We start from the raw sequence: 71,978 nt of genomic DNA, 5'->3' as shown, positions 1-71,978 counted from the left end.
ATACTTTAATCTCCTCTTTTCATTATATTCTTAAATATCCTTAATATTACATACATAAAATGCGTAGATATTTTTTTCCCCTGTTTATGAACTTTCAGAATTTACTTTTTACTGCAGGGAAACTTATTCCCGTATTTTCACTAGTGTCTTGCCAGACAACATTTTTCTGAAGTAAGCCACACCACAAAATTAAAGCATTGTCTTTCAAATTTTAAAAAGTCGAACATGAGACAATATATAAAATAAACTGAATTTTTTCTCTCTTAATAAATGACTAATTTTCACATTGTTGCATGAAAGTTTTGATACTAGAATACATGTATTTATAGAAAGAAACTTAACCTTCACCTATTTAAATTGAATCATCTTTTATCGTAGCGTATTAAAAAACAAATAAAAATGATTCCGTCGTCATTATTTATCATTTTATTTTTAGTACGATACATGTGTAATCCGTTGTCCAAGATATGTTTGTTAATTACTGAAAAATAAAACAACTAAAATGGAGAAGCAGCACTTTGTGAAATCTAGGTATGGTGTGATATCTTGCTGATTTTTTCTATTACATCAGTTTCTTCACATTAAAGATCCTTTATCTGAAAACAAATATTGAAACAACGGTTAATCGTTTTATAATACAACATAGTTTAACTTCATAATTTGCTTTATTGAATACAAGCCTTTAAATGTAATAAAAGAATAAAGTTACTTCATTTTTGTATGGATTTATAAAATGTTAAACCGGATTCTGTATTTATATATATATTAATATGTATTATATTAATTTATAAAAAGCTTAAACTTTTAACGTAAATAAGATAAGAAAATAACTCCCATAGCATATGTATTTCATTCATATAATTATACAAGGATTGTATAAAACATATCTTCCTTACACGGTCCCTGTACACTGGCATTTTCTTAAAGTATTATTCTAATATTTCATAATAAAATGAAACAATAAGTGAAAATTCTTGCAACCTGCTGCATTAGCGTAGTATAAAGGTGTCATAAATATAAAACAGTAAGGGAATAACCACGCCTATTTTAAATCAAACGCTTGAATTGTTCTAGCTAATAAACCAGTAAGATCCATTACAGCTGACGTAAGGGTGGACTCACGCCACAACTGAGAATTCATTTATAATTTATCGGCTAGTCGAAGTTCATGACCTCGTGTAAATTGTTTACAAGTGTCTGCAATTTGTATTAATTCAACATGGCTAATGAAGATACGACTTTCAGCAAACTGATTTGTTATTTTCTTCACATGGCCTATAATAAAGAAAATACGCATTTAAAATAATTTTATTCTGAATAATTTAATAATATCGTTTTAATTGCTTCATTATTATGTTTTTATTTTTTTTGTATCTAAAGATATTATATCAATATTCTTACAATGTGCAAACATAAAGAAAATGTTATTAAATCATTTATATTTTCTAAAGAAACAACAGAGATTTCTTCTCAGTTTTTATTTCTTCATTCAAAAGAAAGTAACATTTTTTGTCTTTTGGGTCTTAATATAATCGATAATCGACAGAAAAATGATGTACAATGAACATATATTGCATAAAAAGTCAACTTATTAAATCATGATTATGATAAATATCATATTGATTGAACAGAAAAACTGAAATTAATACCTTTGATTTGCATCTGATGATAGCATAATCTTTCGCTCTATTTAAGTGCAGTCCAATTGATTATAAAACAATAATACGCTACCACATCCAAATAAATGATGTATACATTGTACTTCTGCACATCGTGTTTTCCATTACGATGAGATAGCTATAATGCCCGCTTAATTCGTTCCTGATATTAAATCACGCGTCAGGATGTTCCGGTAGCAAATTAGAAGAAGTAACACCTTAGTGTTAATTGCAGACATAGACGATTACCGCGCTGAACTTGCAGTATTGTGTCATAAAGGTAGTAAAATGTAAAAAAAAAACAATTTCACTTTACAAAAACTTATTCAATCTGATTATACCGAATGCAAACATAACTATAGTTGCTGATACCACATGTATATTACTATGAAAACTGTAACAATAGGAGGAATTAATTACTTGTTCATCACGAGCTGTTATGTGTTTCACGTGTACCGAAAACTAAAAGTTTTAAGGCAATAAAAATTGGTAGCATTTCTGATGCATAATTAGCCTTTAACTTATTGCAGAGTATATGTATTCATGCGTATATGTCTAGATTAAATTTTAAGGAACTCTGAAGTTCTATTGTTTTAATGATATCATTTACTCAGTATTCAAATCAAGTCGCTGTCAGATAAATAACAACTGAAACAAACATCAAATGAAATAAGTGTTACTGATAGTTAGACATATTTTCTATCAAAGAGTTTCTTACATATACCAAATTATTAGTAAGATCAGTGTTTATTAAGAATTACTGATATTTCAACAAGAAATTAGATTTATATTTCTTTAAGTAGCCAATGTTAAGCATTTTGATAATAGTGGAAACTTTCTCTCTATTCAGGTTGTTTAGAGTGCATCTTGTCTATTCAGGGAAATGATGAATTTAATCTACAATAAAGTCATTCATTCGCAGGCGATAAAAACTCCAATATTGTAATTAGCCGGAAACATATGAGCACGCGTTTTCATTGCAAACAACATGCAGTTCCGCACAATGATACGGGGGCATCCATCTTCAAATTAAATGTTACGTCTTTAGACATAAGGATGCTTTACAATTGACCCTCCGCGAGAAATAGCTTAATAAATACATGTATCTACCGCCGTTCTTACATTCATAAAATAATAAGATATCCGTGAAACATAACAACCCGTTTAAATGTCCGATGATCCAACATACACGTATAATTGTTTGTAAGAATAACGCCTAATGACAGGTAATCAAGGAAACTCAAATCCAAACAATATACAGTACAAACTTGAGTAAAAAACAACTAAGTACGCATTACGAATTTCGAAATATAAGATAGGTACAAACCAATTAAGTACTATCTTATTCATTTAACACTTAAGGAACTTATATTTTATTGCAATTAGACTGTACAATATCCGTAGACATTACAACCAGGCGAAAACAATTTCCGTCGCTAACCCTTTTTACATGATTAACCTTACAAGCACAATTAACTTATAAACCAAGATACACGTTGCTTAATAAATTGTTCAAAACTTCGCTTTTTCAAATAACGGTTCATTATGACCCGGATGCGCATAATTGACAGGTTTGTAATACGATGACATCTTATTTTCATCAGGTTGCAGTATTAGCCCAAACCGAAGTTAAAACTAAAAGGTGAGTCAGTACATAACTATAAGCATACTGCTATAAGCTATATCTTTTTAACTTTGTGATAATAATAGAAATTGTTCTATCCCCAAAAGCCCAGTTTATTACATTAAATGATTGCCGTATGTATAATGACGTAAAAACATCGTCGGCCACGTAGCAGAATTACACAGGTGTTCCCATATTACTATTGCGAGACTTATGGTCTTTAAAATATGAATCATTGAAAGCAAGAAATAACGTTAACATTTATAGGTTGGTATGAATAAAGACGGCATCAGGCTTCTAGAGATAAAAAATATTGTTTTTCACGCAGCGGAAAATCACGGATACCCCCCAGAAGTATTATATTCAGGCTTATGGTCTCTACAATATGAATCTTTATACTAAGCATGAAATCACAAACATGTATAAAGGTGCGTATGTATTAAGATGACACCAGACTTTCCAAGAATAAACGTATCTATTAAGGCAGAGTTTATTCCGCTATCCAATCTATATTAAGCGAGGTGCTATGTCTAAGTCTCTCACTCAGACTGGGCACTAAATAAGTGATTTCCAACTTCCTGAAAATGGGAATTCATGGTGTGAAGCATAAACGCGTGTCATTTGATGTTTACACAACAACTTACAAAGAAATAAAATGTTTCTATTATGCCTAACTTTGATTCTCTTCTTTATCTTGAATATTTATCAATTTAAAAAGAATAATATATTGGCGAAATATCTGGTAAGGAACATGGTGGGAGTAAAACTCAAGTTTACAATTTTGTCGTACGCGCATGGGAACATATTTTAGTAACAAGTTGCCCTTTACCTTGATCACGTGACATCCTGTATTGTGACATGTATTTGTATCAATATTGGGACAGCATCATAATTTGAAAAATCTATGAGGACTCTTCGATACCAAAAATATACCGTCATCGCAATTACGTTTTATTAGGCTTTTTTCCATGAATTTAGATGCAACATTTCATTTCGATCTATCAAGATAAAATAATCCAATTTTACATATACTTTATGGTTCAATTTAAAAGTGTTCAAGATTAAAAGATACTCTAAATATACCATATTCATATAAGTAAAATTGAAACTGACTTAAAATGATATCAAGAAACGAAATAGAACAACATCAATTATATCACCGCGGTAAGAGCTGTTTTGAACAGTGTTTCTAAGACGAATAATATAAAACAAAATGCACACAAAAACATAGGAACACAATCTTTATTTGGGAAAATTGAAAATGCATGTAAAAATAATTAATTAAAATATCATACGTACCTATTAATTACATTATGTAGCATCGAATTTTATGTTGAATGCTCAAGTGATTTTTACTTTATGTAGTAGATATAAGCCGAAAACTGTCCAATATGTAAAATATTGAATTTCATGAGGCGCGTAGCGCCGAAGGGAATTCAATATTTTACATATTGGTCAGTTTGAGGCTTATATCTTACTTAAATTACTTCTTTTAAAATAAAGGTTTTAATTACTAATGAAAAGTATTTGAAACAATAATTCGGTTGATAAATAGTAACTGCATGACATTAAATAAATCACTTATCTTCCTTCATAAAACCCCATAAGTAACCTCTTGATAATGTAAGATGTTTTCTGCATGGATTTTTCGTGATTAGAAAACTGACCAGTGTATCCTAATACATGTATGAAAATTAATACACCTTGGTCTACACAGTTTACATGTGATACCGCCTAAAGATTTAAACAGTAGATATAATTTTAAATATGGAGTATAAAAAAAGGACAATACAGCCAAGTCAAATAGTAACGGGTCAAATTTTAGATGATGCACTTGCATTAGAGGATTGTTATCCAAATTATGAATTAAAATCAACATTATTTTCGGATATATCTGATGACAGTGCCGATGAAATGCTTGTTCAAGCTTCGCAAATGGCGGAGGATCGCTATGCTGAGGAATTATTATTGTGTGATGGAGATGATGAGGAATTATTACAAGCCTCCCAGAATTTCGAGAATGCGCCCAAATCGCAAAATTCAGACAGATTCCCCGAGCCATTGGAGTATTGCCAACTTACAGAAATGGTTAAAAAGAGTGTACCCGAAAACACCAGAAACAAATCAAAATGGGCATTTAATGTATTCGAACAATGGAAAAAGAATAGAAACACTTATGGAAATACAGAAAACGATACCATAATTGGTGATATTTTGACAATGTCAAACCAGCAGTTAGACATGGTTCTGTCATTTTTTATAGCCGAGGTGAGGAATAAACAAGGAAAAGAATATTGCCCTAAGACAATATACGAGCTTGTCATAGCTCTCCAGCACTACCTAAGATCTAATGACAGGCAGATAAACCTTCTAGAAAGTAGCGATTTTGTAAAAATGAGGTCGGTCTTAGATTCAAGAATGAAAGATCTCTCAATGCAAGGATTGGGGCTTAATAAAAAGCAAGCTTTAATTATAAATGCAGAACAGGAGGATACACTGTGGGAACAAGGACTCCTTGGAAACTTGGATACACCTCAAAAACTTTTGGATACCATGGTCTTTTACATGGGTTTGAACTTTGCATTAAGAGCTGGCAAGGAGCATTGGAATCTGAGGATCGGATCTTCGACTCAGATTAAACTTCATTCCACCCCAACTGGACGTCGTTATTTGGAATACACAGAGGATGTTTCGAAAACTAATGCTGGCGGGCTGTACCAAAAGAATGTGTCACCAAAAGTTACACGGGCATACGAGAACGATAACCAACCAGAGAGGTGTCTTTTGAATCTTTACTTGGACTATATGAGCAAACGGTAAGTAATTTAATTCATTACAGTGCTCAAAAACGCGATTCTTTTGGTAAACAACGTGAATAAAACCTAATTACGCAATTGAAGATAAAACGTAAAACGCCTGTTATTATAAAAAGAAAAAAAGAACAATATTGAATTCGCATTATTTTTAAAAAGTCAATTTCTGAAAAAAGGAGAGAGATTTAACATGAATACAAATAAACAATTCATACTTTAAAGCTTTAAGTTAAAAAATGAACGCGAGCGTAAGAAAACGACCATTAAGCACTGTTAAGGTCATTTTACAAATGACGTCAAAAGACAATAACGTTGCCATTGACGTTAAAAAAAGTGAATTACCCTTGAAATGTTACAGATAAATATGAATAGGTATCAATAAGACAATTTTAAAAGATTTTTTTTATTTATTTCAATTGCTGTAGAATTGAATTTCTTAAAAGAAGTCAATTAAAAAAGTGACATTAAGGTGTATTTGCTAAAATATGCCTTACTGATAAACCTATTAAATTAAAAAAAAACATTTATGATATATTGTTTTAAAACCTCATAACAATTGAGGGATCATTTGGTGTGCTGCTTAAATTTCTTTTACAAAAATGAGCCGTGTCACGACAAAACCAACATAATGGATTTGCGACCAGCATGGATCTAGACCACGCTGTCTGATCAGGGTCCACGCTGTTTGCTATCAGTTTCTCTACTTGTAATAAGGTTTGTAAGCGAACAGCATGGCTCTAGATCAGACTGCGCGGATGCGCAAGCTGGTCTGGATCCATGCTGGTCGCAAACCCATTATGTTGGTTTTGTCGTGACACGGCTCAAATCATATAAATACTATCTTAAGGAGTTTCTTATGAATCCTTGCTATGAAAAATCAAAGAAACGAAATAAGAATTAAAGTAAGTTACGTGTAGTTATTTTTCTTTTTCTTTCCATTTTAGACCAGAAAATGGCAAGTGTGATGCGTTTTACTTGCGTCCTAGCAAGTCTGGTAACGGTGCTGTTAGAGGAAAATGGTTTGATGATGCCCCTGTTGGAATACATACTTTACAGCGTACTATTGGTCGACTATGTAATGATGCTGGTTTTGATGGTTTCTACACAAACCATTCACTTCGTGCAACTGCAGCCACGCGCTTGTTCTCTGCTGGAGTTGATGAACAGTTGATATGCGAGAAGACAGGTCATAGGTCTGACGCTATAAGAGGTTACAAGCGTACTTCGGAACAACAACAAGAGCTTGTTAGCAAAATTGTTCAAAGTGCTAAATGTCAAAAAGTTGATAATAGTTTAAAAAATGACAAAAGTTGTGAATTTTCTTTCGAAGGCAACGGCATGAAATTCAATTTCAAATTCTGACTATTGGTACTTATGTGATTTTTTTCTTGCGTTAAAGCGAGTTGTCTTATAAATGGAAAATTGCTTGTGAAATTCGTTCATGTGTTTTTTGTTACAATTCAATAATAAACAACAACAAAACAGCTTTCTTTTGTTTGCAGGTCAATTCATTCCAATGTCTAATATCGATATGTAACACGATTAATACTAGACTAACACATTAATATTGGACGCCTACCTGTACTGTATTAAAAATACAGTACGGTCAGAACAAAGGAATGACGTCATAGTAGTAATTGAAGCCTACTGACGTTTGACAACCGATTGTGCAGGATCGGACATTATACCAAAGTTATTTAATCTAAATTAGTTGATTTGTTAAATTAAAGCAAAATTTGTATTAGATAAATGTAACTGTAAGTATTACATGTTGTTATACATTTTCACAATAACTATAATGTTAAATGTATAGAATTAACGTAACGTTATATTTTGCCGTCTAAAGCTACTGTATTTAGCGAAACGCGTCAATTAGTCTGGAAGATAAAACACTTTGTTGTTGAAAGTTTATGATTAGTTAAGGTATTAATAATAATTTACAAATATTTTTTAACTTTGAAATAAAAAAAACGGCATTAATAAAAAGAAATATTTATATCTTTATGAACAAAAAAGCTATTGCTTTTAATGTGACTACATTTATGTTAATATATGCTTGAAAGCAGTGATAGTATAAAGAGTAGACTGTACGGTATAAACATGTGTCAAATAATTGTCAAAATGGCTTAATAATAGCAAAACGAGATATGGCCTCGATTAAAGCAGTTTTAGTAATCCATCAGAGGGTGATTTGCAAAAACAAATCACAAGCCTTTTGGAACTTGTATAAATATTATAAAATATGCATGTATGTTATAAGATATAGCTATATACACATAAGATAAATCAGTCCTAAATCTTAAAGCTTACGAAACTTTCAAATCAAGAGATAAAATATGTTTCTTTCTCCACATTTTATGGATCTTATCGTTTTTAACAGTACTGACCGCTTAATATTTAGAATGCCAATTATCATGTAGGACGTTCTTTTGTGATGTTGTTTGGTGTACATATAATAATTAACATGCAATATATATACTTTTTTCAGAAATAAGATATAATATGTCCATCATCTTACATAGCTAAATTAATTAATATACAAAAGATTGTAATATCTAAATTTCATAATCAAATATCATCACAATGGCCGTGTTTTGAACAGTTTATAAACTATAAATAACAATCGTTATCATAAATTGATCTAATCTTCAGTCAACTGAAAAAAGATATATCTAAGTAATCTTCATTCACAAATCTTTTTTATAACAGGTGAGATTTTTTTTTTACATAACAAATGCAATTTTAAGAATTACAGAATACGATAAATGCGCGATATAACAAATTTCAATGCTTGTACATGCACATGTTTAATCAGAATGATTTACATAATTCAGTTCAAATAATTTGTTCTTAGTTCAAAACGTTTTAAGACATACAAAATAACTTCTGAATAACGACTTATCATTGTTTAAAAGCTCATTAGATTTTAATACATAAATATTTCTCAAAATAAAAAATCTTTTATACAACGTTTGCGTAAATCAGTATACAGAGGACATTCTAACAAAAAGTGAAATTCGTCCTCTAATATTCTACATATTAAACATTTACGGTCTGAGTATGGGATTTTTAAAGGTTTATGTCACCTTCCTGTTTCGACTTCTAATCTGTGAGCCGAAACTCTTAGTCTTGATAATGCAATTCTTAATTGCGGGTTTTAGATTATATCCAAATATGCCTGAAATTTACATGTTGCATATAAATTATATGTTCTTGCTCTAGATGACCCTTGTAATTGACTAATCCAATTTTGAATGAAACCATCAGTAAGTCTGCTTTTGAAATATTCCAAAAATTAAGTTTTATTTCCTACTCACTGAAACAACCATGCATAACTAAAACCTAAATGATCTAACAATTCTTTAATTGATTTAGCCCAGGAATTCTTTTGAGGATGCATATCTAAATCATTCAACATTAAGCCATATACCTTTTTAATATACTTATATTCATCACCACTTTCATTCATTTTAAACAAATAACGTTCAACACTTACTAACTGCTTATAAAATAAAATTGTGCGGGCCAGTTCATCATATATCAAATTATTTTGTGTTTGGGGCATTACTCCTAATAAATGTTTGCAAAATTGTAAGTGAACTCGTTCTATTTTTTCTGAATTATAGAAACCCCACACCTCATTATAATAACTTAAAATGGGTAAAATAAATTTAAACAATGACTTAACGTAAGACAAGGGAACTTCACAAAATACGATTTTAACTTGAATATACCTTTTAAAGCTTGACCACTTAACGCATCACATGTTGATAGAAAAGAACCGCCAGTACTAAATACAATACCTGAATACGAAAACGAATAACATTATGTAACTACCTCAATAGCAGAATTCTGATACATTTATTCTAAATTTTGTCTATTTCTCCCACCTTTTCTAAAAATCATAATATTTAGTTGATAGGGGATATAAAGCCTTTGTATATACAACGGCGTTTTACAATGATACCATTAATGAAAACTATCGCCAAAGCTTTTTTTGTTCATGCTGTTCGTTATTAAAATGGAGTCCTGCAAAAAACACAAAGTGCATAGCATTATGGATAAAACATATTTTTGCCACAGAGAGAAACATGAACATTTTTTTTTAATTTAAAATATAATAGGCCGAGGTTGACTAAAAGTTTGCATTTAGCGAGTTCAGCTGTGGAACAACTCAAGAAATTGAACTAATGACACTTTGACCTGTTATTAACTTCGTAATCCGAGAGTTTATGAGATGTCAGGTAATTAAGATCGAATTGATCTGAAACTGGAAGGTGTAGCAGCCAGATATTGTATGACATGTACTGAAAAAATGCTGAGAAAAGTTTTTGAATAAAAGAAACCCAGAAAATAAGCAAATACTAGAGGTTACTGAAATATTCTGTCAAACGAGTGTAACTATCGATAAGCAGTTAAAGATAGCGTTTTTATGTTTACATTTCCATAGATAATGTTAAAAACTGTATCATGTTAAATAATATACAATGTACATGCAAGTTACATAAATATTTTAAATAAGTTTTCAATCAACAACAACATTTAAAAAAAATACTTTCAACGGAATATAATTGTGTTGCTTATGTTTCTGAGCAGAACTTACCGATCAATGTGAAAACAAATATAAGAAACATAAATCTGACCAAAAGATAGACATGTTGTAATGAAAGCAACCTATGCACAATAAGACATATACATTTCAATGTTGGAATGACATATGGTATCGTGTGATACATATAAACATGATTATATTCATGATTCTATCATAGGACGGAGGTCGAAATTCATTACTGCAACATATAATAACGTGCCACCATATTTACAGTTATATTTTTTATGGTGCAATCGTAGAAGAAATTGGTGAATATATTAGACACAAAAAGCTTCAAATTTATAACGGTAGCTAGCATAAAGGAAAGTAAACAAATATTAGTTATTAAACATAATTCATCAAAAGTAAATGTCTTCCACGTGTCCCTATATCAGTCCTCAATTAAAACACTGGCCTTAATAAGTTTTCACTTATATAGAGAAAAAAAGAATCCCTAAAGAAAGCCCAACACGGCATAATTGAAAATGTTGCATGCATTTTCCATCTTATATGTTTCCATCATATATTTTTATCTTTGGAAAAACATTCATCAATTTCTTATAACCGTAAATAATTGGACGAAGCTCATAGGGTTGATTCTTATTTTATTTTCTCTATTTTATCGCCACATCAACGTTGTTTGTGCCGTGTGCAGGCTATAAAAAGTCGCCCCGTACATTCAATCAGAGATGTTATATTTCCGATCCTTGAAGGTCGTTCTGAACAACATTATTGTTGTGCTTGTAGTAATTTAGTTCTTTCTATTTGGCTATTTTCTTATTGGGCGGTTCCAGTATTCCTCACTTGAATACTGTTTAATCACCCTTAGGATATGTGGCCGGCTTTGTCTTCTGACGCCTTATTTGTGATATGCAGAGTTCAAAACCTCTGATCTCCTTTCAAAATTCCATTGTATTTAGTTCCGCCCATTGTTTTGTCGTTTAGGGCACACGCAAATTATTTTACTTCGGGACCATATGCCGCTTTTCATGCAATGGCACTTAAGTTTCACATTGAAGGTTCCATGATAACCGCCATATGAAAACACCTGCGGATGTTTCTAAATTTAAAATTGTACCGGTTCATGTTAAATGTTAAATTCTGCTTAAGCCGGTGCTAGGGGGCGTGGACGGTAGTTTGCACTTGTCAGTACCGTCCATGAACAGGCTCAATCAAACCGAGCCTGCAACATTTTCAATTTTGTCGTGTTGGGCTTTCTTTGGGGATTCTTATTTTCTCTATTTGATAATGGCCTTCCCCCAAAAATACGCTATATATACAGTATATGTATAGTGATCTTAATTGAGGAATGCCAGCAATTTCATGAATTTGTTTTTGTTGAGAAATCAGCAAAATAAATAAATACAAATAGTAACCCCAGATGAATTGAACCAACACCATCTAGTACTGATATACCTTACAGCTATTAACAAAAAGGCAGTTGTTTGATGTGTTTTCGCAGCCGACAAAAGGAAAAGCAAAAGAAAAAAAAAGAAAGAAAAAGGAAAGAACAAGAATAAAGCAATATATGCAACCGTTGAAAATTTAAAGACGTCAAATGTTAGAGACGGATTGTAAACTGATACATCGTGGAGAAAGTAATATTGATTCAAGATAAGTGGAAATAATTCATTTAACGGTTAAACCTTTTTATTTTAGCAGAATATTTTCATGTCATTGATTATCTTATTCGGAATGTTCGTTACCGATGCCCCATCGGAGCCTCTATGAAAAAAATATTAAATATATAGCAGGTGCATAAAAATCTCAACTGTTATAAAATAATTGAGTTGTTTTCCTGTATTAATCCATGAAAACAATGCACTTCTATATATTATCAATACAGTTTTCAATGATATGCTCATTGAAGTGTACTGAGTATAATGGGTTGGTAAGAACAAAGAAAAGGTTCGAAACCATGCAATAATGATAGTTATAACTTATAACTGTTATTTTCTGTCAGTGTGAACATACCAAACTGACCATTCTCTCAATGATTCAGAAGTCCAATTTAAGTTTCAATGTAATTATATTTTCATTACAAATGAAATGGACTGTAAAAATCCTGAAATGATATTAATTGGACATATATGTTTTTTCTTTTCCTGTTACTTTGTACGTGTCTTGTCAGAATATTGAATACTCATATGTGCGATTTTGTTTATGTTTGTCCGATGTGTGTATGTAAAATAATTTTGACACTAGTCTGTAATCAAAACATTTATAGAGAACGGTTGTGTTTCAAGTATACAAAGCAAATCTAGTGAATCGTGTTCATTATTACGCACATAAGTGACAAGTAGAATAAACATTTCACTTAGAGCTTTTCGTCATTATATTGACAAAGTACTAATTAAAAAGAAACAAAAACACAAATAGGATTTGTATATTTATAATGCTTGAATCAATTAAGTGTTTCACAACAGCTTGTTGCTTTTCAAAACCCAAGGTTCCAAAACAAAGTTTATCAATAATTGTATTGAAAAAGGGATCGAACAACCTGCTTCAAAGGAGGGGTATGTAAAATAAAGATTCATTTCAATTTCTACACAAAAACTTTGTTATTGTATGACGTTAAACTTATATTGTTTATATGCGTTCAAATAACGACATTTTCAAAATTGATGACTTAGTCACATTCTTAATAGGGCAATAAGTACAATTAATATCTTGATTTTCTGTAAATAAGATAATCATGACGTGTTCTAAGATTGAAAAATGTGTGTTCTTATAGAAAATGCATAACATAATGATAGAGAGAGTAATCAGCAAAGGGAAACTAAATATATAATATAACTGACTATGAAAACTATGCAGGTACATATGACTCATACTCGAATTTTGAAAACCATAATATATTACCAAAAGACGTCCACACTATTGCAATGTAACTCGATAACGCCAAAAATTATTTATCTATTTTTCATATCTTATTAAATACTTAAATTTTTCCAGCACATTTCAAGACATTGAATAAGGTAGTACAATTATCTTCCACATGTACTCACCAATAAGGTATGTTATTTACGATAAGAGATTTATTAAATACAAGCATTCAATTAATCAGTTTCGTTCCATGAAACGAGCACAATACTGGTGTTTCCATAAAAGGAGTGAAAACAGCGCGCTTCCAGATTCATTCTAATTATCATGAAAATGTATTTGAATGTGTAATATTGTGAAGTAACCAAAATGACGCGATTTACACATTATCAATGGCACTTTCAAACTACGAAAATTATCAAAATGTGGTCAAAATATGTATAAATAGCTTTTATTGCGTTAGTAACGCAGTAGGAATAAAGTTGTAAGTACTAAAAATTTAGCCTATAATCGCACATAATAATTATGTAAGATATTACTTGCATCTTAAACCTTTATATTTTTCCTTACATCTTATTACATTTTTCTCAAGTTTCTTTTTATTGATATACTTTGACTTATCAGGAATGTTAACAGGATGTTAATTATGCACTTATATTTATGTATTTTCCTCCTTATAATCAGGACACATGTAAAGTTTTTCTACTATGTCACAATTTGAATTCATTATTTATCTTAATAAAATAAATACGCTTTTATGCTTATTATAATAATTTACGATAGGATTTTTGTCTAATTATTCCAAGTATATTTAAAATTGCAGACAGACAAATAAAACATCTGATAATATTTGACATTAACAAAAATATCTATTATACGACTGTGCATTGGGTATTTTCACGTTTTGAAACGGATTCAGCCTTTTTGTAATCGCAGATTTAACCGAAGTTTGACCGCTAAGAGTGATGAAAGGTTATTCAACATCTGCTCAATGAGAGTAGAAGAGAAAATCAGCCCAGACTGTTTCGGTTGAAATAGAAAATAGTCTGAGGGAATAGTACATATGTGTTATGTAAAATGTGTAAGTTTAGGAGTGTACTAAACACTGAATGATAGTGATTCGAACTAATAAGCAAAACACAACAAACAATGAAAAATGGCTACTGAATCTTCAAGAAAGAAGTACATAATGGTGATCTGGAAGTGCTTGGGAATTTGTTTATTAATCAGGTATATATAACATCACCATTTTCATGTTTTAAATACATTGATTATAATATTTTCCTCTTTGTAATTGTATTAAGCATCACATAATTATTACCTTTATTTCATAAGGCTTTAATAAAAAGGTTCTTACCTATGGTTTTAGCTTAGGTGCCTCTCTTTTATCTTTTACACTTCCCTTGCCTTTATGACACATTACTGCACATCAAGCGATACTTTCCTCATCTGTTAAAAATCTACCATGCTCTAAATCTATGATTATGAAACATTATTGAACACATGTTTGACATATCGAAAGAATTTAATAATTATGGATTATTATTATTATTGGGTCTTTAACCATTTTTAAATTTTGATACTAGCGTTTAACACCCAATATCTGTCTTTGAAACACACCTTTTCCTTAACACGTTTCAATGTTCAAATTGATTTTTATATGTGATTTTCGATAATCAGTTATAAAATTAGATATGAGATCAGACTTCTCGATAAATAATTTATTAGTTATTTTAATTAATTCGATGATTGTTCAGTAACCTCAACTTTGTCTTATTTTGGGTTTGTTACAGGAACAATGCATGGAATTTAAAAATTGAAACTTTAAGCTCTTTCTATGCATAAATTTTATCGCAAGTTAAATAATTTAAAAAGCAAAAAAAAAAAACAAAAAAAAAAAAACAAACAAAGAAAAACACATAAAAATTACATGGGAAAAAAACGCTCAAATAAAACATATCAGTAAAAATTCTTTTGAATATTATTATAATTGTAACAAAGCAGCCTGGTTGAACACGGCCTAATATTTTTAAGATACTTTTGTTTTTAGATGAACATAATAGTTTCATTTCCAGTTATGTATTCATATTGTCTCCTCTGTTTGTATTTATTTAGTTTAACTTGTGTTGCATAATAGTTAACATAATGTAAGAAAAGTATATTTTTATCATATTATTTTTAAAACGCATTTATTCTTTTTTTATTTAATTCCTGGAGATAGTGTAGACATTCTCACAAATTGTGTAACTAATCAACTAAAAGTTTATTATTATTTCTCCGTTATGCGGTTGGACTTTCAGTGCTTGACTACTAGAGAAATGAGTAATGTGAAATTGACTGTCAGTAAAATGGACATTAATTTACAACTAGAGATTGTACGATTAGCCTCTAATGATAGCTCACAAGATTTGGAACTTCTTTGGGTAAAGATATTCCAGAACATTGAATCGGCACTTCTGGAACAAGCATGCATAGCTAACAGTTATCTGTTAAATGTCCCCATAATTTTGAATACTATTACAAAAGTAACAACAGTTGAAGAGATGTGTCATATTACTATAAAAATCTTTTGAAATAAAACTTTGGTTGAATGAGCTTTGTATTTTTTATCTAATTTTTATTTATTATATAATTAAGATATTCACTCAGCAATAAAACAATAGATTTTCATGACACCAATTAATCACATTATTGCATATATAAATTTTATTGATAGACTGCATTTTTATTACTTTTTAACAATTTGATGTTTTTAATCACATTTCAATTATTTTATATTTCATCCATAATTTATGTATTTTTTATTTATTCATTTTAATTAATCAATTTAATAAATTCGTTCTTTTTGTTTAGTTATTGTTTTTAAATTATTATTTACTATTAATTAATACATAAATAAATAAATAAATACATAAATTTATTTATTTATTTATTCATATAGTTATTTACTTATCTTAACTAATTTATTCATCCCTTTATTTATTTGTTTATTTATTACTAATTAAAAAAATAAGTAAAACGTTAACATCTTCCTATCATTAAATGCTAAATTAAATGCTAAACATGTATTTTACGAGTAAATTACATGTTAATAAGATGATTATCTTTCACCTATTTCCCCACTTCTAACAACTTTTCCTTGCCCATACTGAAGTAATGGGTAATTTGGAAACACATCCCGGTAAATATAACAGTTACTCGTATGTTGTTAAAGCGCAAAATGTTATATGATATTTTTGTTAAGATTTCTAAGCATAGTAATAAAATGAGAAAAAAGTGAATGTAAGTTATCTTTTAGTATAATTTTATACTAAAAATAACTGACATGAAATTATTTTTTCTCATTTTAATCACATACGGGCAAATAAACATAATGTTTTTCTTTTATAATGAAAATGAAATGATTTGATGTCAGTATTTAAAATTTATTTGATCTGTGAAGTTTTATTATTCTTCTTCTTCGTCTAATTATTATTATAATTATTATTATTATTATTTGTTTATTGTTGTTACTTTTTATTTCATTTATCACAATAAAAATTATATTTTTTCACTAGTTTTATTTTTCTAAAAAATGTGATAATTAATGTAAATAATGATTTAATTGTAGTTAAAAGAATAAGTATTTTGTATAAATAAGAAGTTAATTGACAATAATATGATACTACTAGATTAAAAATGATAAAATATGAATATCAGTTTTAGATAGCATTAAACTGTTTTTTTCTTCTTATTTATGTTGTTTATTTACTATATATTTTCATTTTAACAATATTCTGTATGATGGAAAATTCTTAATAAAGAAACGAATTGTCCCATAAAACCAAATGTTTGCGTTATTTTACTACACTCCATTTTGTCATTGATCATATCTTCTTCATTGAAACAGGTGGTAAACCATATATCATGAAAGTATTTTTCTACTACATTTTAAATAACAATTAAAAGCACAGACCATACTAACGCATGAAGAATATGGAGAAAAACGTTTTCGTGTATATTCATTTTATTGAACAGTATTAGACAATTTGAGGACACTTATACTGATTCCGGATAATAAACTGCAAAATGACAGCATTACTTACCCATTTAAAAGTATAAGAATTATATTCTTCTATGTATACATGTATTCATCATATAACTCAGAACAACAAATTTCATCATTATCTTTAGAAAATAAACCCATATAAAAAGATAGAGGACTATTATCCGCAAACAGACAGGCACAATGCGTTTTCGTCTTGAGGGTTTAAAAGATAGGGGGAATTGATCTCCTTGTCAGCCCAACACTCTTTCTTAGCGTTCTCGGCTCTGCATGTAAATTTTTTGCTTGTGAAAAAGTTGCTGTATTCGACCCCCGGAAAAAAAGGACATCTGGAATTTCCTATTTTATTCTTGAATTTGCATTTTATAATTTATTCATTTTTTATGCTTTGTGCGCTTGCAAACCGGCATTTTTAGTTAGCGACGGTACAACGTTCGGGATGCAACCGGCTACCCGTGATTAATGGTCGAGATTAATCGTTGATGACGACAACATGCCGTTACATTAGTTACCCCATGGTAACAGAAATTTACCTGCAGGATAAAGACCCCAAAGCATCAGGCCGTTATTTGTCTAAAGAGACCAAATATGGTCACATCAATTTGAATATCATTGATAACAAGATCGCTGTTTATTTTGCTAGAATTATAACTCTGATTTGAGTTAATGAATGTTATACTTTGGAATAACTTTTGTGTGTGATTTGTTGCTTTTTTACATGAGTACATTTGTTTCTGAGCGTATTGTGATCAGTTATGACATAAATACGCTCGTTTTATGCATATCATTTGTGAATATTAACCGAGTTTATGTTTCAAATTGTTTGTAGAACTAATGTGTTAAAACAATATTTATTAGGTAATTTGTTTTGTGAACCCAGATATACTAAATTGGCTTCATTTATACGTTTTTCCTTTAATTGTTATACTGAATCATAGGACATTAAATTGTTAATTGGCAATATTGACCTGAAGGTAATTAATTTTCGGATGTATTTTCGTTAGTTTCCGTATACAATGGGTGAACGTCATTCGCAGAAACATTGTCCAGTTTCGCAAAATATAAAAATGAAATAAAAATAGAAAATGTTAAAGATAATGTTCTTTATAATTTTTAAATTTTAAAATGGGAAAAAATTAAAATCTTTTTTCACGGAAATAGGGTTTGGCATTTTTGAAGGGAAAGGGAACAGGGGGAGTTGTTAAATTAAAACATAAAAACCCTTTTATATCGTTTTTTCCCACTATAAAATCCTTTAAGATTTACTTCGAAATCCGATAATTACCTACAAAAGGTCATTGACTATGTAAATGTCTCATGTCAATATTGTTACACAATACTTGCATTTGTATCGTTTGTTTACTTTACCATGGAAATATGATCATGTCAGTCAGCATATACCGTCGTACTATTCTTAACTAAAACATATGGATAAATAAACATCTGGATAACACCAACAAAAACCAACACCAATTTATTATGAATATTAGACTTGGTGACATTTATTTAAGCTCTACAACTTCTTGCAACTTATATTATTCAGTTAACAGTGCGCTTCCAGGAACCAACTAGTACTATTATCATATGAAGAAAATAAGCATGATCGTGATCCGAGTAGGGCTCGAACACATGATCACGTGATGATCTTTCGGTTTGGAGGCAGACACCTTAACCACTAGCTAACACCTCTAATTATGTTATTTTACAAGGAAACATGGTGACGACACGAGTAGGTACGTATACTCAAGCCGACAGTCTCTGGATTGGGAGACATACCATTAGACAACAAATGACCGTTTCCATTATGTACTTTGAAAATGCTTTTCTTATCCACCTTTACCTGCTGAAATTGTGTTTGTAAATTTTATCAATTTCTGGTTTCTACTAGCAAAACTAATCACTTCCGGATTTGGCTAACACAACTAATCAATTCGGGTTTTTGCTAAAGAAACTACTCATTTCCAGTTCCAGCAGATTATGGGTAAATAGTTATACATAAAGTGGAAGTGAAAGGCCAGATTATATTCTTTAATTGTTTTATTTCCTTTTAAATATACACGTGTAGTCTATAGCTGGGCAAGTTACGCTTCGTGGTCCCGACCTTTGATTTCTCCGCGTTAATAGTCTTTCTTATTTTGTATAGTTTATCTTATTTTGTCAAACTTATGCATCGATGTCATTATTCATTTGAATATTTCTAAGCGTTTTGTTTATTAGATATTGTAGTAATGATCTACATCTCTATAAAATAGCAAGAACAAAACGCAATACAAATGATTAACTTTTAATTTAAATACATTCATACAAGCATATTAAAATGACATTACATAAAAATAGTTGAGCTGTGAATATATAAGACGACACAAGACCGACAAAAATATTTGCTTTACAATTACACTTATGCTAGCTAAAACAACCAAAACATGTGGCCCTTTTCTAAAGGAAATATGTCACTTGCTAGAGTACACATATATTGTTTGTTCTTCCCTTTGCCATTGGTAAGTAAGATGAGGACATAGTAATGCAAAAAAAAACACAACATGACATGTTTATAATAAATCAACTAGTAAATACTCGTCACAATACCTTTTAGATTTTACAATATATCACATATGTCCAAGGTTCTTGGGTTTATACACCGAAAGGCAGTATCATAAGTAACATTTAGTCAACTTGACTAGACGTTTGAAATGTAAAGTATCTTTATTTGCAGGAGTATGATGTATTCTTGCTAATCGTCAATGAATCTAAGACGTCAACTTATTTCAATATGACGTGACAAGTGATATTCGTATGACAATTATATATTGCGAAACTACTAATCAGCAATAAAAAATTGTCATTGTCACAATGCAATGTGACAATGCGACAACGCAGAACGATATGCGCCAATGCAAAGTGACCGCGCCAAACATCATAGAGACAACGCGAAATGAAAAAGCGAAAATTCAAATTACATAATGACAATGCAAAATAACATAGCATTAATAAGCAATTGACAACAAAACAGCGATGCAATGTTGCAGTGTTGTGTTGATTTATTCTGAAATTAATGGTTATGTAGCTCTGCATAAATGAGTTGCCTCTAGTCAAACTCACGAACACAGCGAACGACATTGTGAAAGGAATACAATAACAGTATAAAATATTTTTATGTATTTACACTCTCCCTTTAATTTACTTTCTTCTGGTCAAAAAGTGCTTCAATATATCTGTAAGCATGAAAGCAAATGCTTAAATGACTCTTTGCCAGTGGCAAATGCTAACCAATCGTTGTTTCAACAATTTCAGCAGGAAATTGTGGACTGTACGTATATACACAAAAGTGAAATTGAAAACCAAATTGATTTAATCTTTTTTTAAAACAATAGAAAAAGAATAGTCTTGCTACAGTTTACGCATTGCAATTGTTGTGAGAATTATCAAACTGAGTTAAGGCTGTAGACTTATAACTTAGATTTAAGGCACCGATTAAACAATTACTAGTAAGACTAGCAACGAGAAATATTGTTTCATACATATATACTGACTTTATACAGCATTTAGATATTAGCCGTTCGCCCGTACAAGAAAGCAATACAAAACTGAAAACAAAACAACAGCAACACAACTTATAAACACAAAAAATATGAAAAACATAAAAATGTTTGTTGTTAGTATAGGGTTAACGCACGTTTTTCCGTGTTATAACGTCTGCAGAGTCCCGAGGAACGGTTGGTGCCCGAGCCCGGTAGGGCGAGGGCTCCAACAGTTCCGAGGGGCTCTGCAGACTTTATAACACGAAATAAACGTGCGTTGACGCTATTATAGCATAAAATTTTAAAACAGATTCATGATGTATATTATATATGAAACGCAAACATTAAATCCTTGTGCTTGAACAGTATTTATCCCACTCTACATGTTTTACGTATGCGTTTTATTTTTTCCGGGGCCAACAACTTGAGAACCGAACGAAATTTCGAATTTTAATTGATTTAACAAAGTTTAACTTTGGAGATATATTAACTTAAGAAAAACATAACATTACTCTACCAAAGACAAAACAGGCGCCTTAGAAATTCCTAGAATGGTTACAGATTGGCGGTAGGACATCAGATTCAATTTCAGAATCGGTTTTTTAAGCACGCAAGTTTAAAAAAAATCAGGCATAAAACATTATTCTCTCAAAGAAACATGATGAACATTTATCAACGTCAATAAAACAACGTTTTCTTATATTCATTTTGTACTTTCCATTTTTGTAAGTTAATCGGGGGATTAAACTGAATGACAGATTCTATTTGTTTACATTGACAACCGCCGTTTCTTAGAAAGGGCGACAACCAAGATAAGCGGCGATGTCTATACGCCGTATTGCCGGCATAAGTACTTGAATATGCGAATGAAGCCCCCGAATTAATAATTCCAATATAACAAGAGCGCATGACTCTTGCAAACAGGCCAAATCGTCATTTTTTGTTTGTTTTCTGGGCCCTGCATGTATTGCGCATAGGTAAAACCGGGCTATAACAAGAGCGCGTGACTATATTAACGCATGGTTTTGGCCCAGTTATAACATGGGCAAAAGAGGGGAAAATAGCCGATTTTATGCCATAATATAACTTGAAAATAAACATTACAAAATCATTCGTTATTATCAGCGTCTCCACCAGTCATTAAATATGACATCCGGTATTCATTGAGCGACACGCATTTAGATTTTTCACTGTTACTGTAACATATGATTACAACTGTCTTGTATATTATTTTGGTATTGGTACGCTTGTGTCTTCATACTTGACCTGACATACTTGACAGTAATACACCGTTCAGAAATGGTTAAGCATAACATCATTAAACATCCAATTAGTTATTCAATATTGATTGAATTGAAAGGAAGCTTGGTTGGATGAAACAACAAAAGACAACGATCACTATATATGAAAGCCAGTGACTGGTAAATTAATTATTTGTCTTTCAAGTGTGAATGAAGGCTATTTAATTATTGACTAACACGACAATTCTATTTTAAAGTTAAATAAACAAAAGCTTACATTTATGATATTTCTATTATAGTAAAAAATAAAACTGTCAATCCTATGCCGAATAGTTTATCTGGACGGTTGAAGTACTGAAAAAGAAAGAAAATACACAGAAATAGTTAAAACCACATCAAGGTGCTTCAGGGCTCTTGGCAAACCCTTATAGATCTGTAGATATAGACGAATGTCTAGTATTGTCATAAATAAATGGAAAATGAGCAACTCTCGCTTATTAACGACACATTTCGAGTTCCCTCTTTTGGTACATTTTTCGTCACGAGAGATTTATCTTGATAGTAATATATTTTGATTATTTTGAGAAAAGATCACTATAGCAATACACTAATGATCACCAGGGAATGTTGGTTAAGAAAAAATACTTATGATATTAAATATCATATATCATATTAATCAAAACTTTATATGTTAAATATTATCAAAATTATTTTTTAATTCTCTACTCTTATATATAATTGTACAACATCATTCCCTATCAAAGATATCACAAATGTATGAAACAAACTAATCAAATAAAATCATGAAATAACAGTATGAATTTATACCATCATATCCATATACTTGCACTTCGCAAAGATGAAGAAAGTTTTGGTTTTGAAGCATAACTTTAACATAGCGTGCCTTTTCGTCGTCGGTAAAAGTAAATGAGTGAATATCATTGATTTGCCCCAAGACTTTCTTTACAATTATGATGGTATCCAAGGTTGTGCCAAATAACAAATCCAAATCAGATGCTCGATTAGCTGAATATAGATAAAAAGAAAAAAGAAGAAGAAATAAAACAAAACACTGTCCCCAAAAGCTAACAAACAAACAAAAACAAAACAATATTGACAATGCGCTTATTTGTTTGTGTTTAATTGAGATAATTAGAAACATTGTGTAATAAGTCAGAATGTTTTTTTATGTTTTATTCATGATTATAAGACAAATTCCTTTATGACTTTATACTATTAATTTTGTTACAGTACTATTGCTGTATAGAGAAAATTGGATTTTTTGCATAAAACATTATTTCTGAGAATGAGAAATACTATTTTGTTTCCGAAAACATCTTACCGTTTTCAGTAAACAATCTATTATACAAAACCACTTTGGTGATTCTGTATATTTCAGTAAGATCAACCTGCCACCAAGCGTTTAGATCTAATCCAGTATGAAAACATGAGTCTGCCTCAAAACTCTGATTAACATTACCGTCAACACCTTTATCTGATGTGTATGTCTTATAAATACTTGACATGCTTGTTGGTTTTCCTCTTGCCACATTTGATACATCAACTGAATAATTATATTAATATTTAAGGTAGACCATGCGTAATTGGCACCATTAGGAAATGTAAAATTGACAACATAGGACATTTATATATGTTCAAGGTCACCTGTATGCAAAATATAAATAACATTTACCGTGTGGTTTATGAGTAAAGGATATATATCTGTACTAAGACTTTGCCATTAGAAGGGCTTATTTTCAGAAATAAGGAAACTATAAATAATCTGTAATATAATCATTATAAAAAATGTTTCTCATTGATACGAAACAAATAATCATATTAAGGTAACAAATTACACAAGCAAAATGTTTGTTTCTAAACAAAATGTTCTAAATATGTATAAAAATGTTACAATACCATACCCACTTTAAACAGTAATTTTACCATTTCCCTATCTAAAATGTCTTATTCAAAATATCCCTAAAATTTACCACAATTAGGGGCTGTTTGTCGTTTTTTTTTAAAGATATAATGGTTGATCATGCGAAATATAAAATACTTTTACCATGTATTTTTTTATTTTATCAAACTTTGAAAATATCTGGTATCATATTTGCTATAAATTTTGGCATTATTTAGCAAATAAATACCTTCCATAATCATTTAATTTAAATTAAACCCTTTTTTATTCCATAAGGGATCAGAGAGGTACTTAAATAATGTTAAAAAGAAAAAATGAAAGAAAAAAGGTTGCCCTTTCTGGGGTTTGAACCCACGCCCCTCAATTTCAATGAAGTTGAAAAACGATTCAAGCCTATTTGAATACTCTTCAAAATTGAGGTAATGCATTACCCATGGTCTACCTTAAAGTCATTATAAAAATGTAGAATAAAAAAATAAATAAATAAATAAAAAATAGAAAAGCGTAACACAACATTAAACATGACATCTACCTCTTTATAAGATTGACACAGTTTTACTTATCTTGAGAAACACAAATGAATAATAATAATAAAAAAACATTATTTGATATAATCTGTGGTCTTTTGCATTGATTCATCGTATATTTGTAGATATTTTGTTATAACTATTTTCTTTAGATCAAGACTTTTGTTAAACAAGAATGAACTGACTTTATTTGTCATGAACCATTTGCTCTGAAATACACTAGATCATTCGTGTTATTTTTGGTTGCACATTTCAATCCACAATGTCACAAAAGAATAATTAAAGAATCTCAAGAAATTTACCTATAAATGCACAATATTAGATTTACACAATTGATAATTGTTTTTATCATGTATTCAATTATGAACTAATCCATTGCCAATTGCTGTTACAAAATGTGTACTCACGGATACATGATTCCATACTATTGTTCCAATGTCCGTCAGGGAAACAGACCAAATTTTCATCTGTACTATTTAGTTTGTATCCAATATCGCATATATATTCCCTTCGTGCCCCAACTTCGTTTAAATTTCCCAAAATCATCCCATGTTGAATGAATGTCTGTAAGGAACATTCTGAAATGGGAAACCAATATATAAAAAAATAAATTAGTAGTTCTTTGTAGTTAAAAGCAAATACAGCAATACATAATAATATATAAAATTGAAATTTTGCCAGTCCAAGTGTAAATGGTGAGTGCACTTATAAAAGTCAAAATAGCTTGAAATGTTGCCATAATTTTATTCGATTTCTGTAACGTTAAATTGTTCAAAACAATTCATAATTTAAGTAATTATTTTATTTTTTTAGTGTTTAAAAAAACTTTCATTATCAATTATTGGTTAATCACCATCAATATATATACAGTCATTTGATATTACAAATTCAACTCTTCTCAACTAGACAGTGAAGAAATGCGCATAATGTCAAGAAATGCCACTTTAAATGATACAGCAATAAAATTAGCAAGAGAGACCAAATTCTGAACCAAAACCGTTTTTCTTCATTTTTTCCTCTCCACTTTTCCCTGATTTATCAAATAGATAAAAATAAATAATTTGACTTATCAACAGTATGCATTTGAGTTTTAAAAATAATTTAGACAATAAGCTTCCGAATTGAAAACCCAATAGAAACAAAATATGTTGAACACATAACCATGGCCCACCTGTTGATTCACATGTTTTGCTGCTTGGCTCACATGTCATTTCTCTGTCACAATCTGGACAAGGTTGCTACCAAATATGAATAATGGTAAAAATATAGTATGTAGTGGTGTTGAAAATTCAAAAAGCCTTTTGTTCTTTTTAGTAAATAGCATGTTCTTTCTAATTACCTAATATTTTGATTTTGGTAATCTTAGTTTGCTCAGGAGTACCCTTTAATGGGTATTAACTTTCAGGATGACACCATCATTTAAATGCAAAGGGAAATAAAACACAAATATTTTTTTTTAATTAACCACATTTTAAATGAACTAAGTTTAAATTTTCTCTTAACTAAAAGTTATTTGAAACTAAACAAATTGACAATAAATAACAATCACTTTAATATAAATTGTTCTAATTGAACGAAAAATATGAAAATCAAGAAAAACAAGTTGAATAGAAGATTTAAGCTATAAACTAATATTTCTGAATAGTAGCAATTAATTTATCCTGTTATTTCATTGTAGATCGTATATCTTCATGAGTCGCCTTCTTAAATTAGATATATTATCATTTATTCATTTATCTATTATAATTATTATCATTATTATTATTATTATTATTATTAATTATTATTATTATTATTATTATTATTATTATTAGTATCATGTATTTATTTATTTAGTATTATTATCTACCTTTACATAATGCTGCTAAAAAGTTGTTGAACTATTACAAAAAACACAGTGGCGTTGTGAAAAGAAAACAAGAGAGTCTTATGTTATTTTTGCTTATACGTATAAACAATGTGAGTAAGTTTTTTAAATTCTACGAAGTGTTATCACATCTTATCCGACTTAAATGTCAGCTGTACGTTACGGAATCTACAAAATGCATATACCATTTTAACTGCTGAACATAAAATGAAAGTTTGCCAATGACTACAAAACAAATAAAAATAAAAGTTCTATTCTTATTATTTTATTCTTAAATGCCTTTTACTTTTATTTCGCTAGAAAATGCAAACACATTCATCACGCGTTGTGAGATTGATTTTGACGGAGGAAATTCTATATTTATTGTTTAATTTAATAAAAAAACATATTTTGATATGGACTACCCACTTATTACAGGAAATTTTTATGTCAGTCGTAAGTCAACTTTTATGTTTCATGCGATTTTTAGAATTTAAAATTAGAGAGCAAAGAAGAATGTCTACCTTTTCGATGAACATATCTGTTTTCCAAATTTCTACACAACTCCCTTTTACCCTGTCAGTTTCAATTCCGTCAGAGGAATACAAATCAAAAAGTTTAAAGATTCTCCTATAATTCAAAGCTGCACAAGCTTTTCGCAACCCACATGCCATAGCACATTCAGAAAGTGGCACATCTTGTAATGTTACAATTTTGTCAGTCTCTCCTCGGCATTTATTTCTAAATTTGATTGTATAACTGATTTTTACACCTTTATCTTCATTTGTAACAATAAACCCAAGCACGAGTCCATTTATCATTACTGTCACAAAGATATAACAAAACAAACACGCCATCTGTCAACACTGAATAAACATTTCATCCAGAGCTTTCCTAAATATATATATGTATGTATTTCTTCTGTTTCATTTTAAATCGCATAACTTACGCTGGATGACAGAATACACAGCATTTATTATTCTCGCGTTTATTGCGTTTATTATTCTCTTTCATTAGTAAAATATGAAGAATCGTACATAATTGATAGAAGCTTTGACTATAGAATATACCGGTATACGCATATCGTGTTAATTGTACTTTTTTTAAATATGCTCTATTGAATAAGATGAAATGAAAATACATGTAATAATAATAATGAAAAAAAAAATTAATTACATATATAAATCATAACCCCCCCCCCCCCCGCCAAAAATAAAAAAAATCAGAACCCCCCCCAAAAAAAAAAAAAAAAACAACAAAAACAACAACCTATTATTTGGTATTTATGTTCTTTTTCAATGTATTTCACTTAACTATTTTACTATGAATTATTTTTTTCAACCGGATATATTCTATAGGTGTCAGTTAATGACGCGTGATACAAAGTCAACTTTTATGTTAATAGCTTCAAAGTGGTTTTGACAGCATGTATTTGTTCATTTATATGTTGTAGGGCAATAGCAATGATATTTTACTGCTTGTCATTAAGTGAAGGGTCATGAAACAATAAAGATTGATTCAAATGTTATCATAAAAAACCTCTGATGTAAGATTGTTTTATATAGTATTCTGCTTATCAAAGAATTGGTTTAACATCAATTACAATTCAAATTTCACCATTTTCAGTGTAAATGTTGATTTTTGCTTATTAAGGCTTATTAAACTTATTACCACCCTAATGGGCCCTATAAGGAACTAAAAATTGACATCATAGGTCAGATATATACCTTAAAATACACATGTATGCAAAATTTAAACAAAGTTTACCGTACGGAAATCAAGTTATGGTCTCTTTCTAAACTCAAGCTAGGATGATATGAGGGCCTTTTTTTAGAAATGAGGAACCTTTAAATAATCTGCAATAACATTCTTATGAAAAATGTTTTCCCATTTATTTTGGTAAGAAACAAATAGTACCATTCAGCTAACAATCCGCATAAGCAAAATTATGGTTTCTACTTAAAATATATTAAATCTGTATAAAGATGTTACCCTTCCCAACCCATTTTTACCACGTGTCTGACCAATTTTCTACTTAGGGAGCCTGATTTAAAAAAAATCCTTAAAATTTACCTAAATGAGTGCCTGTTTTCAAAGTTTCCCTAAATTTTAAAGGAAGTATATTGGTTGATCTTGTAAAATATGAAATACTTTTACCGTCTAGTTTTGATTTTATTACACTTTGAAAATATCAGGTACATTATTTATTACTAGATTTAGCATAATTTAGCCAATAAATACCTATATAAATTAAAAAAACAAAACACAATTAAACACTTTTTTCTTTCCACATGGGACCTGAGAGATACATAAATAATGTTAAAAGAAAAAAAGAAAGAAAAAAAACGTTGACCCTTCTGGGGCTTGAACCCACGGCCCTCATTTTCATGTAGTTAACAGTAGTTCTAGCCTATTTGAATACTCTTCAAAGTGGAGGTAATGCATTAGGATGGTAATACCTTAAGCCGGTGCTAGGGGCGTGGACGGTAGTTTGCACTTAACAGCATTCTCTTTGAAAAGTGACATAATAACTTATTCCTACGTCAACCTCACTTATATTTGTCAAACAAATTATTAATTTAGAAATGATTAAAAGCATACAGACTTAGTGTACATTGAATTTCATCATTCACCAATTCGATGTTTTGCAAAATGTTTATTAAGTAATACATAAAAAAATGATTTAAAAAATCTGTTTTGCTTTCTAGTGAATTGAGAATTGACAGAAAACGTTTTACTTTCATTTTCAATTTCCTTTTAACTATGTTTCCGGGAACAGCAAATACTTTTGAAATTTTATAACCCTCTTTCAGGTATTGTATAATAGAACATTATTATCGCAAACATCATAATTAATTCAGTAATTTGACACGCCGGTATTGAAATATAAAAAAAACAAAAAACAAAAACGGAATAATACTGAATATCATACATAAGAGGGATATGCAATGTAATATATTCCATGTAATACATGACACAGGAAATACTATATAATATGTTCCATATAAAACAGGACAGAGACAAAAATGCAGGGTAATAAATTCCATCAATAAATGAAACTATATAGATTTGATTTGGATTTTATGTTTTCCTTTCTTGTTGACGTGTTGTAAAGTCGTTTCAATAGGTGTGCTTTCGTATCAACGTTTCAGAAATGTTTTCCAAAGTTATGTTACATATAACAATGACAATACACGATCGTTTTATTGTTATATCTGTTCAATAGATACCAACAAATATGAGATTAACGATCAACAAGGGACAGTAGCAACACCAAAAAAACAACGGCAACCAAAAGGAAATCAAAATGAAACAAATATGAGATGTAAACTTTTTTTTCATAGTGTGAACATAACATGGCAAAAAAAAATTCAGTTATAAATTCTAAAAAATGATGACAATATAAAATATCAATGCCTTCTACAAGCTGGGAAGATATCACTGGAATTTCTTCTACTCTTATAACACATTCACATATCCAGAGAATTGTTGTAAATAACATTATGAAACTACAATAGATCTATATCATATTAAGCTAAAAAGCTAAAATAATATATGGCTCATAAGGAGAATGTAAATTTTGATTTGCAAAGAAACAAACTAATTTTGGGATACAGTTGTGGTATAACAATAGAAATGTTCCTTAAAATGCAATATACATCCTATTTCAAGTCCTCTTTCTCAAGTAGGCATCGCTTAATAAATTTATAAGAATAAACAATGTAAACATTTTGATTTTTATATTTCGATTGTCATCTTGATTATGATCCTTTAATTATCGTGAGCGCAGGACCTTGTCTTATGTCTACACTTTCTGTGATAATTTATTTTCGTACCTATTGGTCACGTAATACAAACTGTATTGTCATTGCTTTAAAAATCAATATGGCGTCCTGTGCACTCGCCTGTGTTTTATAGCCCTTGTCTTTCTATAAAATGATCATTTATGTTTTACCAACGTGTGTAATAATTTAGTCTTGTTCCGTTCCAAATGTGTAAACTGTTGAAATTGGAGCACGTGTATTATTACTGCCCAAGATTGTCTTTGGAATTGAATTATAAGTTAACTGAAAAAACAAACAAACGAATAAACATATTTAATTAAACTAATTAACTAAACTTATTAATTTTGTCATTTCGAAAATATAAACTGACTATATATTAACTCCAATTTTATACTCAAATCCATGAAAATGATTGCAGATAACTAACTTGCAAAACCAAACACTTGTACTTCACAAAGATGTAGGTACTGTTGTCGTCTAAGCATCACTTGAACATATCGTGCTTCTCTACTTTCAGGGAAGTTAAAAGTATGGATGTCCTCAATCTGACCATCAACTTGCCTCACAATGTACATATTGTTCTCCGTCGTCCCAAACATCAAATCTAAATCTGAAGCTCGTTCCCCAGTAAATCACCAGATTATTTTAGACAATGTAGGCGCCAACTTTAAAAATCATTTGTATAAATATTCAACGGATTTCATGATCATTCTATGCTCGAACTGACGTGATTAAAGAATGCCCGTTGAAGGGATCAAGTTATTTTACAGGTAAATAGAAATGATATAAAAATGGATAAGTAACCTACTGCGAGTATCCAACCGGTTGTACAACACTACTCTAAAACAGCGATAAATCTTTCCAAGATCTACCCGCCACCACGAATGAAGGTCACTATTTGTATGAAAGCAGGAGCGACCTGACCATAATTGATTTGAATTGCCGTCCACACCCATCGAACCATTGTAGCCGTTGTAAACGCTAGACATGTATGTCCTTCCCCCAATAGCAACATTTGTCACATCGGCTAAATAAATCAAAATATTGAGAAGAAAAAATGAATATTGCCGTTTATTGAAATGACACAAAACATTTAATCAACGGATCTTTAGCTTTCTATAGATGTCAGCTTTCTATAGCTGACATTCTGTTATTTGTGTTATTTGTGTTATTTGAATAGCTTCAAACAGGAGTTCTATAAATAAAAAATTCAAATATGTGTTACACTTTTTAATAATTGCAAAAGTGTCATATATTTGAAAGGTTATATAATATTTATAATTATAAATAGTTCTATTATCCTTTGAATCTTTAAAAACACTCGAAAATTACCAAATGTATAAATCTACATACTTGAGCATTGATTGTCGGTTATATTCCAGATCCCATCAGAGAGGCATTCTATTTCACCAATAATCGTGTTTCCGTCGTTACATGTAAATTGCATACGATTCCCAACTGTTCTTATGTTTCCACTGACAATACCATATTTCAGATCTTTGACAGGACACTCTGTTATATAAAGAATAAGGTTTTAATATAAAGTATTTTTTTACAAAGTGTCTATTTGCTTATAATTATTACTTAAGAATTACTGTGAATAATTGTCTGAGTCTCGCCCCTCTGGACTTGCAGGACTGGAAGGACTTTCGCCAGTATTGTATGTGTTGTACAGTTTTAATTAACAATATTGGACTTGCTGCGCTCCATGGACTTCCCCCCTCTCCTATATTTTTAACCCCAGCCCATCTTTTCACCCTTACAGCACTTTCCTTTTAATTCCCTTATGAGCCCGTTTTAGTTAATATTATTTCACATAACATGTCCCACCCATGTTTTCACCCTTATGTCCACTCCAGGTTTTTTCTGTGCCTTCTGTGTGCCCTTCTTGAGTGTGTCGGGGGCCGCGTCCTGTGAACGTTGCCTTCGCCTTGTTGATCGTTATTCTTGTTTTTTTGTTGCGTTCTTAGCATTAGCTGCACTGTCTAGACGCCACAATCTAGACTTCTACGCTATTTGGACTTGTTGCAGTATTGGATTTACTTCCGAATATAGACTGTTTAACAACATAGATTTGCTGTGTTCGTTTGACCTACTAAGCATCCTCTGGACAACCTAGATTTGTTGCAGTATAAGACATAAAGCACAACATAGACTTGTTGCAGTATAAGATTTAATGTACAACATAGATTTGTTGAAGTATAAGATTTAATGTACTTAGCATTAGCTGCACTGCCTGGACGCCACAATCTTGACATGCTATGCTATTTGGACTTGTTGCAGTATTGGATTTGCTTCCAAATATAGACTGTTTAACAACATAGACTTCTTGTGTTCGTTTGACCTACTAAGCAACCTTTGAACATCCTATACGTGTTGCAATATTAGACTTGCTGCATAACCTAGATTTAATTTGTTGCAGTATAAGACTTAAAGCACAACATAGATTTGTTGAAGTATAAGATTTAATGTACAACATAGACTTGCTGCAAAGCCACGACTTGCTGTGCAACGTATTTTTGCTGGGCTACTTTGTCTTGCTGCGCAACCTTTACGGCCTCTCCTAAGACTTTTTCTCTCTTCCTGTACATCTGTTAGAGTTGATTCTTTTCAGGGAAACAAATTTGCAAGCAATAATGCTGGGAAGCGAAGTTGTTATGGCTCAACTCAATCTCGAAATCAAAGCGTTTTGATTTTTGCTTCCTGCATCTGACGGGTAAGTTTGTCATTAAAAAAATTTTTTTTTCTGAAAAAAATAAGCTTTCTGATAATATTGAGTCAGAAATGTTATATTTTTAAACGTTGAAGATAGTTTAACGTGACGTAAATGTTGTGTCTGACGAACTTCTTGTTCTAATTTTTTAGTTGGGTGATTTTATTATTCTAAAATCTAAATACTTTATTTTGTGAAAATAATTGTGCACTTTTTAAATTGCTGCTATTGTGTATTTCCGCGAAAAAGTTACTTGTGACGAATATGCAAAACATTTTTTTAGCTCAACCGCTTATGGTGTACTATGATGTTGTATGCACAGCCTTTACCTATGCTTTAATTATTAACATTTTAAGGTTAACTTTCCCATTGCAAAATGGTCGTACTGTTTTAAAGTATCGTAGAATTAATCAATTATTTACAGATGTAAAAACACATAAATTGCATTATTTACAGTTTGCATAAAGACTGAATGTAAGTTTACTCCACAATCAATAAGGTGTTCTGGTATAGTTATTCTGAAACGGCAATACTTTTATATGGAAATAGCATGGCTTGGGGCGGCCTCCAGGGTGTTTCTGTACAGAAAATAGTTAAGACCGTAAGGCAGTCGCTATGATTGCTAGAATTGCCTGATAGTTTGTCTCCACGAAAATCCAACCAGTTTCTAGGATAAAGTACTATTTAACCACCCTTAAAATAATCATGTGTGCTTTTTGATTTTTTTTGTAATTTATTTATGATTTGCAGGCTTCCTCTGATCCCCTTTCAAGATTCAATTTAAGTTGGTTTTACCCGTTAATGACAGACGTATTTTATAACTTTGGGAGCAACTTCCGCTTTTCGTGGACTAGCACTTTTATTCACCTATTAAAATCCTAAAATATTTGGAATATGTTTCAATGATCGTCGCATTTCGACTGCTGGTATTATTTTGTGCCCATTGGCAACATATTTAACATCTATACACGCATGAATAACGTGTCTCATAGTGCGTGATGCCTCTACTGATTGCAGGGTTGCCGTATATGGTTGAGACTTATAAATTGCAGCCACCGTTGATTGTGATGGGCGATTTAATAAGTTCCAAATACTGGAGTCTATGCATCTCTTAGCTCAAGCAGGTGAGGTGGTTTTGATAGCTGGTGTTGCTTTGAAGCTTGCATCACTCGAGGCTAGTTAAAATCTTCCATCATGATTCGGCGTGACCTAAACTGTGTTTGTGCGCCAAACCAAACAAACAAACCAACAGAAAGTGAATCACAAAGGACTAAAAAAATTCTGCTTTTATCCTATTGTTTAGAACTGAAATAAGTTACCTTAATTGATAAAGTAAAAATCTACAGGGGCCTTTTCGAAGCGCAATTATCGTCTCTTCGATTTTTTGTTTATTAAGTGTTTGGCTTTTGCTCAACCATGTCAACATAGACCATGTTTACAAGTCCGAATTTTTTAATACGCTGGTGAAGAAATGATAATTTCGAGACATTGCCTTGCCAATAATAAACATTTAATTGTGTGTTACAGCATACCAAAATAAAGCACTGTACGATTTCATACAACATAGCACTAATACGACAGCAATTTATAGAAATGAATAAGAGTAGATTTTATACTAAAATGTTTTTGAACGAGTTGCATGATATTGTTTTATTAATAAATTTAGTATTGAATTTACACGAATATAAAACTCTATTGATCACATGTCCAAAATGAGAACGGTTAACAATTTAAAAAGAGCCATTCTTCGTTGATGCAGCTATAATGCAACGTTAACATAAGCCCTCTTTAACGCTATGTTTGTATAGAAGGCAAGTGGCGTCACGTCAAAATATTAATACGCTAGATTAATATTACTTTTATCCAATCGCTTTGTTACATTCCCGTGCATTTATTTATATATATAAATATATATAAAAAGTACTTTATAACATACCCGTGTCGGTCTTGCGACTCTGTAAAACGGTTTTGCACGAGAACACACTTTTCCCATGCATATATTTTGACATGACGTCATTTGCGCTACAATAGCACAGCATAATGAAACTGTTAAAGTTACTATATTAGTGTGTCAGTGAAATGGTGATACTGTTTTACTATAAGTAATTCTATTTTTTTGGTAATTTGATAAGACTGCATTTTTGTAGCTTCATTACTAGATTTATTGAACTCTTCGACAAAAATTTACTTTCAATTAACTCGATAAATAAAATTAGTATTGAATAATAATTCATTTAACAATCTCTATACAGTGACATATACAGTAGTAACAGAGTTAATAATTTTACACAATATTAAAACGGTTTTACCTGTGGTTTCACATTTCCCTTTTGCAGGATTACATCTCTGACCAGAAGTACACTCTGAACAAGGTTTCTGTTGAAAGATATAATACATTTTATTTTATGCTTTGGAGTGAATTACTGATTTATCAATGAAAATTATATTAGATAATTTCATAGTGAACATTATTAAAATATAATTTCACACTGTTCAATGACGAGACTTATTTTTAAAGATTTTCCGCATTTGGTACCTAAGTTTAAATTTTGCTGACAATTCTGACAATGTCAGGGCTGTTTAAGAGGAAAGCAAATAAGTTAAAATAAAAAAAATTTCATTTAACTAACCAATCACCAACTATTGTCTATCAATTTTTTCTTTCATTTTTACTATCTGAAAGATACATTTATTTTCACATGCAAAATTTCTTTTGATGACATTTGGACATATTTCAGAATCACACGAGCAAAAACTGCCTCATGCAATACGGAAACTTGACAGTCATCAGCCCGAAGAATAAGTAAACAACCCAGCGTTGCCGCTTTTTAATGTTCACACATCTGTCAACAATTTTTTATATTCTGTAACAATCCTCAAATAAATTATCTTTCTTATAAAAAGATGTATGACTAACAAATTCAAATGATATCCCTCTGAATAAATTACAATTATTTTCCTCCCGTGAAATACATAACATTTAAATATGGCAGCCGCTTAAATTACTCAAAGCCTAGTATAATATAAATTCGCCGTAAGAAACGGAAATAATGTCGGACGATCTGATCATTTCTTCAATTAGAATTGTTTGTTTTTATTATAAAACAAGCGATCATTCATGTTTTTGTGGAATAAAATAAATAAAATCATGACCATTTAACGTAGATTGTCGAACTTATTTTTCAGCTCAATGCTTTTTGTATTAATGAATTCAACTTAAAATGAGGCTACCAGTGAGGAAACAGATTTTGATATTAAAGTTTTTATTTAGGAAATTTCGTTTTAACTTATTCTGAAGCATAAAATAAAAAGAAAATTTGTTTGTTGTGTGAGAAGATATTTTATTTCACTCGTGAGAATACTGTTTTAAAAGCCCAGTCAATTCAATAAAAATTTTATCTTACACACAAATACAAATATCATCCATGTAATTTACCCCTTCTGTAATTCTATGAAACAAATATTCGTCCCGTCAGAATATAATTCCACTTATTATATAAATACAATTTTTTGTAAAACGTCGCGGGCGTATTGCGAGAAAATTAATATTCAAAATATAGATTATATACGAATAGTTTTATGATAAAAGAAACATTGTAAATTAAATATCGTAGTTTGTAATAAGAAAGATCATAATTGTACAAGGTGCTTCAGTCATGAGGACTTGACCTAGAAAAATGTTTCCAGTCAAAAACAAGTGTTCAATCTATTTATCCTTTTGTCTTTTAAAAATCAATAATGACGTACAGGAAATTTTCGCTCTGTAACCAATAACCTGACCGCATTGAACAAAAGACATATGCATGAGAACGTCTTACTTAGTTTGCGAAGCTCTTTCGTATTTAAAGAAAACTAAATAGATAAATATGTTTGATATAATCAAAATCAAAATGTTTTCACATAGAAGTATCATTTATAATATCATTTTATATTGACTGTGTAAAACAAGTAGGAACATGGAATTATTCACCCTTTTGACAATAATATCCGCTGCCCGAATCTCCACACAACTTCCTTTAATTCTATCACTTTCGTGTCCATCTGAAGAGTATAGATTGCATTTCTTGAAAAGTTTTATGTAGCTCAAAGCTTCACATTCCGGCCGCATTCCACATTCCAGAACACATTCCGGGAGTGCAATACTTTCTAAAGTGACTATAATGTCCATTTCCCCTCGGCATTCACGTTTAAACGTGGTAGAATAGTGTATTTCCACACCATCCTTACTTAAATATGTAAAACCAAAAACAGTTTGTGAACAAAATAAGAATAGCAAAATATGATTGACATCGAATATTATCATTATAGTTGTAATTTAATTTGATGGTATTTTAATCACTGAGACAAATTATTCTTTTGCATTCCAACTATTCAAAAGTGTTGAACGTCAATACAGTCCGGCGGTTTAATCCTAAAACGCGTATAAATGTATTATTTAGCCTTGCAATGTTTCTATCTTTTAAGCAACTTCATCCCATCAGAGGCAGTAAATAAAAATATATTTCAAACACAATGCAATGACATATGACAAAAATCAGCAGCAGAACGGTTTGAATGAACATAGAAAGCGAGAATTCTTCATAAAATATATAAATATATGCATAAATAATTCACATTCACTTAATTTCGGATAATTGTTGAAACAATCGGCTTGACTGTAGAAATCGATAATTCTGTCTGACCTTAAAACATATTTGAAGTGTTAAGGTTTAGTTTTATACAGATGGGATCAAAAAATAATTAAAGCTATTTTAACGATGTCGTTATACTCTTTTTTATATATGAGATACACACAAGGAATCGACATTCTTTTCCTTGTGTGGATCTTGTTTTAAGCAATTGATATCAACTTTACTAAATGGAAAAAGGATCATATGGTCCCCTTGATTGATATAATACCGTTATATTATATACAAGTTTGATATAAAGAAAGAAACGAACACAAACTATCAACTTCAATCGTTATACTATTAAAGACTTCACTATTGATAATTGAATAAATCATGTGTTTTAAATTTCTAGTTCTTCAGTAAAACACTCAGCTAGAGTGTATAACGGTACTTTCTTTATAACAAAAATGTAACCATTTACTTTTCTACAATTCCATTTGATACAATAATATATAGATAACATTAATCATTATAAAATAATACTTACAGAATATTGCATCAAATTATAATAACTTTTAAACATGTTTTTAAAACAATTTTTTAAAGTCATATTCAAAAATGAAGGATCAGTAGTTCACATTTAACTTTCGATTAGCATACATTTGAAGCGGTTATCCCCAATTTACTTCACATCCGGTAAGGGAAGTTAATATTAATTGACGCTAATCGCCCTAATGAAAGGGTTTTGATATGAAGATATTTTTATAGAAGTTAACATACGAACACTGGTTTAATTAGTTGTTTGAAAAGAAATGTCATGGTTGAGCCTGTTAAAAGGAGAGTTTATTTTAGGAGCATGCATTTATTGTAAAAAATAATGTAAAACACAATGAGTACTTGTAACTAACAGTCACTTGGTAAGTTAGGTCCAAAATGAAAACAAAGACAGAGATAATTGCTACAAAAACATGTTTCATGTGCAAAAATAATTCCTGCTAATAATAACACCATGGTGATTGAAATTAAGCGAACATTCAAAGATAGGGTGTGACACTAAAAATATTAATAAAAGAAATGGTGAAATTTTCTAATATTTGAAAAATAAATGTTGTATACTATCTAGGTAAGAAAAAAGTTATGAAAAACTTATTCTTATCAATGATCAACTAGGGTCGGTAAACCTCTAACTATTTTTTTAATGTTTGTAACATATTAAACATTCAATTTGGATACGGAGCCCCTAAGGTGACATTTTCCACACTTTTCTCCTCGGAACTAAATTCGCTTTTACGAACTAATAATTCGTAAATAAGAAATTATATTTCGTAAAAACGAATTAAATTTTGTCTAGGGTTTCAAGAGTCATGGTAGCAGTTATAATAAGGTTTTTCCCCGGAAAAACTAAAAGGTTCCCCCCTTGAAACCTTGATATATATTTATGAGAGAAAATTTTTGTTTTCCAAAAATGTAATATAGATAAGTGATATTTTTCTACGCAAAATTTATAACTTAACACTATTGTATATCAATTAAATTAATCGCCTGGCAATAGCGTTGCCGTCAAAGCCGTAATAATACATGTGAAGTTTTGTTGGGGTCTGGTCAAATCCAAACACGGACATTTTTTTCTGTTTCTTTTACTAGAAATGAAATAAAATGTTATGTTTTTATAATCACACGGTGCCCATACATAAATTATAAGGAAATACACTTTTTAAAATTAGATTAGTGAAAGTCTGTAGCCCCCTCGTCACTTTAGTTTTACTAATGTATATGACAAAAGATAGTAATAATATAGCATGTTTCTTTTTTTAAAGAAACATGTCAGTAAAAATAAATTTCCTCAAAAAATAAAACATTGCTGATAGGAACATGTATTTGACAATGGAGAAAAGAGGCCATTTTGGATTGAGAATGTTTTCTCACTCAAAAACCCTGTTCACTTAAATATAATAACTTGAAAACCATTATGCATATAATCGGAAGGTTGAGCCAGGCTAGAAATGATACCTTTGTGAGATTAGTAGGTTTTTGTTAAGCTTACAATGACCTTAAATAAGATTTCTTAAAGACGAATAAATATTTCGTAATAACGAATTAAGTTTTTTCGTAATAACGAATTAAGTTTTTTCGTAAAAACGAATTATTTTTTCGTAAAAACGAATTAATATTTCGTAAAAATAAAAAATATTTCATAATTACGAATTAATATTTCGTAAAACGAATTAATATTCCGTAATTACGAATTTATATTTCGTAATTACGAATAGATATTTCGTAAAAATGAACTAATATATTGTAAAAACGAAATAATTTTTCGTAATTTCGAAATACTTTTTCGTAAAAACGAATTAAAATTTCGTAAAAACGAATTAATTGCCAGGGGAAAAGTGTCGAAAATGTCACCTTAGGGGCTCCGTAGATATGGACATCATTTTGCAATAAACAATTTTCAATAGATAATTTAGTTTAAAATCATTCCTTTTTGAAAAACGATTTATTGGCATTTAGAACTTCCCAATTATTTTCATATATTTCAAACCAATATTTGTTATGTCATAGAATTTCTTTATTTTATTGTTCATGTTAACTATATGAAAAAGTTAATGTTTCATGCACCAGGAATGCACAAAAGGATTTTATAAATCATTTATGAATCAGATGAAAATAACTTAAAACATCAATAACTTGTGCAAGCACGGTTTATAGAGTTTTATTTTCTTCTTTTCTCAGACAAATATTTAATAAAGAGAGACAAACATATCTCCAGAGAATGACACACTATAAAATGTTTTTAATCATTTAAACGGTGTTTAAAGAGACTCAACTGAACTTTTTTGACATGACCGTTCTGGAAATATCTTTTTGAGATTATTACTCTATTTGATGTAGATCTATACTAATAACTTATGTGCAAAATTTCAGATCATTAACTCGCTCCGTTTTTCCGTAATAATTATTATAAATATAGTAAAAAATGACCATAAATTAAAAAGCGTTTGAACGCTTTTCTCTCAAATCGGTCAGAGAATAGCACAAACATACGTTTTGCAATGTATTTCCTGTCTATTTCTTAGTTATATCTTATTTATATTTCTGTTTTAAGCGCTCGTGTTAATCTATGCGAAAAATTAAAATTTAATGTTTTTAGGCTTATTCACCTCAGTGGAGTTCCTTTAATATAACATGACTTTCTTATGATCTGCGTGGATTTTGAATGGAAAAATAGCCTGAAAATGAATTTATCTATCATGCAGTATTTATCCTTTTCATAATCGATTTTTAAATATTATATTATTGTTATGCAATCTTGGGAATACCAAATAAATCCGAAAAAGCGATATGGTAGTTTGTAGGTTTTCGAATATAATCAAGGTCATGAAGCCTTCTTTCACATAAGAAATAATTCAATTAACAAGCAAACCCACTTCTTGGTTTATCGGCTCCATTAAAAGACAACACTTTAATAATACTAAAAATACATGCGCACACATGAAGATGCATCGTTTCCTCCTGTTTACAAAAAGTTAACAATTATACTTTTTCATTGTCTGACATGAATATTTTTAAATACTTTATATTGTTTATTTCAATTAATTACAACGGCATCAGAAAAAAATAATGTTAATAGGAGTACATAAATGGTATAAGGAATTATAGACATTTCGACATGGAATTCACTTCGTGTTATTCAGCAAGATTCAAGTCAGATCATTAAGACACTTAAAAATGAAAACCTAAAGATATAAAAAAAATAAACCTTTACCGGCTGAATCTGTGTGCGTGCCAATGTGTATTTTTTGGATTTGAATAGTGTTACTCTTATTGAGTTTTTTTTTTGGTGTTGCAATATCGACATGACAAATTTTTTAAATTTTTTTTTGGAAATAGAACAAACTATAGTTAGATAAATCGTAACATTTTCATACTTTGTTTTAATATATCATGGTTCAGTTATATACAACAAATGAATTTTAGATTGAACAAATGACAGAAGAATAAAAGAATCGACGAATTCATGAAGTATCCTATTGAAACTTTTGACATGACTTCATGTAGATTATCGTCATATTTAGTTTTGTGTTGCACTTTTCTTCTATGTATTATATTTTCTGAAAACAAAGAAAAAGGCTATGGAATGATTAAGTCATGTTCAATTGGTAATATATAAAAGGAAGTAAAAGAGGCATTGTTGAAACAGATAGCTGTTTTCCGAAATCCTGACGTGTAGGACATATTATGCAGTGTTTCATTTATAAAGTAGTAATAACATAAATTCATTATAAATGAGCATATTCATTTAAGATATTTAACTGAAGGGTTATTCGTAAATTAATCATCTTTAAACATATCTCAACACATGTTTGCAATTCATACTATTTTATGAAGGACATATTAAGGAAGACAAATTGAGAAATGTTACTTGCAAGTCCAAATTGTACTTCGCAAAGATATTGGTAAACTTTTCGTCTGAGCATGACTTAGATATATCGTGCATGTTTTTCCAAGAATTGAAACACGCAAATGCATTGGGTTCTTAGTAAAAAATTCTGGAAACAAAGTGATCCCTCGGAAGCATTAATCACAACAAAATAACATTAGAATTGCAGACTCGGTTTGATTGAGTCTGTACATGAGGGATAATGAATAAGTGCAACATCCCTCACGCCCCCTAGCACCGGCTTGAGCGGTACTCAATTCTCAAAAAAACTTCTTTTCATCTTGTATCTCGCTACAGTGAATAAAATGATAAATTACGTTGAATATAACCTGTTCTTAAATTGCTTTGTATAATTAACAATAAATGATATTTGTAGGTGTAAAGAAAATCTCTGTTTCAAATATATCAACATGAAAGTGATTAAACTTTCTCATTATGTAAGCCATCTGTTATGTCACTCATTGTTGAGTTCATTGACATATGGTAATTTGTAATGTTTTCAGGTAATGTTAGATGATATTGAATTGATGGATGCAAGGCTGTACATCCGGCTATTTACTCATGGCTGACTTATTTTAAAAATTTCTGACTTTAAAATATTGAAGCTTGAAAAGTGCATTTAACAAATTCAGTAGGTAAGGTTAAACTTGCAAATATGTACAGTCTTACTTGTGTCAGAATTGCCGGCTGCTCAAGTTTATATTTTCTTGCAACCCATTACATTACCTTTTCTATTAGAGTAGTAGAATAAGTCGAAACACGATAAACATAACTTTTATCAGTTTTAAAAAGTACAGTTTTCGATCATATTTAAATCGAGAGTACTTTGGCAAAAAATGCCCCCAAGTTAATATTGGAAAATTGAAAATAGAGTGTAAAATATATTTCAAATATTAAATGCAAATAAAACGTAATTGAAATGTTCATGTTTTGCAAAATTATAATAATCCTGTAATATACATAAAAATGGAAAGTAGAAGAAAACTTTAAACTCAAAATTCTCCAAGAAATTATATACATGTATAATCCTTTTAAAATTTCATAGTCGACTTAAAAGAACATGAACTGATACACTGCTTGGTTTGCGTTACTATTGTATATACTTTAATTAGACAAATCTCCGAAATAGAGAAAATAAGAATCCATAAAGAAATCCCAACACTGCAAAATTGAAAATGTTGGAGTCTCGGTTTGATTGAGCCTTTTCATGGACGGTACTGTCAAGTGCTTACTACCGCCCCCCTAGCACCGGCTTAAGCAGAATTCAACATTTAACATGAACTGGACAATTTTGAATTTTGAAACATCCGCAGATGTGTTAATATGGCGGTACTCATGAAACCTTCAATGTGACACGTAAGTGCCATTCCATGTAAAGCGGCATATGGTCCCCAATTAAAACAATGTGTGTGCCCTAAACGAGAAAACAATGAGCAGAACTAAATTAAATGGAATTTTGAAAGGGGATCAAAGATTATGAAGGCTGCATATCACATATAAAACGTCAAAAGGCAAAATTAAAAACTAGCCTCCTCAAAAATGACAATAAGGCAATGGTGTTTTTTTTTGTCTACAGGCGGACAACACTGTCCTTTTTCTCGGAGGAGTCCTGTTATGCGTGTATGTGGTTGCACGGTTACTTTCATTACATCTTGTCATCGATGCATGTATGTGGTCGCATGGTCGAAAATCTCTTATAAAATGGCAAGGTTAACAATAGTATGTTATGTCTTATAAAAATGTTTATGTTCTTAAAAAACCGTTAAAATCGTGAGAAAGAGTTTCAAAAGCCTATTTATGACTTTGTTACGTTACAAGTCTGATAAGGACTTTTTCACTTATTTATCTTGTTTTATGGTATTCAATATTGATAACAAAGCTTTGAAAACTGGAAAATTTTCGAGGTCATTATCATATCAAGTCGATAGATTTAAAAAAAAGAATTATCTTTGCAGCAGCCCCATGACTTGACTTGACTTGACTAAAATATAGTTGAGATAATACAAAATTGATAAGATAACTGATGACTTAATGATTCAATTCATACGAGTTGTACATAAGCAAATTAAAAATACTCGCTGATGTTCAATTTTAACCAAATCGGAACCAATCTCAACAGGTAGACATTTTTTACTTTCACTTTCTACTACAGCCATAATAATAAGTAGATCCATATTGTAAGTGAGCGGTTACAGGGGCTACAGCGGAAAAGACGACAATCTTATTAAAACATGTCAAGTCTTGCTTTTTATACCGACAATGGCATTCATCCTTGGAGACAAAATAAGTACATGCCATAAAATCATGTTCTTTTTATCATCCTAATAAAAGATTTAAATTCTGTCTTTTTTGTATACTAGGTTGAAACTGAATACTTATTTCAGTATTCTGATGACGCAACTATAATGCTTGATGGAAATGCTAAATCACTAAGACACACTATGCAAGTATTAAAATATGCAACATTATTAACAAAATTAAACAAAAGCAGTATGGATTGGTTCTATGAAAGAGAATAATCAAACAGTTTGCTTGGAGTTTAACTTTTAGTGGGAATCTGAATGCATTCTGTTACTTGGTGTTACTTTAACTATTAATCTAAATTATATGATTCGAGCTATTTTTTTTATCTAAACAGGAGAAGATTAATAAGTTATATACTCATAAGTCAAGACGCATTATTACCCTGTTGGTAAAAATGTTGTAATAATTTTATTACGTTGTTTGCCTTACAAAATGTAAACCACGTTATTCTTAATTCACCAAATCCTGATGTTAAACAATAAAAGCTATACAAAACTCATTCTTAAAATTCCTGTGGAATCAGGACCAGATTACATAAAAAGAAATGTTGTAAATCAGAATTCTAAAATTTGGGTCTCAGAGTTTAACATAAGTCTATGTTTAAAAAAAGATGGTTGTTCTCTTTGTTTTCCTAGATATTTAAATTGCGACATTATATTGGTTAATGACTTCTTAGACAGTAATTCCAGGTAATTTGTTATCATTTGATGATCTTTTAACTAAGCTTGATTGAAATACCATTTTTCTAGAGTACCAACACATTTGTGAGTATATTAGGAGATTTTTCAATCAAATGCTATTTAGGCACATAACTCAGAAAGAGGAAATGCATATTCTCCCTTTATTGAGTAAAATTATCAGTAGTCAAAAGAGCGGATGCAGACAAATTTATGATTATATCTTAGAGCAAATACATCCAATGCTGCTATGAGTAAATGGGAAGATGAACTCAATTTGAATGATTGCTTTAAATGAAATTAGCATTTAGTGGCTACCTTCAAATATTACAAACCGCATCCGTGGTCGAGGGGTTAGAGTCGATGACTTCTAATCAAGTTACCTCTCTGGCGTGGGTTCGATCCCCGGGAGATGCTTTGGTAGTTTAGCGCGGAGGAAGGTAGTCTAGTACTGGTGTAACTCTCCAGGAACGATGGTTAGGAAACTACCCGCCTATATGACTGAAATACTGTTGGAAAAGGCGTAAAATGAAACAAACAAACAAACAAACAAACAAACAAATATTACAAAGGTATTAAATTTACAATGGTTTCAGTATAAAGTTAACCACAGACTACTGGCAACACATTATCTTTTACAAAAATGGTTATGAAAGATGTCAATACATACACTTTCTGCAATAATCATATTGAAACTAAAGAACATTTTTTTTGGGGGGGGGGTTGCCATTTAAGTTCTTCTTTCTGGGAACATATAAAATCGTGAAAAAAATAAAAATATACAGATGTCAACAAACCTTAACAGATATCATTTAGGCAATAGCCACTTAAAATGCAACACTGAATTTAATTTTTTGGGAAAGTATGTTCTTTATCGATGCAAATTAAAGAACTCAGTTCTAAGTGTTCAACATTTTGAAAGAAGACAATTATATAGTACAAAAAGATAATTAAAAGAGGCTTTTACAATTTGACAATTTGTGGGGCAAATATTTTTATAACTGCACAATCAAATTTTTTTTTGCTTTATGCTATATATATTTATTCTGTCATTATTGTCATAATTTTGTTTCTGATCGAAAACCAAACCTATGAGATCTGATAAACAGTTAAAATAAAGAAGGGACAACGAAAAACAAACAAAAAGAAACAACAATAACAAAAAATACAACAAAAATAAACAAACAGCAAACAAGAAAGAAGAAACTATATTTGCAAATTGTGTGCTATATTTTCAAGGTTTCTCCTTCTGCTCTATGAAATATCAATTATTTGAATTAATCATTATGCAATCAGTTAAAATGAATCATGATTTTAATTTGAAATGAACAATAAATCATCGCAATCTGATGTAAATTTATTTAAACTTATTTTGTAGCTCTATCTTTTATATCCTTATGGGCAATTTGTCTGTAATTGATGCTACCACTGTGAATAACATATAATATTCAATTAAGATTAACGAAATGCCATTTAAACAAATGGTTTAGGATAAATCAAAAATATTTATTTTTTGCAAGATGTAATTCATTCCATCAAGTGAGCTTCAAAAACAGTATTCATTCGAGTGGCATAAAAAATTAAAATGTCCACATTTATTTAAAAGAGATAAAAAATGGATACGATAGAAACACATATTTAATTTATTATATTTCTGATCCAACGAAATTATTAATTCCAGCACATTATGTGTTGAATTATGTATACCGCTAAGGCCGGTGCTAGGGATTTTTGTGCCCCTACTTTAGTAGCGGGCATTTAGATTTAACCTTGTCCGTCCGTCCGTCCATCCGTCCGGCCGTACGTCCTTCGGTCCGTCCGTTCTCTTTTGTGTCGCACGTTACTCAAAAAGTATTGGACCGAGAGTCATGAAACTTTACAGGAATGTTGATCAGCTTGTGTAGTTGTGCACCTGTGTATTTCGTCTGGATTTATTTTAGTTTTTTTAGAGTTACTGCTCTTGACTTTGTAAAATTTTGCAATTTTCAACTTGTGACGCATGTAACTCAAAAAGTATTTGACCAAGAGTCATGAAACTTTACAGGAATGTTGATCAACATGTGTAATTGTGCACCTGGGTATTGTATTTTTGTCTGGAAATTTTTAGTATTTTTAGAGATATTGCTCTTGACTTAGTAAAATTTTGCAATTTTCAACTTGTGTCGCATGTAACTCAAAAATGATTTGATCTAGAGTCACGAAACTTTACAGGAATGTTGATCAGCATGTGTAGTTGTGTACCTGGGTATTTTTGACTGGATTTATTTAGTATTTTTAGATTTATTGTCCTTGACTTAGTAAAATTTTGCAATTATTAACTTGTGTCGCATGTAACTCAAAAAGGATTTGACATAGAGTCATGAAACTTTACAGGAAAATTGATCAGCATGTGTAGTTATGCACCTGGGTATTTTTGTCTGGATTTATATAGTATTTTTAGAGTTATTGCCCTTGACTTAGAAAATTTTGCAATTTTCAACTTGTGTCGCATGTAACTCAAAAAGGATTTGACATAGAGTCATTAAACCTTACGGGAAGGTTGCTAAGCATATTTAGTTTTGCACCTGGGGTTCCGCTTGTGGATTTATCCAGTATTTGTAGAGTTATTCCCCTTGACTTAGTAAAAACCGTTTCATTATGTTGTTATTTGTTCCTTGAGTGCTTGAGTTAGAATCAACCAACTTTACAGGAATAATGATCAACATCACTAAATTACAGGAATAATGATTCATATCACTGTGAAGCTATGAACCTGGGACTTGCCATGTGGAATTTGTCAGTTTGTAAGAGTTATTGCCCTTGACTTACAGTAGTATAAATTTGCAATTTTCAACTTGTTCATGCATAGCTCAAAAAGTATTTCACTTGTAGGCCTGAAAGTTTACAAGAATGTTGGTCAGCATGTGTACTTATGCACTTTGGAGTTTGCTTGTGGATTTATTCAGGATTTGTTAAGTTCTTGCCCTTTACTTAGTAAAAGATTTTTAGTTTTGAAAAAAAAAAAAATTGACCTAGAGTAATAAGATTGACAGAACAGTGGCGCGGTGGGGGCACCCCTGTCCTATGGACACATTTCTAGTCCACTCTTCTCTTATCCTTGAATAGAAAGTTTCAATCAAACCGAGGCTACAATTTTCATGTATTTTTCATGTCGAGGATCACCATTTTCTTTGATTTTAACACGTGGTAAAGACGTACATATAACAAGATGCAGAAGACTTTGCCATATTCTTATCTTTATCATCATAATCTTTTTTGTTATAATTAGCTTAACGCTGCATTAAATAAATATGTAAAAAATAAAAAAAATATCATTCTCATAAAAAAGATTAAATTTGGATGGAAATATCCGTTACAATGCGGAAATTTACCCTTGAATTAGGACTGTTACTTATAGACATGTTTGTTGATTTAATATTGATGTACGGATGATCCGAATGCAAGGTATCTCATGTAAATAGATTTGTACTTCCAATTTCACCACAATGAAGTTGCACATTTATATGCTTATAAAACTCATTTTGGTTGCCTTGATACCAAAACAAGATCTGGAATCGATATGAAACCCAACGTCATTATTTTTGTTTATGAAATTTATTTATTGGCCATGTAGATAAAATATCTTTAGTTTCTGTTCTCTTTTGTAACTCGTATAATTTTAGTAATTTTGTATTATGTATGGAAGTCAAATTACTACTTGGATTTCATGTTGCTACCTTTGCCACATATTACTGCAAGTTTGGTGCTACACTCATCAGTCGTTTAAAATATTACATGCTCTTAATCCATTGAAACAAAAATATTATTGAACACACATTTGACATTTCTAGATACCTTAAAAACTAATTATTTTCCAGGCATAATGTGCATTTAACTGATTTACTAAACTGACATTCAGAATAGCTTACTTCTAAACTGTGCCTCTATTTTACTTTAAGTGATTAAAATCAACCCACTCAGCTACGTGTCTTTCGCGCGCGCGCGTGGGTTATGCGTGCTTGCGTGCGTGTGTGTGTGTGCGTGTATTTGTTTTATTTTTCGTTATAGACATAAATTTAGTTTTAAAGAAGCAAGACTTCATATTTAAGTTTATTTTCGATATTTCTATTTTCGTTTGATATCAGTGAATAGTTTTAGTAGTCAAAAATAAGATATGAATATATACATCTTTAGATACTTTTTGCTCGTTAGAATAATTACGTCTATATATACACATGTACAAATTCCATTGTATGAAACAGTAATTATAGACGATTAATTAAAATGTTTATATTATAACGTTTCTTTCACGTGCCAAATGTGACGTCTATAAATGTAAGTTTCTATTTGGTACGTTTAAATCATTATCTTTGTTATTTGTTATATCACTTGATGAAGCTTTTTAATGCTTAACACTTTTTCAAAAGGCATTTAAAGCTTATCATTAATCAATGGTAATTTATTCTTGACATAAATACAAAAATTACAAAAGTAAACCATCTTGTTTGAAAAATATTAACAATTGAAGTATAACTTTTGTTTCAGTTTTATACAAATACAACGAAGAATACGTTTTCATTTTCTGATGAAAAGTTTTTCTTGTTTCATTTATTTCTTAGTTGAAGAGTACTAATAAAGAACCATAGAGTTTTAATTACTACAAAAAAAATCAAAGATATAAAAATAGTTTTGATCTATTGAAACAGGTGCTTGTAATTCTACAGCAAATAAGGAAAGGGTGTGGTAAGAAAACCAGTTAGGTGTTGTCAAATTAAATAGGGGCATCAACATATTACTTAATAATACTTATCTTGGCACAAATCATAACATTTGTGAAAAATATAAAGAAAGTTTACCTTGCCGATATCAAATTATAAACATTTAATCATTTTAAGTTGTTACCGTGTCAAATTCCACAGAATTCACAGTAAAAACTGATGCATTAATTTTTTTTTCTGATTTTTCAGATTTTTTTTCAAAAAGTAAGAAAAAAATCAAAATCTGGCTAAACGGAAAGAAAACAGAGGAATACTTTGAGAAAAATGCCTCTTCTGGAGTTTGAACCCAAGCCCTATCGAAATTATGTGTACACACTGAATATGAATACTCTTCAGAAAGGAGATAATGCATTAGGCATCTAATACCTAAAAGCGAATTATGATGCGTTGATATTAAACTCTGTTATTTTGTGATTTTCTAAATCAAAGGTTGCATAGCAAATCCAGGTTTCGTCTACTTTTTGATTGATATAAATATGCGTCTTTAACAATTACCGTTGATATAATATTTGTATTTGATATTTTAATATGTCATTTAGCACACCTGGAGGCGTGGGTAGTAAATGTTAAAACAATTTTATAGACTATCCCTGAAATCAATAAGGATTCAATTATTTATTCATGGTTTTGATAAAAATAGAATTTGCTGTTATTTGATGATTACTATCTAGGGGCGTGAAGAGTCTTTTAGAACGGAATAATTAAAGCATACCATGCAAGTTTTTTATTTGGAAAATTTAAAGGTCATATATCAAATCAGCGTTCGAAAACACAAAAAACGACTACATTTAATGCCTGTTTTAATTCTTTCTAAATCAGCTTTAACCTTGCATAACAAAGAACAGATAGCATTGAAAACAGTTAACACTACGACACAATATCAATACCAAATTATAACACATCAACAATGCAACTTTGTGTTTAGTATGAAGTCACCTTTAAATCTTCCTCAGTCTGTAAACTGAATTTCCAGGACATGTATAATGCACATTACGTGTCGTCACCTGTGATCAACAATGGGCAACAACTTAGAATGCCAAAAAACCTTAATAAATGTCACTTGGATAGAAAAGGTTCTGGTTAACATTACTCCTTAAAAGGCAAATGTTCCAGACCAGATAAAGCCAATTACTTTTATTTTGAGCTATCGCCTATCCTTGAGATCCTCTTTCTAAAATCCATAGATGATGGCAAACTACCTCATCAATGAAAATCTACCCCTAATCTTTGACAGCTAAAACGTATAACCCAGCTTACTGCACATCTGTTGTCTCATCCCTCTGGACCTCATAAATTTGGGTTTTATCCTTCTGGGTATTCTATACCATCTCTTACATAGTTTTCATGTAGATAAGCGATTCTGAAACTTTACTAAACTTAAAATGATGGTGAACGACATTCTCGTATCAGTCTATAGCAGGAAGCAAGTAGACCCCATTCTCTTAAACTTCAGTCAAGCTTCTCAAAAGTCATAAAATGTCAAAATCTTTTAAGAAAATAGATTACAATCTGTAAAATTGGATTGATATTTACTTGACGCTATTTGTTATCTTCTAGAGCAGCCAAAGGTCGGTTCCTGAAATTCTCGGGAAAATAAGTTGTAAAAAAATAATTTTGAGGTTAATATAAACATTCGTACGTCGCACATCACAATTATATATTTAAAGATAATTGGTATATAATCGAAGGTCTGAAATACAATAAAAGTTTATGCTGATAGTATTTAGTATCTGATAAAGAGTGACAAACCACTAATGAAGCATATATTGATGTTGTTTACAAGTGTAAACAAATGATTCTATACTTTATTTATCATGCAAATGTCCATACTAAATCACATAGAAATTATCAACATTTGTTTTCAATCGATATATTTTATAAGAATACAATTTTTATCAATATTTGAAAAAAATATACATTAACACCAAAGCACTTTAAAAACCGCAACTACCGATCGAGTTTTATCAATTTACATGAACTGTTTTAAATTGCCTGGAATACCGAAATATTCAGATATACGAAGTACCATATGTTGTATATGTGTATAAAATATATTTGTGCATAACTGTAACCGATAAAGGACCACGCCAGCTTTTTCTACATTAAATATTTACCGCGAAATTATGCTTATTATTTTCATTATCAAGTTAAGCGAAATTGACTATATTTTTAAACGATTGTTATAAAAGTGATTGACCATCAGTTGATATTGATGATATATAAAAAACATTTAACAGTTGTTAAACACAAATGCCCCCGGTTCAGATTCTAGTCAGTAGCAATATTTCAAAAATGTTTACCCATTCACTCAGTTATGGACAGAAAAATTGACAAAAAATTGTAAACACAAGTTATATAGCTTGACAAAATCATGGCATTTTGTAATTGTGAAAAATATAAGTTGCCAAGTCATTGCTCTGACTTGTGAAGTTCAAAAATATTCAACTTCATGCAAGTTATCTTCCTACCAAATATGAAATACATTTGTCATTAAATAAAGGCTGTATGGGCAAAAGTGTAAAAATCTATTTTGAGCACTGGTGACATTGACCAAACTGACCCCTAACTCTATCCAAAGGAAGTATACCATGTAAGTTATTTTCCTACCAAATATGAAATACAGCTGTCAATAAATAAAGGCTGTATGGGCAAAAGTGTAAAAATCTATTTTTAGCACTGGTGTCCTTGACCGAACTGACCACTTACTCCATCCAAAGGAAGAATACTATGCAAGTTATCTTCCTACCAAATATGAAATATATCTTTAAATAAATAAAAGCTGTATGGGCAAAAGTGTAAAAATCTATCTTTAGCACAAGTGACATTGACCCACTGATCCTTACCCCAATCAAAAGGATGAATACCATGCAAGTTATCTTCCTACCAAATATAAAATATATCTGTCACTAAATAAAGGCTGTATGAGCAAATGTGAAAAAATATAATTTTGCACTGGTGACCTTGACCCCACTGACCACTTACTCCATCAAATTTTATGTTTCTATCAATTATAAATAGCATCTGTCTATCAAATAAGGTTAATACACCTGTAAAGATCTATTTTAACATTGGTGACCTTGACATTGGTAACATTGACCTTGACCCAAATGACCCGTTACTACACCCAAAGAAGGAGGACCTCCCTTGGCATGTTTGTATTAAACTAAGACATCGACTAAAAAATAAAGTCTGTATGAGCAAAAATGTTTATATTTATTTTTTAAACCAGTGACCTTGACCTTGACCCTAGAGACCACTTACTCCACAAAAAATAAGAGGATCATCAAAGGTATCCACCTACAAAATATGAAAGATATCATTAAAGAAATTAAGCAATTAGGAGAAATTTAAGATAAATCCAACTTGCCAGAATAGGTTAACCAGACAAGGCCCTATTTTCAAAGTGAAAAAAGGGAAATAACTGGGAAAAATGGATGACACAGTTATATAACTTTGCAATATCAAATATGCCAGTATTCTGGATGATACGCACTTAGAAAAAAACTCAAATATTTATAGACAATACAATCTCCATCACTAGCTTTATTCAGTGGCAATAATTAAATAGCGTCTCAAACCTCTTCTGATAAAATGTGTACATTCTTATCTGTAGATACTTCACTTTTTTTGTGCTACTATATTAGTCACTTTTGCTTTAGACTTTCGTCATATTCAGGCGTATCATTTTGTGAATAAAGTGTGCAAAAATATCTTAATTAGTGTTGGACAAGTTGTTAGCGGTCACGTATAACCTCATTTTAAAATTTTATCACAGATGTCATCTTACTCTCAGATTTCGTTTCTCTCGAGTTCATAAATTTCCAGAAGTGAGAAGAGTCTTAATCTGCTGTTTTACCGAGCTCATGGCCCTTTAAGGCTAGATAATTTTCAGAATATTTTCTAAGCATTTTTCTGAATGTACACTTTGCCTCTTTGACATAACATTCTGAATGAGCGGCTCCACGTGGTCGTCCTTCATGACAACATACTTCTCGAAAAACTATCATAATGTTATGATAGACAATGCCTGATTCCAAAACGGGTTTTAAAGTTTCTGAAAACGCTTGACTGGTAAAGCGGTACTTGCACATTCTACAAGTTTTGTTGCGAAAATAATATATAGCACATCAATACTCTCAAAATTGAAATCAGGTTTTCACTAACTGAGAATCACACACCTTATTGAGTACATCATATTAATTATCGTCATACATACTCTGATAAAGCGGCTCATTAACTATATACCCAGTGATGAACTAAATGTCACTTTAAGTACGTGAACAGGCTGACTAGGAATATTTACTTGTTGAAATAAATGTATCACGATAATTTGTACGTTCTATTATGCCAGATTTGTTCATGCTGTAAGTTTGTTCAATAGCATAGTTTAGATGATATTTGGTTTTTAATCGTTATTGTTTTCTATATGTAACTTCTATCTGCAGTGGTTCAATGTCAGATAGTTGCAACAATAGAGCAAAACTGGACGACCGTGCCATGTCAATACCGCATGCTTAGATATTTAGATCATGAAATATTCATTTGCTATTTTTAGGTGTAAAACACCTTACCTTGCCTTTTTGTTGTTTTCAATGATTTATTATATACAAATGTAATCATTCACTGTTTAATATTGCTCTATAATTGCAAAATCATTATTTTCAATTAAAAGCATGTAAAGCAGTGTGGAAATTTTATTCTTTATGAATTCGTGTTTCAAGCACAAATTAATATTATTAAGAGGCCACCTCTCTGAAAACTAATTAATGTTATTTATGAACCGCCTCTCTTGGCACAAATAAATATTATTTAATGACCACCTGTCTCATTTACAAAAATAATCAAACCATAGTTAAGATTAAGAAACTAGTGGAATTAATAAAATTGAAAAGGTATCTTCACTACAGTTACAGAGAAAATTCTTTTTGAAACATGGCAATTATTTTGAAATTCTTTAAAAGTCATGTATTTTTTTATTACAGCATTGAAGTTGCTCACCAAAATTTATTCAGAGGGTCTTTTGGAACTTAATTATAATAGTTTGATGCAATAATCTGCATGTAATTTTTATAATGAAATATGCTGTTTTTATCTTGCTGTATTAAATGTAATTGTAGAAATGTGCATGGTTCCATTTTTGTCACAAAGAAATAAACGTTATATCTGACTTCATAGCTGACTGTTTGACTGAAGGACTTGAAACTCGTAACGCAAATTTTATTCAATTATCAATATTAAAACCTTTAATAATATAGCAATTAAAGCTGTTCGTTGGACAATCAAAGGAAAACTGATACTAATTTCTGATTGAATGCATACACGAGTATGTGATATTTCACAAACAACACCCTTTACATGAGATGCATATTTGATAAAATGTTTTCTTCCGTTTCATATTTTTGTTCATTCTTTTTTCTTTATACCAGTTTCATCAAAGAAGAATTATATAATGACATTATGCGAAAAAAAACGTTTCCATGTGATCTATTTTCCATGTAACAATTTGGATATAAATTGCTCCAAGCCATATCTTATATTATAAAGATACGGAATTTTAGCAAATTCATTATAAAAGTTTAAATTAGTTTTCATTGAATAAATTTAAATTTAAATTTAAATTTAGAATAGAATAGAAACGCAATAACGACATCGTCAAAATCACTTTTTAAAACTAAACCTCATCATTTCAAATGCATATGTAAAAGTAAGAGTGAATTATCGATTTTTACAGTCGAGCTGATCGTTTCAACAATAATTTGATATGAAGTGAATAAATTATGTATATACAGTTTATAAAGAGTTCTCGCTTTAATGTTCATTCAAACGGTGTTGCTGTTCAAGTTTTCATATGCCATTGCATTGTGTTAAAATATGTTTGATTTTAAAATCTGTTGATAAAAAATAATTTTAGGTCATATGAATTATTTTTACTGTACTACCCGACGGAGTACAGTTATCTTCAACATCTTCGAATAGTTGGAATGCGAACACACAAAACAAAAAAAGTGTAAACGTGATTAAAACTCCATCTAAATTAAATTACAATTAAATTGAAAATGATAATATTCAATGTCAATCATATTTTACTATTCTTATTTTGTTCAGAAACTGTTTTTTGTTTTACATATTTAAGTAAGGATGGTGTAGAAATACAATATACTGTCAAGTTTAAACGTGAATGCCGAGGAGAAATGGACATAATAGTCACTTTAGAAAGTATTGCACTCCCGGAATGTGTTCTGGAATGCGGAATGCGGCCGGACTGTAAAGCTTTGAGCTACATGAAAATTTTCAAGAAATGCAATATATACTCTTCAGACGGACACGAAAGTGATAGAAATAAAGGAAGTTGTGTGGAGATTCTGGCAGCGGATATTAATGTCAAAAGGGTGAATATTTCTATGTTCGTTTCTTCTTTTACACACTATTAAATGATCATAATTACACATCTATGTGTAATCATTTGGATTTGAGTGATTTCAAAAAACATTTTTATATTAAGTTACCAAAAAGCTTCCCAATAATATGCAACTGAAAAGGACGTCTCATTTACAATTAAACGTTAAAAGTAATGCATTCATTGTTTTTAGTAAAAAAGCATGTCTTAGACTTTGTCGAAAGTAAATTTCTTATAACCTCCGTTTTTTACATGAAATGTTAAATATAAATATCTTTATACAAATAATGCTTCTTCACCCTTACAATATTGATACGAAGGATGTTCGAAATATATTGCTTATTTCTATCTGGTGACTTCAAATTTCAAGTTAGGTCAAAAGTGTTCATTTCATGCCCTCGAAGTACTGCCCGTGACTAGAAATGCAAAGATCCACTTTTTGAAGGCGTCACGGTACGCTGATTTGGGCACAGTAATAAGGTACTGATGAATGGCAGATCCAAGTGCCTGTCGGACTTGAATTTCCGCCCAGCAAGGAAGAATTTTAATTTCGGAAACAAAAAGAAATCAAACAGGGCAAGGTCTGGAGAATACGGGAGTCGAGGCAAAACAGTTACGTTTTCTTTTTTCAAAAACGCCGAAACTATGCGAGATGCAGATTTTGGCCTACCTGATTTTGGTGCATTTTTGATGCACTCTACACCAGACTCAAATTTCTTTTTTCATCGCTTATTTGTGTCATAAGACACACAAGAAAGCACATAAGGAGTAGAGAGTTCAGTCATCAACTGCTTCAAGGAGCAACCCAGTTTTGAGCGAGCTTTGGTGTTAGCCCGTATTTCATATTTTTTGTCGACGCTTCTACCAACCATTTTTACTACAGTGGTCAATGACTGCGTGTATTTAAATGGCAAATTGTATGTCTTACACTTAGTCTAACATGTACATTTATACACCGTTGTGTAGGTATTGAATTACCCTATACAGGTATGTATTGTTTTTTATCGTGTTCCACGTGGATCACGAGATAGAGGACAATAAGCAGTTCTTTTCGAGCGGCCCTCGTAAATCCCCATTTGAGCATTGGCGATATAAAACCATACAAAAATTTTGTTACGGGGTCTTAAAAGTGATATTAATAATTTCCTATACATCATGCATATCTAATCTTTCTAATTCTTATTATCAGTTTAAGTGGATACAATAATAATTTCACCATAACATAATTTTTCACAAAAGAGCTCATGTTAATATTTGTTTTTAATTTCATTATTATTCAAATTAATGGTCGGAGTAGAGATCTGTAAATTATTGGTATTTTAAAGATCCTGTATCACAATTTGTTTACATGGTTTTATTCATGAATATGATGTTCAAATTAAGATTTATCAATATTGTAAGTTCCAATAAGCATTATTTATAAACATATTACCCAATTTTACATTTGATATAAATAAAGGGAGGTAATAAAAATTCATTTTCTATACATTCTAAGTCAAATTTTCCAATAAGAAATGAATGCATGTAATTTATTGATTAAATATAATGTGCACAAATATTTGCAGTACACATTTTACATATTATTCGATGTTTGAAAATTGTTTTATTTGCCTAATTATATACATATATAATTTTGGCAAGTGTGGTATACACACAGTAACAATTTCAATCACAAAACATAAAGGATCTTTAAAAGACAAAAAAGAAATAGATTTAACAAATTGTTTTTGACTCGAGAACATTTTACTAGGTCGGGACTTCACGAGGCACTGAATCACCTTGCGTATGATCCTTTCTATTTAAAACTTTGAAAACAATAGTATATGACTTTTATCATATAACGTATAATTATAATCTTAATTTTTTATATTAATATACTGGCATTATGCCCGCGACGTTATTTAAGAAAATTCACTCGTATATAATACAGATCTACATACTGATTAATAAAATGTTTGCGATGCAAGCAGTAAAAATAAAAATGAAGGAGAGGTATATTCTAATTATTTGTTATATATTTCAACAGAAACCTTGTCCTGAGTGTACTTCTGGCAAGACTTGTAATCCTGCAAAAGGGTATTGTGAAACCACAGGTAAAATTCTGTTTAAAAATTATGTCAATATTTTACCTCTGTAACTATTGAATACATTACATTTTTAGAGGATATTGAATAAGTTATGGTCCAAAACTGGTCTTATTTATCGAGTAAGATGACAGTAAATTATTGTCAACGAGTTCAATGGATTTAGTAAAGAATTCACAGAGCTGCAGTTTTGTTATATTCACATATCCTTGAACATAACTACTGAAACACTTAAAGTGTAATGCTATCATTAAGCGCATCTTAAAGCTGTGCTAGTTAACTGCAAATTACGACATGTCAAAATATATGTACGATAAACATGTACTGTTGTGTGATACTGTTTTTACGAAGTCGTTGTAGCAGCATGTGATGAAGTACTTTTATCATATAAACTTACGTACAGGAGTGTAATGAAGCTATTTGATGAACATTATTTAACACTAATGTAATAATATTTTAACGTGACACTACTTGAGTTGTATAGAAACATATCGTTCAAGCGGGATAGTGTAAGCGTTACGCTATAGGCGCGTCCATGAAAAATGGACAAGTCTTGTGAATTATAAACTGTTCTTATTTTGGAAATGTGATGAAAGGAATATTATATTTGTGTAGATTTAATACCTAATCTCTAGAAGTTGTTGAATAAAACAATATTTTGCAAGTCATTTAATGACTTTAGTACTAAATCTACATTTATTTATTATCCTATATATCTATTGCTTTCGTATAATTGCTACAACAGCTCATATATATATTTAGAACAACGACTGCGTATTGAACGTTATGCTTTAGTATCACAAAGAATTAATGATGAATTCAGAAATATTGAAGTATTCATGTTATGTGCAATCACCTAATGCTTGTTAATAACCCTTTACATTTTGATATGCTGCAACACACAGAGCTATTATTTTTTTACTGAGAACAACATAAGCAAGGCAGCGCGACGTAGCGAAGCTGCCATTCTTTCACAAACTGCAGACTTGAAATCGAGGTAACGGTTATGTTGAGAAAAAAGCCATATCCGTATTAAATAATGAACTGAAGAGTCAATTGCTATGTGATAGGTTCCCAGTAGAATGTGAACTTAATTAATTAATGTATTTTATTTGTGTTCCGGAGAATACAATACAAGCAACCGCGGAAGCATGCATATTTGATTGATGCCCTTTGTGAATCACTATCATTGTGTCTGTCCGTTTGCTTGGTTAAATGACGCACAAACACAGTATAGGTCAAATTGTGCCGAGACATCAATTCATTTGCTGGAACTAAGAGGTGCATAGATTCAGTTATTCAAAATCATTTAGTCGACTAATACAACCAACGGTGACTGCAATTCTTATGTCTTAACCATTAACGACAGCACCTCAGGCATGAATCACTATCACTTAAGTACGATGCTTAGGGGAAAATACCAGCAGTCAAAATGCATCTGTCATTTTATTCTTAAAATGTATTTAATGTGACAATCGATGACAATATTCCTTTCAAGATTCAAAAGCTCTTAACAGCTGAATAAAAATTGTTCCTCCCTTAGTGTATTTTGTTTTTAGAATTGGGCCGAAAGCAATACGAAAATGTTATCCTTCGAGTGATCCTAACAGCGAAGAACTGAATAGAGGTGGAATTTCATTGTCAATTTTAATTTCGACTTCTCTCAGGCCCTTAACAGCTAAACAGTGTCAAGTCGTCTTTAAATAATTTACCGTGCAAGCGCTTCAGGTCACATGGTTAGTAACTGGTCTGAATGAATAAATAATTTCTTACGTAACGTCTTGACATGTAATTTTGCTGTTTTACTGCTTCCAAGGGATCACTTTTTCCGGATATTTATACATCACAACAATAGGTGTCAAGCGCTGTGTGGAAGCCGTAAAAAGTTGCCACGTATTTTACTTCAGTGTTTTTTATATATTTTCCTGGTCCTTCGGGACCATTAAGTCCAGCACTTTTAAGTGTTGTGAATTGAGTACCACTGAAGCCGGTACTAGAGGTTGTGAGGGATGTTGCAATGTTTCATGATCCCTCATGTTCAGACTCTTTAAACCCGAGTCTACAATTTTCATGAAATTGTGCTGATTTTGATGTTTCCGAGGGATCTCCATTTTTTAGGTATTTGACACACTTTTGGTGCTTGCGAATAAAACGGCACACGGCACAAACAGCACTGATGTGTCTAATGAATAGAGAGAAATAAGGATTCCCTTCCAGAACGTCCAAATTTGCAAAGTCGAAAATGTTGCAGGCTAGGTTTGATTGAGCCTATTCATTGTAGATACTAGAAAGTGCAATCCATGCCTCTAGCACCGGCTAAAGGACAACTCAACATTTTTGAATTTAGAAACATCTTCAGATGTTTAAGTACTGCCCATACCCATGGAACGTGCAGTGCGACACGTTAGTGCAACTCCATGAAAAGTGGCAGATGGTCCCAAAGTGAGAAAATGCGTGTGCCCTATACGAAGAAAACAATGGATTTAGCTAATTTAAAAACAAAATTGAATTTTGAAAGGGTAAAAGGGGACATGAAGCCTGCATATATATATGAGTTATCAGAAAGCAATTCAAAAAGATTCGCAGATACCCTAAGGTTGATTAAACAGAACTGTATTACTTGAAACTTTCGTGCATACAGTGTTTTTATATGCCCGGAAAAAATTGGGCATTTTATGTTATACCCCTTGGCGCCCGTTCGTCCGTTAGCAATTTTGTTTCCGGAGCATAACTTAATTTAACTTAGGCCCACAATATTCAAACTTTATAGGATGATTGTCCATATTGGATAAAAGACCCCTATTGATTTTGGGGTCACAAGGTCAATTGTCAAGGTCACTTTTTCCATTAAACTGAAAACAGTTTCCGCTTAATAACTTCAGTATTCATCAACCTACAGCTATTAAATTGCTATTAAATTTTATAGGATGAACAGCCATTACCAATACATGACTCCTATTGACTTTAGGGGCAAAAGTTCAAAGGTCAGGGTCACAATGATCTTTACTCTGAAAATTGTGGTTTCTTAGCATAACTTAAGTTACATTTGACCCAAAGTGTTCAAACTTCATATCATGAATGACAATATTGGGTGAAAGACCTCTATTGACTTTGGGATCACAAGGTCAAAGGTCACTATTACCCTAAAACTGAAACAGTTTCTGCTTAATAACATGAGTATTAATCAACCTACAGCTGTAAATTATATAGGATGAACAGCCATGTCCAATACAAGACCCCTATTGATTTTAGGGCTATAAGGTCATAGGTCAGGGTCACACTGATCATTATACTGAAAATTGTGGTTTCTGGAGCAAAACTTAAGTTCCGTTTTGCCCAACATTGTTCAAACTTCATAGGATGATAGTCAATATTGAGAAGAAGACCCCAATTAATTTTTGCGTCACAAGGTCAAAGGTCAAGGTCACTATAACCTTAAAACTTAAAACGGGTTTCACTCAATAACTTAAGTATTTATCAACCCACAGCTGTAAAATTTTATAGGTTAAACAGCCATGTCCAATATATGACCCCTATTCGTTTTATGATCATAAGGTCAAAAGTCAGGGTCACGAAGATCTTTACACTGAATATTGTGGTTTCTGGAGCATAACTTCAGTTCCGTTTGGCCCACAGTTTTCAAACGTCATAGGATGATTGTCAATATTAAGTAGAAGACGCCAATTAATTTTTGGATCACAAGGTCAAAGGTCGAGAGCTTTATTACCTTAAGACTAAAAACGGTTTTCGCTCAATAACTTAAGTATTAATCAACATACAGCTGTAAAATTTTATAGGATGAACGGCCATGGCCAATACATTTACATGACAATTGATGTAGGGTCAAAATATCAAAGGTCTGTACTTTATATATTTGAAGATTCTTTAGCTATTAGGGAGGATTGCTTTTTAAAGGAGGTAATACTTTATTTAATTCCCATGTCTTGCAAATACTTCATCCTTACTAAAAAATAACAGCTTTCGGGCATATACTGATCCGCCTAGCGTTGCTCTTGTTCGTGTTTTATAAAAAAATGCCTTTCGCGGAGACAAACTTTCATGCAAACATAGAGACTGCTTTATTGCCTCGATCATTTTCTGTAGAGAAAGACTGTTGATCTCTTCCCAGACCATAATAGTTCCATATATCAGTCTCATCGCTATACTATAACACAACACATTCCTTTATAACGATTACAATTACATTCATCCGAATATTTAAAACGTACATGTAGTGTAAAATAATTGATTTATGGATACTTTAAACATAAAAATAATATAGAGGAAAAACGGGATCCCTAAAGAACGTACAAAACAACAAAATTGAAAGTGTTGCAGGCTCGGTTTTAATTAGTCTGTTCCGTTTCTTAAAGAGAAGTGTTAACTTGAATGTACAGAATGTCTAATACTGTAGCAAGTCACAGCTTCGCAGAAAGTCTAGGTTGTGCAGCAAGTCTTATACTGTAGCTAGTCTAAGTTGCTCAGAAAGTCCAGTGATCAAATCAAGTCTATATTGTGAAGCAAGTCTAGTACTGTAGCAAGTCCAAATAGCGTAGCAAGTCTATATTGTGCGGCAAGTCCAAGACGGCATTGAGTCCAAGCAGTGCAGCTAGTCAAAGAAGCGCAGCAAATCTATATTGTGCAGCCAGTCCAATATTGTATGTTCAAATTTTACAGCAGGTCCAATACTGCAGAAACAGAATAGAAAAATACGGAATCCCTAAAGAAATCTCAACGCAGCAAAATTTTAAAATGTTGCAGGCTCGGTTTGATTGAGTCTGTTCATGGACGGTACTGGAAAGTGCAAGTTACCGTGCACGCCCTCTAGCACCGGCTTAAGCAGAATTTAACATTTAAATTGAAAAAAAATATGAATTTAGAAACATCCGAAGATGTGTTAATACGGCGGTTATCATGGAACCTTCAATGTTATACAGTAGTGTCATTTCATGAAAAGCGGCTTATGGTCCCCAAGTAAAAGAATGCTTGTGCCCTAACGAGAAAACAATGGGCGGAACTAAATAAAATGGAATTTTGAAAAAGATCTGAGGTTATGGAGCCTGCATAACACAGACAAGACGTCAAAAGACAAATTTAAAAAAGCAGACAACATATCCTAGGGATGATTGTGCAGTATTTAAATTGGAATACTGGAAACCACAGAAGTTGAAAAAGGCCAAATACAAGAAACTAAAAATACAATCGCAAATGTATACACAACAATAATGTCGTGCTGAACGATCATGACAGCAAGTCCTGTCAGTGCTGCAAGTCAAGAATTGCAGCAAGTCTTAGATAAGTCTCCATACTAATTCTTAAGAAAAAAGAATCGAACTCACTGCTCGGAATATTAATCCCCTTCCGTGTAGCGGAAAGGGGATTATAGAAATGGCCTTCCGCCTGTCCGTCCGTAACAATTTTGTGTTCGCTCCATAACTTTTAAACCGCCTTTTTTAATAACTTGGCACAAGTGATCACTATAATGATACAATGTGCAGAGCGCAATAATTGCTACCCCTAAGGTCAAGGACACACTTAAAGGTCAATCATTAAAAAGTCCTCATTTCATAATAAAATGTATACATTTCATGTCCACTCTATAACTTTTAAACCGCTGAACCTTTTTTTTAAAAATAACTTAGAACAAGTGATCACCATCATAAGAACATGTGCAAAGCGCAATAATTGAATTGCTTCCCACTAGTTCAAGGTCACACTTAAAGGTCAAATGTATAAGAGTCTTCATTTCATGTTCCCTCCATATCTTTTAAAGCTGCATGCCTCCAGATGACCCAAAATATTTCAAGAAAATTAAACTTGCAAAAACCATATTTAAACATTGAGAAAAGTAAACAAATCAAAGATTTTAGGGAAAATTTATATCTTATGTGCAATTAATGACTGTATTTTGTAGTATTTATCACCATATTTCTAGTGCGTTACTAACGCAGTAGGGGCTATTTATGCATATTTTGACCTCTTTTTTGGTAACTTACGTGGATTTTAAGTGCCGATAATAATGTGTCAAGTACTTTCTTTGTTCATTTCACAATATTTTACCTTTAAAGACATTTTCAAAATTTTCATGAAAATCAGGATGAATCTGGAGGCGTGCTTCTTTAAATTCCCCCAGGGTCAAGGTTATAATTCCTCCATAACTTTTTTATTTTATGGAAGAATTTTGAAACTTGGCACAAATAATCACCATCATGAGACTATGGGCTTATGATATGCAGGGTACAACATCAAGGTCATGGTTGGTAAAAGGTCAAGAAGTACACATTCATGTTCACTGCGGAAGGTGATTTAGCTGTCCTTCAGACTGCATTGTTAATATTAGTTTAACCGAACTTGACAAAATTGTCTTTATATTAATGTATCATCCTTTATGAACCAGAGTGTCCTGTCGAAGAATTTGAATATGGAATTGTCAGTGGAAACATAAGAAAAGTTGGGTATCATGTGCAATATACATGCAACGACGGAAATACGATCATTAATAAAATAGAATGCCTCTCTAATGGATTATGGAATATAACCGCCGGTAAATGCTCAAGTATGTTGAATTATATTCTAATTTTCGAGTATTTATCATAGATTCTAAAGTACAATAGAACTTGATTGACATAACTATGATTATGAAAAAAACTTATGACCTTTTTTACAGTTATTGAAAATTCAAACATTTAAAAGTTACATTTTCAAGCTAATGTGATATGCACAAATAACTATGTAAGATATTGAAAGCTATCTACCCGTCGATTTTAATGTTATATGTAACTTTACTAAACAACAATATTCATTTATTTGTGCTCGACATGATAATAACAAGATGATTCATTATAAGGGGGCAATGGCTATTGAATTGAGGAAGAAAACAGAAACCTAAAACGTTGTAAATACATGTAGTAAAAAACATATTAGTAAGTTTAAGGCTTTGTAACAAAATTAGTATAATACTATTTTTCATCTATTTAGCCGATGTGATAAATGTTGCTATTGGGAAACCAACAAGCATGTCTAGCGTTTACTATAACAATGATGGCAACAATTACGATGGATCGAAGGGTGTAGACGGCAATTTAAATCAATCATGGTCAGTTCGCTCCTGCTTTCATACTAATGATGACCTTCATTCGTGGTGGCGGGTAGATCTTGGACAAATGTATCGCTGTTTTAGAGTAGTGTTGTACAACCGGCTGGACTGTTGCAGTAGGTTACTTATTCATTTGATTTTACACCTTTAAAGTATTTGATCACTTCATCGGTGCAATCTGTATCAACTTCATTTCGATCAAAGAGTTGTGGGGTGATTCATTAAATATGTAACTAAAAAGATAAATTAGAATGACGGGCAAATTAAAGATCATAAAAGTTTGCTTCTACATTTTTCTAAAACAATCTTGTAATTTACAGAGGAACGAGCTTCAGATTTGGATTTGATGTTTGGGACGACGGAGAACAATATGTATATCGTAAGGCAAGTTGATGGTCAGATTGAGGACATCCATACGTTTAACTTCCCTGAAGGTAAAGGTGCACGATATGTTCAAGTGATGCTTAGAAGACAAAACTCCCTACATCTTTGTGAAGTACAAGTGTTTGGTTTTGCTCGTAAGTTATTTGCAATTATTTTCATAGATCTTGATTATTAAATTGAAGTTGATTTTAAAGTCAGTTCAAATATTTGACATAACTAGAATAACGAGTATAGATATTCGTTTTTATCTCTTTTCAGTTAACTTATAATTCAACTCCAACGGCAATCTGGAGCAGTAAAATACACGTACACCAATCTCAACACGTGACACATTTGGAAGGGAACATAACTGAATTATTTATCTTATTATTTTACTCTCATAGGTAAAACATAAATGATCGTTTTATCTAAAGTTTAATTGTACAAGGACTATAACAGCACCGACTGTGAATATTGACCGACTGTCTGACACAAAGTTTACCGAATAATAGGGAAGGAAGGTATACCTACTTACCGCTAAACTATAACGTGAGAGCCAGTGTGTGGTCTAGCATTTTAAATATTTTATTTTATTTATAGTTCAATCATTAAGTAAGAAATCATATATTTTTGTTAGGCACATTTTTCTTAAAGTAGTAAATGTAGTTTCAAAAATATTTTTTTTGGAAAGGATAAGCATGCAAATGATCAGATATTTTTTATTCAATTTATAAGTCCAGCGAACTATATATTACATTTATATTCCTTTCTTATCGTTAAAACCCCAGTGGAGTCACTTTAACAAACGCAATAGAAGTTTTTCGTGTCTATTGTCTTATCTCTTTAAATAAATGACTAAACATAAATTTCTTATCATTCAGAGGTGCTTTTCATAACGAACCTTCGGACCGATTAAAATTTCATGTACAAATTATGAAAAAAATTGAGTGACAGTTTAACCGTGATCGATAGTTAAAAATGCCACGGTCATGTTGGTTTCCCTTTGGTCGCCGTTGTTTTTTGATGTTGGTACTGTCCCTGTTCGTTCGTCTCATATTTGTTGGTATCTATGGAACGGTTATAACAATAAAACGATTGTGCATGGTCGTTGTTATATGTTACATTTCTAAAATGTTGATACAAAATCACACCTATTGAAACGTGAACAAAAAAAACACATCAACAAGGACAGGACGCGAATCGTAAATCAAACTCGAGTCAATGAAGTTTCATTTATTGAATTATTTATGTTTCTTTTATTATTCAGTTGTCTCTATCATGTTATAAATAGAATATATTATTGCATTTCCTCTGTCATGTAGAATATTGAATATATTGAATATATTTCATTGCACTCCATATATTATAAATATTATTTCCAATGTATAACATTGAATATAGAACACGCATGTGTCCGGGCATATCAGGAATACCGGAAGACACTGGAGACATGAACGAAAGCGTCAGAACAAGATAATTCTTGATCATGTTAAGAAAGTCAAATTAAGTAATTATGGTGAATCTTTGAATATTACATCTGCAGATATTGATCGATTTTATCGCAAAGGAAAATTTTAAAAAGAATACTGAAACTGCAGGAAAGTAATTGAAAAAAAATCACGAATTAAAGTGCCAGGCAACGTCTATACAAAGCGCGCAAAAAACTGGATGACGGAATCTTCGTTAAAGACAGCATTATTAAGTTCGGCGAATGACTGTCTTTTGAAGCCGACAACATTTCCGTTCTAAAAAGCTGGATCGAACATGGGTTTCAGGATTACGTGTCTATGCACCGCTATTACCGCGAATCAATCATAAAGAATCTGGACAGAAAATTTATATCAAAGACATGTATGTCAGTAATCAAATCAATTTAAAATGGTTCTTTTTACAGTCTTGTCTAGACAGTTACCATATAAAAAGGTGTGCAACTTTTAACATTAAGGGATGTTTTGATAATCTATTGTCGAAACACATCATCACTGTCTAATAGTAACCAGTAAATATTTACCTGTATATCAGACGAACTTGGTGACGTCGTAATTAAAAAATAACTAACTCGTGTTATTAGCAGACAGTAGGCGACACTCAATTAAGGTCTCATGTTTTTACCTTCTACACACAAATGAATATTATTATCATCAAAATATTCCAGCTTTTAGCGTATACATTGATCACTTATGTACATGTAGTTAAAACTCTACCGAACTCCTGGTTCTTTGATTACATTATGAATAATCACACGCACAAATATTTACATGTATCTATTTACTTTACAAGATTTAAATAAATCTGCACTTTCATCCATCAATTATAACTTTCCAAAACATCTTTTTCCCGATACTTACATGCTTTAAATTAAAGGGAAACAATATAGTAATACTCAAAATTTAAACTTACCTAATATATGCTCTCCCTTGTTGTTGTTTTTTCATGGATTTAACTCAATACAGGATTGGAGCAGTACCTCTAGACGCTTGCAGAAATCATGATCACAAAATAGACAAATATCTTTTTTTTTTGCCGTTTTTTACATTTTTCATTCATTATCACACATAAATCGGTTATAAAAGATGAATTTGACCTATTAAAGTTCATTCCGTTGGGTAAAAAGGCAAGATTTTAGCATTTTATGTTTCAAGCGCCTTGTCCGGTATGTACCGGAATACGGTATTTAGTGTGGTGCTCCAATCCTTTTTTTAGTCACACTCTTTTTTCATCATGCAATTATATATTGAATATTGCTTACATTCTGAAAGCATAATAAATTTTGATTGTCGATAGTCATAAGGTCATAAATTTATATATAATGTACGGTATGTATTTATATGTATGTGTATATATATGGGTGGTATGTTGTGTATACTGTTTTTTTGTACATGCAGTTTTGCTTTTTCTGAGTTGACATAATATGAGTACATGTATATCTCTGAATCTTATAAAATTATAAAATCCCCCTTTTCCCTAACAGGAAGTACCATACATGTTCAAATCAGTTTAGCATAGTTTTTTAACATACCGTTCTATTAAATGATGAACTTATTCATTCATTGTTATTTTTTATTATTTTTTTCTCATTAATTTATTTTTATTAATAGTTTATTTTTTTAAATAATCATGTTATGTTTCTCATCCTATCTTTACAATGATGATCTATTTTACATGGTTAAAATGTGATATATTTAAACAATTTCACTATTTTATTTTTTCTGATAGTGTCCTGTTTTTTTACAACTTTATTATTTTAACTATTATGATCTGTATCTACTCTACCTACTACCACAGATATATCCTTATGAGTAATTTCTAAAACTGTCATTCATCAATTAATAATGCCATCTTGATCAATGATTTTTGCAATGTATTTTGTCCTATTGTTATGTGATGATATTGAGTTAAATCCAGGCTCTGTAAATGACACAGACCACTGCTTTTCATCAAAATGTATAGTGTAAGAAATAAAATTAACTATATTAAAGAAAACCTTTTAGACTTCTTCACTGAATCTCATTTAATGAATAAAAACAGTACTAATTTATCACTAGAATGTTATGATCGACAATATTCCGGAGGATTTCTTGTATACACTTCAGCCGATTGAAGACCGAAAAGACTATTAGACATTGAATTACTTCTTCCAGAAACAATTTGGCTTGAAATTAAAGACAAAAGTAAATCTTTATGATGTGAACTTTGTATAGACCCCCACACTACAGGATAGATTTTTGGGAAAAATTGAATATTGAAAGGGCCACATAAAAATTAAGTAACATTATCTTAGTAGGTTATATAAATGAGGACCATCTTATTAATAATCAAAACAATCGACAATTCGAAGACATTCTTAACCAAAAAAAACCAAGTCAATATAAAAACTACGCCAACTCGTGTAAGTAACCATTCAAGCACTTTAATTGACCCAACTTCGATTTCCAGTACCCTTTTACCATATGATATTTTTAAACTGACCAACTTATAAGCGACCACTATGCTACATATGCATACATATGCATACATACAAATAAATTTTAAATTTGATGCTCCTTTTAAACGATGTGTATGGAACTATAAAAATGCTGATTTCAATAGATTAGATACTTGTATATTATCAACAGATTGGTCCTTTCTACTCAATAATTCTGTTGACACAACAATTTCACTTATAAATTTCTAGATCTAGCAAAATCATGCATACCTACATACTTTGTAACTGTACGCCAAAACGATAAGCCTTGGTATAATAAAAAAATTCCCAGAACATCCAGTAAGCAAGATTGATTAAAACAAAATCTAAACTATCATTTTTTAGTTCTCAAACTGATTCTTTTATTGAAGACATCAAAATTACCGAACAAGAAATCATAGATATTCACTCAAATTTAGTGATTAAAAAAGCTGGTGGTCCTGCATAAATCAGCAATCGCATAAAAATGTTAAAAATAGATTTAAAACAATCAATACCCGATCAAATTTACATATCATATCAGAGACCAATTTGTTTTATGAATTAGTTGTAATAATTTAGATAAAGTAACCCTTGCAAGAATATTAAATGTCCTTACACGCTCTGTTTCCATTGGCAAAGGACATTGGTTAGTTTTCACTTTTGGACAAACGCAAAATTCAAAAAACTGATATTAGTAAGCAAGAAAAACATGGATTTTTACCCATCTTTATCTCAGAATTATTTCAACCGTTGGTGTTATAATTTGACAAACAACATTTTAACAGTGCAAATATGTACCGAAATATATTCAAAATCAGAACTTTCAGCATCAATGAATTCCCTATCAAATCTTTAAACATTGATCAAAATCATTTTAAACCACCAGTTGTTACTAAATATTTTAAGTGGTGAACTTACCTCTTCTGTTTATCATGCAAGGATAAGAAACCAATGTAGTAACTTACATGCAGATATGTTAAGAAATTACTTTCGACAAAACTCTTTATGTTACTGTGGTGGGTGGATGGAGACTTTTTTTCAAATGTAAAATATTTACTGAACAGATACAAACTTATTTATAGCTACTGGACCTTATCTTCCTCTAGGTACAGAAAAAACTTTTATTTGGCAACCCACTTACTTATAGCGAAATGACTTTCTATTTCACGAAACACAGAAGTTTATTTAACATTCTGACAGATTTGGATAAAGTTTAATACACCAGTATATTATGTCTTTAATATATATATAATATATATAATATATCAATATATTTATTTTTTTGTCGTTGTTGTTGTTGGGTAATAGTTCCAACCAGATGAGGACTCGAACCTGAGACCTTCTTATAACTATGTATACACAAAGTCTAGACTGCTTTACAATCTGAGCTACCTGGTATAATCTGAAGTATTGTTATTGTACAGGTGTTTTGAATTGATAACAATGCTGACTTATTTTCTATTAAAATAAATTTAAAAGGATGATAGAATGAAAATACAGTAATAATAATAATAATCTTAATACGATGCCCATGCAATATTTTGTGATGAACGAAATCGACTAGATCTACTTGTGTTAGATTTTCTAATTTTGACATTTCGTGGAACGTTGCTAAATTGAATACCTTATGACAAAAAAGGTTAAGCATCTACTTACACCATTTCCAAGAAAAAGACAAATCTAAAGAATATGTAAACACAAATGCAGAATAAGTGGTTTCACGACGACACATGTACCGTAGATCGATTTTTTATGTCGCTAAGATTATAAGAATCGGCTTCGTAATACTTTTATCTCTGTTTACATCTATATTTATGTATCTCTAATTAGAGGTTTGGCAGTCAAAAGGTTTAGTTTTGTTTTTATAGGTTTCTTTCTTAGATTGTTAGTATTTTTCATTTTAGTGGTAGACTGGCATTTTTGTTTTGTTTTGATATTTGTTTTTATTTTATTTGTTCCCGTTTTCTTCAATAAGGACTTTTCCCCTCTGTATTAATTATTTAATTAATTAAAAACAATAAATGCAATTTTATATTTTTCTTTACTAGCCTTTAAAAATATCTACATGAAAAGTACTGAAATACATATGATCTCTTCAAGAATGACATTGTGGGGAAGGTTGTTGGTAATGTTATTATAACTTGTAGCCCGGCCCATTGGCACTACATATCTGTTTGTGAATATTTGTTGTTGTATTA

At 30.9% G+C, this 71,978-nt stretch overlaps 5 protein-coding genes across 5 annotated transcripts; 2 read left to right on the top strand and 3 right to left on the bottom strand.

The window, feature by feature from the left end:
* Nucleotides 1-5,049: 5,049 nt before the first annotated feature.
* Nucleotides 5,050-7,457, top strand: LOC132756690 (zinc finger MYM-type protein 2-like). Its single transcript, XM_060747820.1, has 2 exons — nt 5,050-6,098; nt 7,040-7,457. Exons 1-2 carry the CDS (start codon nt 5,050-5,052, stop codon nt 7,455-7,457), a joined length of 1,467 nt encoding a protein of 488 aa, XP_060603803.1.
* A 14,818-nt stretch (nt 7,458-22,275) lies between these two features.
* Nucleotides 22,276-23,871, bottom strand: LOC132756693 (fucolectin-1-like). The gene is made up of 3 exons (XM_060747823.1): nt 23,656-23,871; nt 23,142-23,339; nt 22,276-22,667 (listed from the first exon to the last, which is right to left on the bottom strand). Exons 1-3 carry the CDS (start codon nt 23,837-23,839, stop codon nt 22,648-22,650), a joined length of 402 nt encoding a protein of 133 aa, XP_060603806.1. The 5' UTR covers nt 23,840-23,871; the 3' UTR covers nt 22,276-22,647.
* Nucleotides 23,872-25,121: 1,250 nt separating this feature from the next.
* Nucleotides 25,122-27,520, bottom strand: LOC132756694 (uncharacterized). Its single transcript, XM_060747824.1, has 3 exons — nt 27,132-27,520; nt 25,933-25,999; nt 25,122-25,339 (listed from the first exon to the last, which is right to left on the bottom strand). The coding sequence occupies exons 1-3, from the start codon at nt 27,462-27,464 to the stop codon at nt 25,122-25,124; spliced, it is 618 nt and encodes a 205-aa protein (XP_060603807.1). The 5' UTR covers nt 27,465-27,520.
* Nucleotides 27,521-30,833: 3,313 nt separating this feature from the next.
* Nucleotides 30,834-35,664, bottom strand: LOC132756692 (uncharacterized). Its single transcript, XM_060747822.1, has 3 exons — nt 35,415-35,664; nt 31,746-31,904; nt 30,834-31,419 (listed from the first exon to the last, which is right to left on the bottom strand). Exons 1-3 carry the CDS (start codon nt 35,500-35,502, stop codon nt 31,157-31,159), a joined length of 510 nt encoding a protein of 169 aa, XP_060603805.1. The 5' UTR covers nt 35,503-35,664; the 3' UTR covers nt 30,834-31,156.
* A 20,076-nt stretch (nt 35,665-55,740) lies between these two features.
* LOC132756691 (uncharacterized) lies at nt 55,741-66,777 on the top strand. The gene is made up of 6 exons (XM_060747821.1): nt 55,741-56,283; nt 58,318-58,384; nt 64,773-64,931; nt 65,354-65,587; nt 65,792-65,989; nt 66,114-66,777. Exons 1-6 carry the CDS (start codon nt 55,951-55,953, stop codon nt 66,122-66,124), a joined length of 1,002 nt encoding a protein of 333 aa, XP_060603804.1. The 5' UTR covers nt 55,741-55,950; the 3' UTR covers nt 66,125-66,777.
* The last annotated feature ends 5,201 nt before the right edge of the window (nt 66,778-71,978 follow it).

The sequence above is a fragment of the Ruditapes philippinarum genome, unplaced genomic scaffold (genome assembly GCF_026571515.1).
Source record: "Ruditapes philippinarum isolate M1 unplaced genomic scaffold, ASM2657151v2 ctg10331_1_1_1_1, whole genome shotgun sequence".
In the NCBI taxonomy this organism is placed as follows: Eukaryota; Metazoa; Mollusca; class Bivalvia; order Venerida; family Veneridae; genus Ruditapes; species Ruditapes philippinarum.
The sequence above is the reverse complement of the archived record's forward strand: the minus strand, read 5'-3'. Positions and strand labels throughout refer to the sequence as shown.

Bases quoted from the DNA above. Each gene is read 5' to 3' on its own strand.
- LOC132756691 (XM_060747821.1), top strand. From the start codon at position 55,951: ATGATAATATTCAATGTCAATCATATTTTACTATTCTTATTTTGTTCA. The intron at 56,284-58,317 runs GTGAATATTTCT...ATATTTCAACAG, and splicing joins CGGATATTAATGTCAAAAGG to AAACCTTGTCCTGAGTGTAC. The intron at 65,588-65,791 runs GTAGGTTACTTA...TGTAATTTACAG, and splicing joins CAACCGGCTGGACTGTTGCA to AGGAACGAGCTTCAGATTTG.
- LOC132756694 (XM_060747824.1), bottom strand. From the start codon at position 27,464: ATGGCGTGTTTGTTTTGTTATATCTTTGTGACAGTAATGATAAATGGA. The intron at 26,000-27,131 runs GTAGACATTCTT...CATATTTGGTAG, and splicing joins CAGATATGTTCATCGAAAAG to CAACCTTGTCCAGATTGTGA. The intron at 25,340-25,932 runs GTGGGCCATGGT...TTCCCATTTCAG, and splicing joins CAAAACATGTGAATCAACAG to AATGTTCCTTACAGACATTC.
- LOC132756692 (XM_060747822.1), bottom strand. From the start codon at position 35,502: ATGTATTATATCTTTCAACAGAAACCTTGTTCAGAGTGTACTTCTGGT. The intron at 31,905-35,414 runs GTAAAACCGTTT...TTTATATAACAG, and splicing joins AGGGAAATGTGAAACCACAG to AGTGTCCTGTCAAAGATCTG. The intron at 31,420-31,745 runs GTATGTAGATTT...TGATTTATTTAG, and splicing joins AACCGACAATCAATGCTCAA to CCGATGTGACAAATGTTGCT.
- LOC132756693 (XM_060747823.1), bottom strand. From the start codon at position 23,839: ATGTCAAGTATTTATAAGACATACACATCAGATAAAGGTGTTGACGGT. The intron at 23,340-23,655 runs GTAAGATGTTTT...ATCTATATTCAG, and splicing joins TAGATTGTTTACTGAAAACG to CTAATCGAGCATCTGATTTG. The intron at 22,668-23,141 runs GTATAAATTCAT...TTTCTTTTTCAG, and splicing joins GCAAGTATATGGATATGATG to TACTTCAACCGTCCAGATAA.
- LOC132756690 (XM_060747820.1), top strand. From the start codon at position 5,050: ATGGAGTATAAAAAAAGGACAATACAGCCAAGTCAAATAGTAACGGGT. The intron at 6,099-7,039 runs GTAAGTAATTTA...TTTCCATTTTAG, and splicing joins TTGGACTATATGAGCAAACG to ACCAGAAAATGGCAAGTGTG.